This window comes from Diadema antillarum, unplaced genomic scaffold (assembly GCF_040938485.1).
Source record: "Diadema antillarum isolate AM-2024a unplaced genomic scaffold, OU_Dant_1.0 seq00001894_RagTag, whole genome shotgun sequence".
Taxonomy (NCBI): domain Eukaryota; kingdom Metazoa; phylum Echinodermata; class Echinoidea; order Diadematoida; family Diadematidae; genus Diadema; species Diadema antillarum.
Genome location: NW_027272560.1, coordinates 91,321 through 163,409, shown reverse-complemented (window position 1 = coordinate 163,409; position 72,089 = coordinate 91,321). Strand labels below are relative to the sequence as shown.

The following is a 72,089-nucleotide window of genomic DNA, read 5'->3' as shown; positions in this document are numbered from 1 at the left end:
TAATAAACTCGCCAACATACTGTACTCCCAGCTATGGAAAAACAAGAGTAGCATTTTCACTCTCCACAACATGTATTTCATATTATGCATGGGGAAGAAATTAATGGCAGTTTTGCATCCTCTTAGAAAAACAAACAAACAAACAAACAAACAAACAAACAAACAAACAAGAACAAAAAAATACACACACACACACACACACACACACACACAATCTCAGTTTGGATTTCAAATTCATACATCTGTATTACACCATCAAATCTACGCTTTCAGAAATCTGGATAGCATGTTAACACTTAAACAGACAGTCGATTTCCAAGTGAACCACACAACTGGGTAAAGTGATTACCAAAAGCCAACTGAGGTCAGGTTTATCTTAAGCAAGTTTTGTGGAATTGCACTAAATCTTTTCTTCAATTAATTTAACCACCGAATGAAAACAATAGTTAACGGGAATTTTAACCAACTTATGTCGATAAATGACAAACATCACTCCAAATACACATCAAACAATGTACATACACTAATACAAACCACACATGTCAAATTTAGCACTTGAGACACTAATTCAGGACAATTGTAACATTGCAACATACAGTCTCATTTGATGTGATCTAATATGGCAGTCTGTTGCACAAATAAAGTACAGTGTATACATATACTGTTAACATTTGCGAAAGGAAGTAATATAGCACATTCACATATAAAATGAAAATTCAAAAGATCTGACATTGTATGAGCAACTTTGTAAATCTGAATGGATACACATGAGTTGTCAAAACAATACAGTAATGGTAGTATGGTACTGGATTTTATGAATGATTGAAGTACATGTATGATAATTAACACCAATGTAATTTGTATCTTGGACCAATTTTCTACAAGCATATTATTCTCATCTCCTACATCTGAAAAAAAAAAGAATTAATCTAGTGCAAATTCCTAGCAGAAATGCATACTTTACAACATAAAACAAATCAGTCGTTTACATTTCATCTTTCAAACCTCATAAGGACCAATCTTTCTAATTAATAAGATACAAAAAGTACTTGTATTACATGTACATGGGTCTAGGGCAATTACCCCCTGGGCAATTACCCCGGACCCTTCCCCTGGCCCTAATCCTAATTCTAATCCTGAACCTAATCCTAACTCTAATCTTTACTCTTACCTTACCACTAACCAGTATTTAGCCAGGGGGTAATTGCCCTCTGGGGCAATTGCTCTGATACGCGTATATACATGTAGGACAGGGAAAATATAGGAGAGAATAGGATTGAGAGAAAAGAGCAGAACAGAGTTCATCAAATGAAGTGAGCAAGAAAGAGCGGATACATAGGGGTGGATGAGGCTTGAGATTTACAATGATATGGACATGTATTGAAGTTACAAACACAAACATAAGAAAATCAGGATAAGCAAAGGAATACAACAAAAATGGGCACCTAGGTGCTTACATGGTTCAATTTAGCTAGTCAGATAACAAAATTAAGTAGCAAACAGAATAGCAACATATTACGCATATAGTGCAATGACCCGTTATGAGTTATCTGACATCAAATACTAATTTAATGCAAGGAAAGTACAAACTGAGTGTTCCAGATTATTCATGTAATGAAAATAATATTCGATGCCATGTCAACATTTATAGATTTGGGTTTCAAGATAAACTCGAAGCTTCCAAAAATCTGTAGTAGCATGCTTCAGGTACGTACACTATAAAGTGCTTGCTCTACTGCTAATTATTTTACTCATTGCCATGCAGCATAATACAATATTGCATCCATGCATACTCCAAAGTCAAATACACACATGTGACAGGTACTATGTAGGTGCATAGTGGAAAGGTGGAATTTCATGTTTGAATAGTATGATGGCTACTGGCCTACCTGGGAGCAATGCAAAGAATTCTTGTGTTGTGGGCCTGTACATGTATATGCCATCACATTTCCTGAGTCGAGTTCTAACTGCGAAGTGATACACAATAGCCTGCCTTGTATGATAATCATGAAGAACTTGATCACTTCTTACGAACATAGATGAAATTGCTTGGGGTACATCTTCACTACTCAAGTGATTCATGAAGGATGCCAGTTGAAGACAATTATATCTTGTGTTTTCAAATTACCATTCACATTATAAAGACTGAAAGTAGTTTGATCCACAATATTTTGGTTAAATTTTCTATAGATTTTTTTTCATTACCATGGCAACACATTAATTACATACCACATTTACCTGTAATACTGGCCACATATGCCAAGTTCTAGGTCAGCTCCTAAAAAAGCAAGAGTTGTTGTAACTTGGGTTGGAACCAGGTGCAAGCATGGTTAGCAACAATAGCGTTGATAGATATTTGGGTCAGGTGAGGTCATTTAGAACTAGTTTCCATGGCGATGTCACAGTTTGGTGCTCTATACATCCCTTGTCAACTTGTACACACTATGTGTGGGCGTGGTGTGTAATAATGGAATTAGCAGCTTTTCACACATCGATACTTGTCTACATTATCATAAGTAAAACTAAACTCCTTGAAAAGTGAATACATGTTTCAAAGAAGCATTGACCACTAATAGTATCAATATACATGTACCTTATCATTCATACATGGTACAGGTGTAGTCAAAATACAACAATATCCATATGGCAAATGGCTTGTGAAATAAAATGGTCACTGTTATGAGGAAACCACAATTAAAGGTCAGTGCCTATTTCCCTATAACATTGTATGTACTTCTCAAGCAAATGCTGTTTGATTATGCAGACTTGATACGGGAAGGGTGGAGATGATAAATAAATGGTTGCATTATGGTTGACTCGGCAAATTTCGAAAATAAGGGATGGATGCCAAAGTTACAAATCCTCCTTGTTTGTACAGGAGTCCCTTTTAAAATGGTCTCACTGCCATGCAATGTGGCCAGCACTTGCGATTTAGAACGAAGATCAACTTGAAGACAAGATCAGCTGCACCCACAATGCCTTGAGGATTGTGCCCTGTGCTCCACAACTGCAGATACATGTACCTGAAGAGGGTATGATTTGCTTTCTCCAATAAGAAGGATGAAGGGCTGTGACTGCGGATGTTCTGTGTCGACCACATATGAGCAGTTAAAACAGTCCTTCCTGGAAGAATGAAAAAGGCAAGCATATGGAAACAGTGTAAACATTTTGAAGACATACATGTATTGATGTGCACTATTTTCTTATGCCTTTATATACATGATATTTCCAGTAATTTTGTATCATATATTTACTAGCAACTCCAGCAAACTAGGAGCAAGAGTGACCAAGATCAGAAGGTCATTCTTTGAAGCTGAAGATCTACTATGCACATACAGGGGTGAGTCAAACATGATATCTGGAAACAGGGGGCAAAATTGTTTCAGAAGGGAATGGGGAGGTAGTACAGGCCAGTAAGAAAGCTACAGATCACAACAGAACAATTTACACAATTCTGGCCTTCATGGAGTTATTTGTTTGTTTGTTTATTTTTCCCCATGTCTAGCTTAATTACAAACCAGAACTATCTTTGCAAAGAAGTGTAACTTTGTCTAAAGTCAATTTTTTTTTGACCACCCCCCCCCCCAAAAAAAAAAATAATAAAAGTGACAGACAATTTTACATTCAAAGTTACATTTGACTTGCATTTTCATGTCCTCCGAAACTGATTAAATTGGTAAGGGCCAATTACTAGACCTAGGCACCTATGGTACACTATAATACACTATTAAAATGATTGATTGGTCCATGCTGCATATTGTGATACCTGTCAAATGTATGGGATGATGCCATATACATTATAAAGAAAGAGAAGAATCTACATATATGTACATTTCCTTGAAATGAAGGGGCAGGGTAAAGATTAAAAGATGTGCCTTCACAGAAATTTCACTCTTAAGTTAAGTTCACTCTTTAGTTCTAGGTGATCGACATACAAAATATGTACCTGTGTTGTCATTAGAATTATCAGGTACGGTGCAATACATGTACCATCACTTCCAAAATAAAGTTGCCCCCCCCCCCCCCCCCACAGGAGTAAGGTCAAGTTCTGAACAATGGTTATGGTATAAATGTACCTAGAATGTCAATCTTTTGAATAATGCACTTTCAGTAAATCCTGAAAGCTGAAACTCACAGTTTTCCAGTCAATGAGTGAGCTTGCATCAAAGCCTGATCAGGGATGCAGCCTCCTTTGCATGGTCTTTCCGCATTTGCTGAATAGGAGGGAAGCAGATTCAATCACTGTTTACCTGAGGGTAAATGATATTCATACAAGTGAGGTGTTATACAAATGATGTGTTATACAAAGCATTATAACATTATTTCCTTACATGAATAGGGGGAACTTTTTACTCAGCACAAAGAATTAATGTAATATAAACAGGTCTCTTTTAAAAAGCGCCTTAGCCCTTCATCCCCACAACCAACACCACATGCAGGAATTGATTGCCTGAACTTTTGATATCTGATTTTTGCTCTTAAATTGCTCATTTTGCAGTACAGTGTAAGTGCTACTAAAATGCCAAGTGCTTTTATCAATGAAACTATTCATGAAAATATACATTTGGTATTGCTACCAACATGAATTAATGCACTGAATTACGGTACCTGCAGAACACAATACAGAGGGTCATCTTTCCTACCGAGGAACACAAAGGACTGGCACAGTCTCCCAGACGAAGTGGCTGCTTCAACCCTTGATACAATATGTCAAGGGTCAGCAATTAACTAACCACTGCATCACTGGCATTTAAATTGTATGAATGAGGGTACCACCTATCGGCACCCTATGAATTTGCAGAGCAGTTTATTCCAAAATTATAAAACAAATTTGCCTAAGTTTTTCCTCAAATAAGCTGTAAATACTGCAGTTTCAAATCTCGTGACCGTTCTGTTGATCTGAATCTCCATTGTAAAATTATGCAATTTTAGTGCGTGCGACGCATTTTCTTTGCGTGGCTGAAAAAGGGTACCTCACGATCTGCACCCCTTCCCTCCATAGGTAATACATGTGAATTTCATAGTCATGCATTGTTACTGAGTGGATGTGTAATTGAAACGTGTTCAGTTTGTTTTGTTGGCTTGATTTTCGTTTCTTTGTAACTGTTTTCATAGCTATAAAATGGCACTTAATCCCACGCGTACCTTTTTGTTCTATACGCAAACAGCCATGATACGCAGGGTGTCAATGTACCCTGCCGATAGCTGGTACCCTTACCATACATTGAAGAAACCATCCAAGTCTATTGATTGTGGGAAATGTGGGCATCTTTGGAAAAGCAATACAAGATAATGCACATGCTTACCAGCTACAGTACAGTTACAGTTAAAGTGATATTTAAAAACATTACCCTTAACTTGGTCAGACTCAGCCTGAGAGGATTTGATTCACTTTCTAACAAGACAAATCAGTCCTACTTCACTGCCTGTCTGATGATGCGAGACTGAACGCGAGTAAATTCAAGTAGATCGTCTTTGTCATGCCAATGCAATGCCAATGGACAAAGTTGTGGTTATGTGTATGCATTTATACCAGTGCGGTGGCGGTATGGCAGTACAAAAACACCTACGTAGTACGTGACCTAGATCTAGGCCTGTAACGGCTGTATAGATTAGAAGAGGCAGATCAGTTAATAGTAAATACCCAGAACATACCTTTTAGGGCCTAACGTGCGTTTAGGTCTAGAACTATGTCTACCACAACGTTTAACAGTACTATCAGAGTATCAGGCCTACAGTCTAGGTGTTTCTGTTGTTGTTTTTATTTGAATTTATTTGCCGTTTATCATTGATCATTTTTTCCCCGTATTAATTTATGCCAAATTTTTACTTATGAATTAGAAGGTTCCTACTTTAATTCCAAAATTTTCCCTAGGCAGGGCCTACATTATTTTAATTTCATTAGAAATAATTCAAAAATACTCTATGATATCAAACATATCTAACGTTAGAGTGTCTAGTCTACTAAGAAGCATATAATAAATACGTTGTATACGCCTACGTAACCAGTACTAACCTTTCTTTCTTTCTTTCTTTCTTTTTTTTTTTAAATGAGGCCCTTCCGCCTACCTACCAGTAGTATACAATCGACCATATTGTGGTCCATTGATCATATGAGAAGCCCTTCCCATCTAGAATTCTATGGACCCCATACATTACTGGTCATTAGTAGGTGTGGGACTAGTCGGACAGTAGGAGTGCTCCTACTGCTGGACCTAGTAGACCTCTAGTTCTAGATCTACTCTAGACTTCAAAGGCTTCAGTACCACGTTGGCGGAATACTATATCAGACATAGATAGGCGTATATGGGACTGTGGTATTGATAGACTGCTTTCTTTCGCTGGCGAGTCTGCGTCTATGGCAAAATACGTGGAAAGTTACAATCTGCAATGTAGCCTCTGCAAGAGAGTGACCGCTGTCAAGGGTCGAAACAAATAGCAAAACCTTGAGAAAACCAAACGAGCAACTTACCATTTAGCCCGATTTCATCACCAATGGTCTCCAATTCGATATTTTCCTCAGGAGTGTTTTTGTGAACATAATTGAGTTTATTGTACAAAAGTTGTCTTTTTTGGACGTCTTCGTTCCGCTCTTCGATCGAGGTGTTGTACCTTCGCGAGACTCTTTTTCAAGCTAAAGTTTATGACCCCACCCACATAAATAACGTCACGAACTATACTCTATTATAATTGGTCAATACCAACCTCGCCGCAGCGGCAGACTAGAAAAATCGCTCTGCGGAGCGATTCGAGAAAACCGCTTGCGGTTGCCGCTCTGAAAAGTCACCGCTACCGCTCCAGTGTGAACGGTTGTATATGAACAACACGCGAGGGATTTTTGCGGCACGCCGCTGCCGCTGCCGCTGCCGCAAAACCGCTCCAGTGTGAACGGACCCTAACCCTAACCCTAACCCTAACCCTAACCCTAACCCTAACCCTAACCCTAACCCTAACCCTAACCCTAACCCTAACCCTAACCCTAACCCTAACCCTAACCCTAACCCTAACCCTAACCCTAACCCTAACCCTAACCCTAACCCTAACCCTAACCCTAACCCTAACCCTAACCCTAACCCTAACCCTAACCCTAACCCTAACCCTAACCCTAACCCTAACCCTAACCCTAACCCTAACCCTAACCCTAACCCTAACCCTAACCCTAACCCTAACCCTAACCCTAACCCTAACCCTAACCCTAACCCTAACCCTAACCCTAACCCTAACCCTAACCCTAACCCTAACCCTAACCCTAACCCTAACCCTAACCCTAACCCTAACCCTAACCCTAACCCTAACCCTAACCCTAACCCTAACCCTAACCCTAACCCTAACCCTAACCCTAACCCTAACCCTAACCCTAACCCTAACCCTAACCCTAACCCTAACCCTAACCCTAACCCTAACCCTAACCCTAACCCTAACCCTAACCCTAACCCTAACCCTAACCCTAACCCTAACCCTAACCCTAACCCTAACCCTAACCCTAACCCTAACCCTAACCCTAACCCTAACCCTAACCCTAACCCTAACCCTAACCCTAACCCTAACCCTAACCCTAACCCTAACCCTAACCCTAACCCTAACCCTAACCCTAACCCTAACCCTAACCCTAACCCTAACCCTAACCCTAACCCTAACCCTAACCCTAACCCTAACCCTAACCCTAACCCTAACCCTAACCCTAACCCTAACCCTAACCCTAACCCTAACCCTAACCCTAACCCTAACCCTAACCCTAACCCTAACCCTAACCCTAACCCTAACCCTAACCCTAACCCTAACCCTAACCCTAACCCTAACCCTAACCCTAACCCTAACCCTAACCCTAACCCTAACCCTAACCCTAACCCTAACCCTAACCCTAACCCTAACCCTAACCCTAACCCTAACCCTAACCCTAACCCTAACCCTAACCCTAACCCTAACCCTAACCCTAACCCTAACCCTAACCCTAACCCTAACCCTAACCCTAACCCTAACCCTAACCCTAACCCTAACCCTAACCCTAACCCTAACCCTAACCCTAACCCTAACCCTAACCCTAACCCTAACCCTAACCCTAACCCTAACCCTAACCCTAACCCTAACCCTCTGCTCCACACTAGCACCAGAAGTTATCGCGCCCAAAAGTTGCCGGTCCGACATGACAAGAGCTTGCTGCAGCTCCGATCATAGCCTTTTGTCAAGGCCCTCTACAAAGCCGGCGTAGGACCTGTGCAGTCAGACCGCAGCACGTATGCTAATGAGCCGATCCGGTAAGATTTAGTATTCAGCACTCTCGTTGACGATCTTTGCGTTCGAAAGGTGTCTCGTCGTGCGAGATTTTGCGAGAGTTTCACAGGGCTATGGTTTTTACAGTGTAGTGACTTATACATACATTCGTCATTGTTACAAGTCACGGTAAATTGTTCTGCAGACTTTGATCTTTATTTTGATACTAAATTTGCGTATAATATCGGATCTTATCATGACGATATAATCAGTTGAATTTACGTAAATTTTACCTGCTTTTCAGGGAAGATTGTCGTCTCAAGTTCGTTTTTGGTTCCTGACCGGTTTAAGAAACTGTTGTGTCTGAATTTGGCTTTTTCGTAGAGAGGAAACTTAGATACTCATCATATATTGGAGTCAAGGAGATGCAAACATGATTTTTACGAGTTTTTCTGTTTTGAATTGTCTGTAAAACTCACTCCTAAGCCGGAAGTATGCTCCACACAAAGTGTACAGTGGCGCGAAAGAGCTCTCTCATTGGACAGTGCTTGCATCCAGCACTTGAACTTGGCTTGAACTACACGCGTGCCAAGAAACCGCAAATGACATCAAACCGTTATGTACTAGGCGTTTCAAAAAACATTTCCCACTTTTGATTCTTAATAATTCATAAACCATATATCAGATAACACTGTCATTGATATGAGTAATAGCTGATTAGTGTACAATTTGGTTGAAGGTAGTTTGAATATGAAAACATAAATCAGTTTCATGAAATCCATGATTAATTTCACAGTTAGGTTCCAGATTTTGCTCTATTTTCAACCCTCTGTACAAAATTTCACTTTGCACAGGGGTCAATGGGTGTGTATGGGAGTGTGTGGTTAACACCCTGACAATGGTCCTAAACAATGGTTAGGGTTTGAATGCTTCATTATTTATTCATGAAAAATTCCACTATCACAACTAGTCTTTATTCAGCCTCTGGCAGTATCTGTGTAAAGTCAAACGCCTGCCGATACTGTCGTTGGGTCTCGACAGTGCTCTCCCTACTTCTGAAAAACGAAATTACAATGAATACCTTCTGTTCTATCGTAAACATGGTGACAGGAAGCAAAGAAAATCAATTAGAGTATACACTTGTGTAAATGGAGCCTTAGATAAATCTACTGTGAAACATATCGCCCCAATGATAAATGCTGCTGAACTCTTTACCAAAAATGATTTCTTTTTATCAAAAAGCGAAAAATTTGTCAGACTATTTAATTAGTAGACAGTGGTAATAAAATGAGGAACTTTAGATCATTTATGCTTATTTATATCCCAAATTTAGTGGAATGGAATGTGGTGTTTGCAAGCACATGGAAACGTGTGCTTCCTTTTTCCATGTGCATGCAGTTTACCCTTTACCGTGCATGAATCCAGACTAGCAGTGCCCAGGGCAATCCACATGAATTATTGATTAAGCATTCATGTGCCTGGGAGCAGGAGACTGACGCCTAGTCAACAGGTGATTCAGGCATGTCCATTGTTCAGGGCCATTGTCAGCACACACTCACATACACATCATTGGTTCCTGTGCAAGGTTCAATTTTTGTGCAGAGGGTTAAAATTTGACCAAAATCTGAAACCTTACTTCAAAATCAATCTTAGATTTAATGAAACTGATTTATGCTTTCACGTTCAAATTACCTTCAACCAAATTGTACACTATTCAGCTATTATTTATATCAATGACAGTTTTATCGGATGAATAGTTTTTGAGCTATTAATGATCAAAAGTGGGAAATGTTTTTTGAAACACCTAGTAGCAGCGTAATGACGTTTTACAATGCAAGCGCTGAATGCAAGCGCTGTCCAATGAGAGAGCTTACTCTTGAGATTGCACGGTTTCAAGCTGATCAGCACTGACATCGATGTATATTTTACTGGTTCCTGACCGGTTTAAACAACAAATTGTCAAGATATTTACATGGATAGAACGATTAAGAGATATACTACCAAATAATGCATTCTCATTGAGATGCAAAGTGAATTTGGTATTCTTTTGACGTCTTGAACGTGTACTGCACGAATTACTTTTTTCATCATTTTTTCAAGCTCAAATTACGCTATGATATTTTTATTTACAATAATTTGAGTAACATAATTATTTTCCTTGAATTTGATACCAAATTTGTGAATATAAGGTGTATTTTTGTTGCCGAAAGACAAAGGACAAAATCCCCTTACTCAGCTCATTAGTATGCAAGCCTCGAGCGGGCTTGCATACGAGGTGAATAAATACGAGCGAATTATCGGGTGCTGCGGTCTCACTGTGTGACAGCTCCGTTAGTTTGCAGGCACAACCCCTTTTTTGGTCGAAAAAGGTCTGCGTCAAGACTACCACACGCGCCACTCAGCACCGTGCGTCCCATAGAGCTTCCCTGAACTTGAACTTGAACTTTATTCTTACGACCCCTTTCGGAGTATGAGAACATACATTCTATATACATGTCTATTATACATACATACAAGCATAAATACATAAAGAAAGAATATGAGTAAAATGTAATATAGCAAGCTAACATTTATAACAAGATGGCAAAAAGTATCGGAAAGATGAAACTATATTAAATACTGTAACTATCAATTTGCTTTTTCATCACACTTGCAAATCAGAACAGATATAACTTGAATAATATTAAGTATGTTAAACGACTTAGAAAAAAGATATAAAATATACATAAGACCTTATCTAAATGAACATTTCGTCCACGAAATGATAATTTCGTTAACGAAACGGTCATTTTGTCGACTAAATTAATGACCAATTTCATAACGAAATATTCCGTGCGACAATTGGCGTTCCATGGTTTTTGTCCATGGTTTAAACCAAAGAATAATTATAGAAGCTACGCTAAGAGGGCATACTCCCACGATTTCCGCGTAGTACGCTCATGGGCAATATAGGGCTCACACCCGTAAATACAATGGAATATCCCAGACCCCTTCACAAATTCGTACCAAAGATACCAAAATAAATGAAGAAAAAAATTAATTAAAAATCAATGATGTAGTTTGGCAAAAAACTGAATAGCTGTAGATATTGAGTATAAATTCCTCTACAAACTGCATTTTGATTGGAAGATGAAAGCTTTTCTGATGGAATTTGAGGGGACTATATTTCATTGGGTACGTGTACGGAAAATAGGTGATTTTTTGAGTGACAAGAACTCGTAGTCTGGCTTTGCGGACCCCTGGACAGAATTTGGGCTGAAGAATCCACCCTGAAAATTTGATGGGTGAAAGGGTATATCTCAACTATCCAGGTTAGTGAAGCTGAAACACCTCATTTCTCCCAGATATTTTACAGAATTTTTTGAAATTTGATTTTTAACACACATCCCTATGGGGAAATATTTATGGGTGTGAGCCCTATACGGACGTCATTAGCTAACAGACCGATAGAGGGCGTATATTAAGTGATCTTAACAGTGCCGATATAGCAGTTATTTCTGTCTCCCTTTCATTCCCCCCCCCCCCCTTTTTAGGGGGCATACAGGGGAAGAGATGTAATTAGGACTTCGTTTTGTCATACAGAAGTATCATTCCTGTCTAACCATGAAATGCAATTGAAGAAATGTCATTTGTTTTCCAATATGCAGTCCCACAAAGTTTGAGCTAAAGTAGCCCAAGAGAAAGAGATGGACGGCGTTTGTCAGCTCAAATACTATCTTTGACAGACTACAGATTGAAAAGTAAGGAAATTTAATTTGTTTTGTTTCGCAAAAAGGAAGCGAATGATAATTAGTCATCCATACCTTACTTATCATAAGTGGGACATGGCAATTATTTTTATTCGTCATCTTCTTCTCTTTATTATTATTCATTTTTACATTTTTATCATTAATGCTACTACTACTACTACTACTATTATAATCATCATCATAATCATCTTCATCATCACCATCATCATTATCATAGATTTCATTGCGGTCATTGTAATTTCTAGTTATATTGATATATTGAATTCGCGTCCGACTTTGAACCAAATTTTTCTTTAGGGTGTCACTGCGTGGCTCTGATGTCTGACAAGTATACGCTTTGCTCAGTTATTGCAGAAAAGACGTTGTTGTTATAATACATTTCCTTTTTTTTTTCCAACGAGATGTTACTACGCAAAAATTTGTCCCGAGTGTGATGCGTTTTGATTGTTGTTTAAATTCTATACCCTGTCAATACAGGGCTCAACAATAGCGGTGGCCTTTGGCCCTGGGCTACCAAAATTGATGTCGGACCACCAAATTTTTAAAAAGGCCATCTTTTGGTGGCCCGATCGGGCACTTTTAGATGGATTGTTGTTTCCGTTTTGTCAGGTCACTACATTATTTCTTTGTCGGGCCATCGTAATGTGAAATTTAGAGGTTTGTTTGAAATTTAGGGGATTCTTGTTTCCGTTTGTTTGGGTTTTTCTAGGCCACTACATTTCATTTTTTTTTGTCGGGCCACTGTAATTAGAAATTTAGAGGTTTTAGTGACCCGACCACCAGAGGGGAAAAAAATCTGCCGAACCCTGGATTGCTATATTCTTTCATCAAAATTTCGCCAATTTTATTTCTTTGAAGGACAAAATGTCCCATTTCGAGAAATTCGATATCGTACAAAGTTCACTTCACTGAATTCCATCAAATCACAGTCAATTTCGTTTTGCATATAGAAAAAGGCGTTCTAAAAACCATCAATTCTCTCTATCCATAACGAATCCATCCTATCTATAAATCTACTTATCTATATCTGTGTATAACACACACACACACACACACACACACACACATATATATATATATATATATATATATATATATATATATATATATAAGTATATGATATGTTAAAGGGAATGTAAACCCAAAGAACAATGTGGATTGAGTGAAAGCAGGAACATTAGCAGAACACATCAGTGAAAGTTTGAGGAAAATCGGGCAATCGATGCAAAAGATATGAATTTTTGAAGTTTTGGTGTTGGAACTGCTGGGTAAGGAGTCTACTAGAGGTTATGACGTATGAGTGGACTACAATATAAAGAAAATATAAAGGAAATTCAATAAAAATTAATTTTTCATGAAAATTACACATTCCATCAACTTGATACTGACATATGTTAGGGGTAGCACTTACTCCACCTGCTTTCTGAAAGCGGTTAGTCAAGTTCTCTTTCATTTTGCTAGAAAAGTGAATTTTTGTGGAATTCCTTTCATATTTTCTTTTGTAGTCCACTCATACGTCATAACCTCTAGTAGTCTCCTCATCCAGCGATTCCAACACCAAAACTTCAAAAATTCATAACTTTTTCATCGATTGTCCAATTTTCCTCAAACTTTCACTGATGTGTTCTACTAATGTTAATGCTTTTACTCAATGCACATTGCTCTTTGGGTTTGTGTTCCCTTTAAGCGTGCACATGAATAGACAAATATGAATCCATTGAATAAAATTTACGGAGGCTTTATTGCAGAAAATTGCGTCGGCATATGAAGTGAATAATATTGCACATATAGAATAGGAATACATAATATTTTCATTGAACAACATTGCACAAAACCACGTATAAAAATAAGATATAAACGCATTCTATATGCTATGTTCATACCGACAACATACTGTCTGATTACTGATTACAGTTTTGTCCCATATACCATTGACAGAAAGTCGATCGGAACTTCGCGTAAAAATAATGACGTCCTTGACAGACAGACGAGATGACGACAAGATAATTGTTTATTTCAAGATCCCGAGATCTACTCACCTCAATGATTACGCTAAAAAGAAACTTGGCTAAACATGTCGTTCTTTTTTTTCCCTCACAGAATTAATTCATTAGCTACCACGTGCATTGAATGTGCTTATCGCTTGCAGACAGGGGTGCAGCGAAACGAACATTATACGAAAACAGGAAGAAGCAATTTTTTTCTCTCTCTCTTTTGGCTAAGGTTAATGTGAGCGTATATGCGATAAGAGTATCGATTCTGTATAACAATAGCTCAGTGCAGACAAGAACACCATAGCACATACAATAATTGTATAAAAGTGTATTCATTACAATATTTTCATTGGTCGAATTGCTGCCATGTGACAGTTATTGACTTTGTTGACGTAGTTAACTTAGTTTACGATAGTGAACGATTTTTTTTTTCAATTCCTGCGCGAGGAATCCCAAATTTAACAAATATACTCCTGCCAGCCAATGTTCTTTAACGCACTTTAATTACTATGACAAAATGATACAGGCTCTTATCTTCCACGCACTATTCTGGGTAATATACACTCCAAATGCATAATTAGCCCTCGTGCAATTCTATTTCACCTCAAACATCGACCTCGGTAAACAAAACAAAAAAAGAAAAAAGAAAAATGAAACAGCACCAGCCCTGTGGGCCATACGTTATGCACAATATTGGTCGTGTACTATACATCATCATAGAGCACTTAAGATCGTAATAGCATGGTTTATAAAGATTGTGTGTATACACCACTCTGATGCATCATACAAATGCCTGTTATGCAGATTAGTACAAGAAACATAATTTTACTGAATGAAATTTTACTACATCAGCAAATTCACTCTACTTTGGAATTTCATTGATAAAATGACAAAATGATACGTATATAGGAATGTGCTTTGAATTCTCAGTGCTTTGAATTCTTAAAAAGTATTAAAAGATTAAACATACAAGTGATCACTCATGAGCTTTGATACATACTGTTGATTATTAGGGTTTGATGTGTGCGTGTTGTTGTCATTTTTTGTGTTGTTTGTCTATTTGTTTGTTTGTATGTTTGTTTGTTTATAATGATAATAATAACACAGCGCTTATATAGCGCATATCACTACCGTAGTGTCTCTATGCGCTTTAAGGGAGAGGGATGAAAATAGAAAGAGGAAATGTATTACGTATGTAACATAGATGTTTGTTTGTTTGTTTGTTTTTTTGCAGAAAGTAGTTTAATATGATTTTCGACAAAGGCCATACAATGCAAAGTCTCCTAAAACTGAATTTGATATCTTAATCCTGGAAAGTATATTTTTGTTGCCATATAGGCTTTAAACTGATCAGTGTCTGCATACAGTTCATAGAAAAAATATGTACAAAAGGACTTTTTATCGTCATTATTGATTTAGATTCAAGATGATTACGATTTGTGTCTGCATGGTGGTATGGATAGCTTACAATTTATATACACGAGCAATACAGGATCGGATATGTGCATGCTGTAAAGATGGCCAGGTGATCGAACATGCAAAAGTTATTCTGCCTCACATCCGTCAAACAACTCTGAATGATAGAGTGAAATTTCATTTTTTTAAAATATCATAACGCATCATAGGTTCAGCGTTGATCAACGACAACATGCACGAACGTCACGTATAGAGTATAAATGCACAAAGTTCGATAAACAAGGCCAGCAGTGTATAATGACATATCATGACGTAACGTAACCATTATAAAGGCCTTACATATCCATGGTAACAGAGCTATGTCGTCGTAGCAGAGGCTTTAAGTTCTCTTCATGCCTACAAACAGCACGTTAAAGACTTGGACCGCAGAAAGGAGTCATGGTGATAATTGACGCGCCATTTGTCCTCTGAAAAATGTGTTTAAGGACGATTATGACGTAAGAGGTTGTAATAATAGAATCAGGCTTTTCCAGCCTTGATTATAGGCCTATTTCATTATCGAAGGCATCTATGATACAAAACACGAATATTGCACAGTGCTGAGTGTACAAAACATGAAAAGAGAATTTGACTTAAAGTTTGACTTTATAATAGCAGTCCACGCCCCCTACACGCGTAACATCTCTCTCCAAAAATTGACACGTTTGGACAAAACGTCTGAAGAAAATCATATTAACACAGCATTACTTAGCTCCTTACATTCCTATTACGATAGGACTAAAGAAAGAAGAGGGTCCGTCGAAACTTCAGCAGCTGTTGTGCAATTCTTGTGGTCCGGTGATGAATTGTGTGGAATTAATTTTGATATGCTCTCGACCCCGGCCCACAACCGGAAGCCCTGACACTAGCTAGGGCAGAGAGAGGTTCTTGCTATTCCGGGTCAGCCGCGGGTGGCGCTCTCGTGGCTGTTGCCTTGCTCCGTCCAGCGTGAAACTGTTCTCCTCCTCCTCCAGTCGCCATCCGCTCGTGTGCTTCAGGATGTCCGCCGTCACCAGCTTGGGATCTCCGCCCTCCACCGAGCTGGCGTAAGAATGGGGTCGTCTGCTACGAGAGTCTATAGTAAAATAAAGGATAAAGTTGATCATAAACGTGATACATTCAAATTCATGAAATTCTTCCATCGAGATGTTTTCATTGCAACTAATTGACAAATTGCCCTACATCGACGTAAATACATTGATTTACGCCGATGTAGGGCAATTTGTCAATCAGTTGAAACGTGACTCAGTTTGAAAACTTTACCTCTATTTTCAATATTATAGGAATGAACTTGAGATTCTTTGGAATCTACACATTGATTTTGAATTTGAAAGGGTACTTTATTGATTAATATCCTTTTCAGCCCGCAGGCTGAATTGCGGACATTTTACTGAAATGAGCACGATTACTGTAAAACATGTAAAACACGATAAGACATAAAATATAGTCTCATTCAACATTGGAAACTACCGGAGGCCCGAAAAGATTAAAAAGAAAATACTGGCAAAGTCATGCTTCGTTAAGAATGCGTTGATGTATAGGGGAGAGTTCCGTTGGTTTCGTTTTATTTGATTTTTTTTCATGTCCATGCCAATGCTAAGAAGTAGCTCAAACTGTTTGTTTACTTTTTGCAGTTACCAAAGTGTGAACCTGTAAAAACACGAAAAATGTGAAAGATGCAATCAAACATAAGTCAGAAAATCAGACAATCGAACATTTGTCAGATATCAACCAATCAGCAATTAGTATTGAGAGATTTATGTTTGATTTTCTAACTTAGCCCAAAGTTATGTTTAATCTCAACGTTCATGCAACGTATATAGATTGTTTTCTGAATCTTTGTTTGTTGCTGGGGTCTTCGTTTTTGTTTTTGTTGTTCACTTTTAATTGAGGGCACTTTTTACATGTTTTTTCTTTTCGTTATTCTATAAAATGAAGAACACTGACCGAACACCAACGTTCACTTCATTATATTTTTATCGAGAATAAAAAAACCAACAACAACAACGAAAGAGAATATCAACGCAGCATGATCCATATCCGGACTTATCCTGACCCGTATGCACAAGAACCCACTTGGAATACACACATATTTGAGATTCTGAGCTATAGGAGTAAAGGGGGCAAACCTAACGCATATTATCAAAGTCACACACAAATTGTGTTCATATGCCAAATTTCCGCCGTCAACTAACGTGAGCTGCAGTGACTCACACCCTCGGCCCAGGGAGCATCTCCCACCCCCATTCCCTATACCACCCGTCCCCACTCCTTGTATCAAGCGGGATCAGCGAACTACGAAACAAGAGGAAATTGAGCGCGAAGGGAAAATTCGTTCGTGAGTGAGAGGCTATACAGGAAAGGGATTAAAGGGGTAGTATAGTTTTGGTTGAGATGGGGATTCAGGTTTTAACCGTCTGCGAGATGATTAGAAACCACTTATATTAAGTATTAAAGAACATATAATTCTATGAGGAATTCAAAGTCCACTACTTCATGATGAAATCTGGTTTTGAAATGACTGACATATCCAAAAACAAAGTAAAAGAAAGTGGTCTTTAAGGCGGGACCCACCTTTTGTTAGGACCTCTTTGTTTTGGGATATCTCAGCCATTTCAGAACCAATTTTCATCAAATAAACTTTGTCTTATACGCGGTTTCTAATTATCTCGCAAGCCCCACTCACAAGCTCTGCTTCTTGGGGACTTATATCCATTTGCTTCACAGAGATGCCAAGTTCAAAAAACTTTTATGAGTGAGATTTTTATGACTCGGCGTCTCGGCGCTCGCGCGCATGCGCACGCGAACGAGGAGGGTGTCCCCCTCCCATGGTAGGGAGCTTTTTTAAATTATTAGCTCTTAATGATGCGATCTGGTGCATACTTAAGTGACTGTTTTTTACTATATTTTGAAAGGCAAAAGGGAAATATACCTTCAATTGCAACTATCACTCTAATCCTTTGAGCTACGCTCCTTAATTTTGGCCCAAATTGCAGACTTCACCAGATGCGTGAGAAAAATGGGTGCCATGCGTGAGATCGTGAGACAGACCCTAAATGCTTGAGTCTCACGCAGAATGCGTGAGACTTGGTAGCTCTGGCCTTCATGTTCATTCATTACTGTGACTATGTCTGGTTTTCAATAAATTGAAATAACTTGAAATGAATTGAAATGAATTGAATTGAATTGAATTGAATTAAACCAGAACTATACCATCTCTTCAAGGAGATCAGGTTCATTGTATGGTGGGTGCGTACCGGTTGTATACCCGGGACATCGACTGGGTAAGCTGTAATCTCTCTTCCCCAACTTAGTTCTCTTTAAAGCAGAATGTATATAGCAAAGATATGATTGTAAAATCATTCATGATAGGGTCAGGGAAACACTATTAACAGGCGATAAAACATGTATAAGTCTAGTTAACGGTAGAAAAGAAAAAACTAAAGAGAGAAAAAAAAATGATCATGTGGATTCAAAGAGAGCACGCCTTTTCCTGGTCACGTGACAGTGACGTCACTCTCCAAATACACCTCATTTTCTTCGTGCGTGTTGTGCAACAAGTTTAACACTTACCCACAAAAAAAATCATGTTTTTAACATCTGTTACATTTAAGTCCGAAATATGAGAAATAGTCCGCTTGAAGACATATTCTTGAATATCATTTCAACTTGCTCCATGAAGTCAAGTTTTGTAATTCTAGAGTAAAATTGATATTGAAAAATAAAATCGATTTGAACGCATACATGTACGCCAAGATTAACCAGATCAGGCATTTTAGAAACAATGGTTATTTTTGTAGTATTTTATGGAACGCAATGCCGGATAACCTCATGTTGACACTGAGACTCCCAGTTTTTATTCACAATCGGTATAAACGTGCTACACGTTTCGTTTTGCAGATTTCCCCCAAACCCAGACTCAAACAGGATATCTGGATTTTAGGAGTACTCAGTACATTAACTTCAAAATCATTCTTACAATTATCATCTAAATAATTCTTGCTAGATTTGACACTAGATGTTGTTCACGATTCCTCTCTCCATATGGGCTATCCAGCCATCTTCTCAGATGGAAATGAACAAACAACAAACAAACAACGTTTACACCGGTTTCTGTAGCGAGTGACGACATTTGTGAGTCACGCATACTCTAACCACAAAATGTTATCTGGATAAGTCGTTTTCTGTCTTACAAGAAGTGCATGCAAGCATCATGGATGGTGCAGATGCTGCCGCGGCTGCTCCAGTACTACTACTACTACTGCTACTTCTACTACTGCTACTACTACTACTACTATACTACTATGATATACTTACTACTACTACTACTACTACTACTACTACTGCCGTTGCTGCTACTACTAATACACATGTGCTAAGACTAATATGATTATTACACTTTGTACTAAATTGAACTAACAGTACTATTCTATACTACATATACATTTTACTACTGCCACAAACACTTCTTCTACTACTTCTTATAATGGTAATGATAAAAAAATAATGATAATAATAATAATAATCATCATCATCAGCATCATAATCAAGTATGGTAGTAAGACTCGTAGTGATACAAGTTACAGTAATATTATTATTGTTATTATTGATGTTATGCTGCTGATGATGATGATAATGTACTGTCGATGGTGATGATGACTATGAAAATGAAGTAAATGACCACTGCGAATGTTGCAGAATTGACATAAAGATGTGTAATATTTTCCGTATAACGCTGTTGCACACAAGGTGAAAAAATATAAAAACTAAGCGCATTCGACACATGTTACTTTCGTCAATTGAAACAATGTGATGCATGTGCATGTCTGCAGGGTGTGTGGATGTGTGGGTGTGAGGGTTGGGTGCGGATCAAAGTCACACATAGCAGTAAGGGGAAAGTCATTGAAGTTAGTTACTTGTTTCCTTTTCTTTCTCTCTTTGTTTTCCTTTTCGACTCGGAGCATTGCCCAAGAAGATCTTGACAAAGATAAAGGTCTCGAGAGCCTCTAAGGTGCCTTGGAAGATTTAAAGTTCAACCTCGCTCCAGTGCATGAAGAATATAAGCAAATGCAATGCTTTCAGAGCTTTCTTGGAATCGGACGTAGAATAAAAAATTCTTGATAGTTTTACATTTCTTATATTTGCGTTAAAAATGATATTGGTCGCAACCTCATATGCAGTTATTCAGATCGTCTATCTATAAATAATACTTAGTTTTCATTTATCTATTTATTTGTTTATTTATTTATTTATTTATTTATTTATCTATTTATCATTTATATATTTATTCATTCATTCATTCATCTATCTTTCTATCTATCTATCCATTCAGTATTCTTTACCCAGGGTAGCCCCATCAGTGGTTTACATAACGACTGTAATGGGGGGAGGGGATGCAACAATTTGAACTTTATTTGCAATTGCAATTTTAATCATAATTTTCTGAATTATTTTTCAAGACAAGAGAGAAGCATTACACAAGAGACAGTATCATCATAATGTCAACATGAGAACTTTTTTAACAACCAAATACGACTACTCGAATTCAGCGTATCGACAGTGAAATAATCGTAACCATGATCCAATTCAAGAACTTCAACCAATAAATTCAGATTCTGCGCTGATTTGCTGACGTTTCTTGCAGGGGTCAATTATATGCTGATTTTACAGTAAGTTGTTGTGTGATATCATGGAAATATAACATGCACAGTCTGCGATCCAAGCCACACCTCACTTAATTAGAAGTATAATGAACGTACATATTATGATGGAAAGTATTTTATGACTATAATGAGAGAAATAAAGCAGCTCATGTGTACGTTTCTTCAGTTTCTTGTCCTCTCACAACCCTTCCTCCACCTCCTTCTCCTTCGTCTCCTTCTTTTCCTATATAGGTTCTGTCTTTTGGTTGTTTTTGTTGTTTTTTGTTCAGTCTTTCTTTTCTCCACTTTCTTCTTGCCATTGTTTATAGCTCATTCTGTATATTCAACTTCCTTACGCCATATCGAAAAGTCATATTGGAGTCATTAATATTCTTATCACAAAATATTATTCTCGGCTCATTCCAAATTCCTAACCCGATTTGTGCTTATTTGTATATATACACTACTTCATCTTGCTAAAGAAAAGTAACTTGACAAGATGCTGTAGGTGTCCTTTAAGCCTTTAAGGGTTAGGGATGGTATATATAGTATAAGTGGAGATGAGGATTGGGCTTTTGACTTTTTGTGTAATACCAAGAAATCACTTATGAAATAGTACAGAGCGTACCATTCTAGGAGGAATTCAACGTTTATTAGATGAAAATCGGTTTCGGAATGGCTGAAACATCAAAAAACCAAAGTGAAACAAAGCGATCGTAATAAAGTGTGCATGGTCCCACCTTTTATTAGGATCGATCTGTTTCGGATATCTCAGCCATTTTAAAGTCAATTTTCATCAAATAAACGTTGCATTCATCATGGAATTACATGCTCTTTCATATTATATAAGAGGCTTCTCATTATCTCACCCAAACATGTCAGAAACCTTTGAAAGTTAGGTCTCAACCAAAACTATACGAGCCCTTTAAGGGTTGATGCCGCCTGCGACTTGTGACGGAATCGTGATCATCGGGCCAGCCCCGCCGGGCCAGCCCCGCCGGTGACTCAAGTGATAGCTAACAAACCACAGACAAAAATAAGCACCGGGTGCTTGAATCCAAGAAAGGATACTGTACCTCGCTCGAACGTACATAGCTCCTTTTTGACCGAGTCCTTGTCAAAAGTTATCAGTCACACACAGCGTTTCGCTCCGCTCAGCGAACGTGACAAGTTTCGAGCCAGGTTTTTTTTTTCCTTCCCCCCCCCCCCCCCTTCCCTCTTTCCGTTAATGTTTCATGAGGGTGCGACGCTGACATAGTTTTATTTTGATTTAGTATTTATTGGTTAAAAATAAACGGAATTTAGAGCAAAGAATACAAATCAAGTACAGAATCACAAAATAAAGGAAAAAAAAAGAGCACATAACAAAATGAATACATAAAATGTTACAAATTATATGTGACCAAAATACCTTGTAAGTTAATTATACACTTTCAACTTAAATTTCAAACCTCCATTTTTGAAAATGAGTGGCAAGTTTACCTTTCTTTTCAGAAAATAAGTCTTAAAAGATTCTAAAAATAGGGGTCTTTTTCTGGAATTTCCAGACATAATGTTATTATACAAAATACTTTAAGGATCGAAAAATACGCGAAATATGGGAATCTCAATGTACAGTATACGTTTACTCAATTAGATAAGTGGTCATTTTTCTCATATTTTGGTTTGTGTAATGTACTCGTGTTCAATGGAGGAATATGTTTAACGGATGCTGATATCATGATCGTTATCAGAAGGGGAAACAAGGCGGCAGATCGACAGGCAAGAAGGAGAGGGTGGGATCAACATGTAAGAAGTGATGGTTTGACTTCGAGGATGTAATGATTACAGGCTCCTTTCTTGTCGTGTAGCGGCCAATGAACTGTTTACAGGATTTGGTCAACCGTGTTGCACGTCTGACAAAACAGGGACACGACACAGACAGACAGACAGACAGACACACGCACACACACACACACGCACACACACACAGAGCAACAACAGCGACATTTATCAGAACTACATAGATATCAGGCAATGATGTAATCATCTCACACTTCTACAATTTTTACCTGCAAACCATTCAATTCCACGATTTTTTTTTACATTCAAACAAGTCTTCACTAAAGTTTTCAATTTTAAGTTAAAGAAAGAAAAAGAATAACCATGCATCTTTTTGTAGCATGTTGTCACGATGCTATGACAAGTACTTACTTAGAGGGGAAAGGAACTATATGGTTGAATTATTGTTGAATTATCTACCAATTTGCTTATATTATCATTATCATTATTATATAACGTAAACATACACTGTAGATAAGTTACGTCATGATCTAATCCCCTACCGTAATTTGAATCGATTCCAATATCCTTGTTTGGTGAAAACATGCATGTATTACGTTTATATATGTTTATGTTATGTAAAAATCCCGCATTGAATTTCTTTTTTTTGAACGAGTAAACATGAATTGAATTGAATTGATTTGAATTGAAAGAAACATCGAAACTGTGAAACTCCACAATGAATTAGTCGAACCTTAATCGAACGTGTTCCATTTTGATTTTTTGAATAAATGTTGTCTATATATCAGGGCTCCACACTAACTTTTATTTTTGGTGGCCCAAAGGCAAACATCCGACCTTTTTTGGTGGCCCGATAAGGCCACCAAATTCTTCATTTGTGAAATTTTGGTGGCCCGACGTGCCTTTTTGGTGGCCCCAGGCCACCGGGCCACCGTTAGTGTCGAGCCCTGTCCTGTATATATCAATGTACAGTAAGTATGGTTATGTGCTTTCAGACCACAATGCCGACTTAAACTGTATGTTTTATTTTGTTCTGCTATTTTTCTTCTTTTTTTTTTCTGTTGCCAAGCCCATATGGGTGACTAACTTGCAGCCTGTACCAGTCACACACGTACGGGTGTCGTGTGATGTAATTAGGGAATGCACGTATATTCCCACCCGTCCATGACCCCCCATCCCTCTCCCATCCCCCCTCCCCCGTCATCCCCGTATACAAACCCATAATCATTGATTTCAGGGATGAAGTGGGTTTGTGTGTGTGTGTGTGCGCGCGCGCGTGTACGCGCACTTGATTAAGATGATGCTGTCATCGCCTCACATTAGTGTGCCAAATAATCTTTAAATATATAACTTTACAAAGGATTACCTTATAGTAGTAATATAAATGAATGATTACAATGTGTATCTTTATCTATCTGTCTGTCTAACTATCTACCTATCTATCTATTTATCTATGTATCTATCTATCTATACCTATCTATCTATTTATCTGTCTATCTATATCAATCAATCTATCTATCTGTCTATCAATTTATCTGTCTGTCTATGTATCTATCTATCTGTCTATCTATCTTTCTAATCTATCTATCTATCTATCTATCTATCTATCTACAATGATCTATCTATCTATATCTATCTATCTGTCTGTCTGTCTGTCTATCTATCTATCTATCTATCTACAATGATCTATCTATCTATATCTATCTATCTATCTGTCTGTCTGTCTGTCTATCTATCTATCTATCTATTTATCTATCTATCTGTCTATCTGTCTTTCTAATCTATCTATCTATCTATCATCTACTTGGTATCTAAGGGGTACCACACCTCCTTGGACTGTCACATAAGATATGCATATCATACGTACTGGACGTGGCTGATCCCGAGACGATGCTGAGTGGGCGTGGTCTTCTGGAGGCGTCCCCGCATATCGTGTGTCGGTTTTCGCTCTGTGTGCCTACAGATATCTTTGAGCTGCAAGTAAAAGGAGTAAGAGGACAAAATCATAATCTGGAATGTGGTAAAGACAGTACACCGTCAAACCTGTCTTAGCACCCACCTGTCTATAGCAGCCACCTGCCGTATACCACCACTAAAAACAACTCTTTCCGAGAGAGAAAAAGCATGTTAAAGAACATGTCTATAGCGGCCACCTGTATATAACGGCCACTTTTTATCGTCTCCATTGGGTGACCACTATAGGCAGGTTTGACTGTAGTAATAACTATATTTTATAGGCTTACTGTAATAATCATCACATAATGATAAGGTGTTATTTACCCAGGGTAGCCTCTCCTGTGTTAGCATTAACCCCTACTGCATTACCAGGTAGCCATTTATACACCTGGGTCAAGATGGACATAGTGGGTTAAGTATTCTTTGGTGGCCCCCAACACAAATCTTAAATAAGATATTGCGTCGCTCTACTTCAATCAGCCACTTCGCAGTTCCACTTTGCGCATGAGCAGAAAAACAGTCATTCCTATCCCAACAGGCATGAGAGATAAGCATCTGTGATGTAATGATTATTCATGTAATCCTTACAAATACTGCTTCCCAGCACATCCGACTGACAGCATAATTGGTATGTGGTAATATCAATAGAAAGAGATTGATGATACATTCAATGCAGAATAATGAAATGGATGCTTTATCAATTGTAAATTGACGGATCATTCTGGTCATCTGGTCTACGCAAGTTCATTCTTTGTTTGGACAGGATTGATGAATTCCATAAATTGCTATGTAAAGATTATGCATATCTATATCGCTCTGAAATCGAGTGAAGTGCCCCAAACCGACTATAAGACTGTGACAACCGTGACAGTGATTAATTTTGATGTGCTTAAACAATATTCACAATCAGACTGTTTTCAGATGGTCTCTATACGATTCCTTGATTTAAAGTTTGTTCAGAGATTGTTCAGAGAAGAAGACAATACAATGATGATGACAACGTGTTGTCATATACAGTCTGTAATCGGAATCATTCTATCGCAAGTACATAGGAAATTATTCCTTCCTGCCAAATTCCATGATGTTGTTTTACATTGTGCGGTAGAATCGTTTCCAGACAATCCGGAAGCAAACGGTGTGTGCTGGTGATTCACATCAATGAAAGACAGCACTATTGTTCGGCTTTCTCTCTTGATCTGACTGACGACTTTCTATATTTCCCCACACCTGCAGGAAGTCAATCGAAATCAAAGGAAACCTCTCAATGTATTTGTGAGGACACTGTTCAAACTCTGCACTGACGTCTTTGCAGGAAAACTATTATTTCATCACTCAAAAAATGCATTTGTTTGCTGAAATCAAATTAAAACCAAAGCGTGTCTACCACATAAATGGGAAGCATTTTGTAGAGGTATTGTTCTTATCAAACTGAATGTTGTTTTTCTTCTTCCAGGAATTTTCTCATGATTTATTTCAGTATCTTGGAACGTTAGAGTGACGAGGTGTTGGATATAATCCATCCTGTACACAGAAGGAAGACAGGTAGAAGCGCGCGAGCGAATGGCGTCAGCCCTTACAGCATTTAAGTCTCGTTAAAACCCGCGTCGAAGTGTGCGGTGAAAATCTCAACCAGTAAGAGGCCTTGTCAAAAGGCTACGAACAGGTGTGCGTAGGTGGTCACATCTCAACAGTCTCTTAGTCATGATTCGCCTTTCTTGCGATCCAAATCAACCTCTAAGGACCACATTCTCCAATTCCTATTGACATAATCATGAAAACAGGTTACCAGTGATGGTTACCGAGTTGAGTGCCACTCAAGATGTCTGCTGAAATTTGTATCTGCGAAACTAGTAAGTGACCCCTACAAAAAAAAACAAAAACCACTGATAGCTCAAAACGACGACACCCATTGTGACAGATACCACATCAACCATGCCAACATCTTAACTTTAGTCACTAGTTCATCAGATGAATGAACCATCTACAGACCCCCGGAAGACCCTTAATTGAACGAACCAAAAAGAAGTACAAAAAAAAAAATTATAGGAATACTTGAAATGCTATTTCATTTAGTCACTGAAATTCTAAATCAAGAGACTTTACAACCAACAGGCACTTCAACGACGTCTTGAATAATTGTGTTGACTACTTAATGGCAGAATACTGACTAATGTAGTCACCGACATAGATAAGAAGACAATGCGTCGTTGCGTAACAATGACAAGACGAGTCTAAAAATATCGTCACCTGCGACGGCTATACTTAAAGGAAATTCAAGAGCTAAAACTCTACGCGCTCATCTCCGATTAGCAAACCAGGAGAAAATGTTAACTAAAGTTGCAAAAATGGTATCCTGTTGTCTACGTGGTAGCTGTGACTGACATGAAAGATATCAGAATTAAGGGCCTAAAGGAAGAAGGTCTCTCAACTTTGGTTGAAAGAAAGGGGGAAATTTCTTCCGTTTATAGAACTGAGCATTATTGACTTAAACAATTAATGAAACAATGAAAAATCATAAGCTGCTTTGATTTATTGTGATTTGTTTTTAAGTGGATGAAACGTCACAAGGGGTATCACTGCATTTTTGTATGTCAACAAACTACAGTCTGATGTAAAATGGAAAGAAATACACCACACTTTTGCCTTTACTATATAGCTCATTGATAGGGTTATCATAGAATGATATCGAGGGTCTTTTTTAATTCAAAAAAATATTAGATTTTAAAACATGAAAAGTTATATCGAGAAAATGCTGATAATGCTTATGACGAAAAGGCGTTAGTTACACTAAAATCACTACATTACAAACATAAAACTATAGATGAACCTTTTTTTTTTTATTCAGCATCATTTGGTCAGGGTTCACCACTTTGAAACATTTTTTTCCAACATTTTTGGATGGCGTTTTTGAGGGCACTGTAACTTCTTTTCAAACTTTATTATACGACTAGACAAGACAAGATATGTGTAATGCATGCTCCTTTTCAATTTTGTCTGAATTTTATTATCGTTGCTGTTTGTTTTTAAAGTCAATCCAGACGGTCTTAACATGGATTACAATGGATTCTATTTGAGGATGCGTAGGTTCTCCTCAAGAAAGTAAAAAAAAAAGTGTGTAGACGTTTCTTTGAAATAGATATTCTCGCCTAATTCAGTCATGTATCGTTTGACATCGATCGTGATTTGTGCTGATACCCTGTCAGCCTGTTGTCTGAGGAATATCTATCACGACATGAAAATATAAAATGTCTTCCATTACTACGAAAGTCATAATTCTTCGAAATTAGTGTCGGCTTACTGCCGGCCCCAGGGATCACTTAACGTATAATATCCTGAGTAAGGAGAAGAACGGAATTCAATCAAGAAAAAAAAATTAAAGACCAAAAATAAAAACCAAACATTGGTCCACTTTAAGAGCAACCCGGAAATTAACCAAGGATTCAAGGGGATATGGGTGAGGAAGTAGATTATTCTCCAGTGAGTGAAGGCAATTAATTACTACATAGGTGCAATAGGATGGACTTAAGATGCATGAACTCATCTCGTGCGCTATAGACGAAGTGGAGGGAGAGTCAGAAGGGATGCGCATTTCACTGGCACAAACGTAAAATACTCGTTATTTCCTGTAAACGAGGGTCCTCTGAAAAAAAAAATATCGGAAGGACATGTTTCATGATTTATGAATGTGGTAAACCAATGGGATAGAAGATATGCTTCCTTTTATCAAAGCAGAAACGTACATTTCCTTTATACTTTCATCGGAATGTTTTATTACTTGCTCAATGTTCTTTCAAACTTACTTTCTTGTTGAAATAATCACTATCACTATCAGGTGACTGTACTGCAACTACTACTACTATTTGTGCTTTCGTCCTAAATAGCCACGACTGAAATTGTATCTACGTAGATATTCATTGCCGATGTGATCACAACGGTATATTGTTTTGTTTATGTCTTTAGTCAATAAGGCAAGTATGATAACGATTATTATTAATGTTATATATGATTTTGACATTGTAATCATAATCAAAATAAGCATATACGGTGTGAGTACCTTGAGGACGCCTTGATCATAAGGACCACCTTATCTGACTGGGCCTTGATGATTGAGGCGACCTTCTCGGCGTGGTGCCCGTGGACGTCTCGCCCGTTGACTTCGACAATCTCGTCACCTGGAAATAAGAGGAGAAAATTGAAATCGATTATCCAATCCCAGGTATAATGAAAACATCTGAGTGTATAACAAAGGCCTAGGGAAATATGCGGAGTCATCCCACGAGCTTAACACTCACGAGTCATACAGCCCACGAGGTCGACATTGACCAAAAAAAAAAAAAAAGGTCCATAAGTCATACAGCCCAGAGTCAAACAACCCTCCAGGGCAACTGTATAGGCAAATGAGGCCCATGAGCTCCACACTAAGCACACAAGACCGACACTGTGTATTTCGGTCTCGTGGGCCTTTTTTTTTTTTACCGCGAGTCGAGCTCGTGGGTCTTTTCTGCCTTGTGTCGAACTCAGGGGCCTTATTTGCCTAGTGTCGAGCTGGTGGACCTTATAGCTCGTGGCCTATTCTATTTGGTGTCGAGTTCATGGGCATCGTTCACTTAATGTCTAGCTCGTGGGCCGTATGACCAGCTGGCTGTGTAACCCGTGGGATGTATGACTCTTGGGTTGCATAACTCGTGAGCTGTATGACCCGTTGGTGTTGAGATCGCTATGTGCACCGAAATATACAAGCATATGATTCAAACTTCATATCATCACAAACAGTGCATTTTGATTCCAATGCTCTGTTTTTGCTATTGATTGTTTGTTTTAATACAGTTCGTTAATGCGAATATGAAAAAAAGTGTGTACTAACCAACCTTCGGAATTACAAACCTTCTCGATTTCGGATCAACAAACCTTCGGAATATTAATTAAAAAAAAACTTTTTATAATTACTATTTTCGGATCAAAATCCCCAGGATAACGAATCATACTTCGGAATAACTACCTTTCGGAACAACAAACCTTATTTCGTATTAGGATTAGCGAACTTTCGGAATAACGAACCTTTTGAATAATGAACTGTCACGCAGAGAACGAGCATGCGGTACAGATTACTCTATAAGGGTTACTCACCAACTTTGAGTGTGCCTTTCTTCGCCGCAGGCCCGTCCGAGAATATCCGAGCCACCAAGATACATTCGCCTTCATTTTTGATCGTTATTCCGATGCCTGTAGAAAAATGTAGAAAGGAGTACCATAAACCATAATTATTCTTCTGCCTCCGACGACTTGAAGAAACCTTCAAACCATGCCATTTGGAGAATTCGAAAAATACGGAAAAGAAACACACATTGCTTCTTGAAGGTATATGGTTTAAACATTTATCAGTCTGATACTCTCGTCTCGAAGGACTTTATCATCATCTCACAAAAAGAAAAAATGCAATGCGTGAACTATATATGCTTTGCAAAACCATGGAGCAGCAACACATGGTAAAACTAATGATGATATTATCATGACTATACTTAGCTTTTCATGTTGATGGTTTTGTTATTGTTTCTTTGTGTTTCAATCATGAAAACTATCAGCTCGCAATTATTTCATGTCATGGCACCAAGACAAAACTAACATGTGCACTTACATAATTATAAATGGGACACTGGTCAGCCATTCATTTTACATTTTTCATAGAAGATAACAGTTCTTGCTCCTCTTTCTGATTGTACTCATAATCATGTTGTGTTTATAACAATGTGATTGCGTATGATTTTGATGGAGATGAAAAGAAATAGATTGATTCAAATTAAATTGAAAGCTTTTGTAATTCTCTCCCTGTTCTTATACAGATATGATGAATATAAGAAGTTCCATGTAACCTTTCTTCACTGTAAGATATGCAGTAAAAATTAATGATGAAAAGATGATGATGATGTTTGCAGCAACTCTGTGAGTTATCAACAACATTTCACAGTTTAGAGCCATGTGTGCAAAAGGTGTATAGATATTGAATGATTTCACTCAGTAGCTTCTAGCCTTCATAATAATGCTATTAACTATATGGCCTTCCATCTGGTGCTTTCTCGTGCGAATTACCAAAAATTCTGCATTCCGATTGCATGACAGAAGAAACCACTGTTTGTCCTCAAAATATCTTTGGCTTCCAAAAAGTTTTGTTTTGAACCATCATAATAAGAAAAAAAAAAACATATTTGCCCTTGTTCTTCATAAGAAAGAAAATAACAGGTCGGAAAATGAAGAAAAAAATCATAGTGTGAAAAAATGCGTAATGAAACAGAAAACGAAATCGTTACCATGAGGATTTGAGAGAAGATTTTAAAAAAAGTAGAAATAGTCTAAGTAATTGGTAAATGATACACATCATTATTCAGGCAACATTGTATCTTACATGACTATCATTAGCTAGCTGATTGAATTACAGCACTGTATAGCGTCGCCTGCAAAGCATTTCTAATTTGTTCTCTCCTTGATACTCCACTGGTTTTCTTCTTCTTCTTCTTCTTCTTCTTCCTTTGAAGAGTCAAATCTGTTTCTTTTTTTTGGTCATTCTCTTTTCATGAACACGATGCACTGTATCATTCTGTATGGTGAAAATTGATCCTTTAGTTATGAACGTCACATTTTTACACTTTTTCATATTTCACCTTTTTTTCAGTGGAAATCAAATCAATTATATCAAGATCAGAATGACATCACCGAAACATGGCTAAGACCGCTATTTCTGTGGTTCCTATATATGGGAAACGTTGATTCCGCAGACAATTTTCATATGTATGACTTTCATATTGTCTGACTATAAAGAAGCGCTTCCGGAGGCTGAATAAGCTAATACGATCAATCAACGTCTCTGTTTCAAGATTGCTTGCAGCGGTGTATAATTCGATCGTTTCCTTTTCAATTTTGTCAGTTTCAACGGGTCAAAATGCAGTAATAAGGGTACTTCATTTGCAAATTTCTTCTGGAAGGTTTGAAAGTTTAACAGCGTAAGTTATCAGCCGGGGAAAAGGCGAACATATAAAACAAACTAAAGAACTAACCGGAAAGCAAACAAATAAATATAAAAAATAAACATACAAACAAACAGATAATCAGTAAGTTTTCTATTTTCCCACATTTAAGAAAAATGAGCGTCATATGAAAATGAAGCTGTATTAAAGATAATCACATACACCACACCACAGTGTCTGGCATGCTAAAATGTTTGTCTCCAGAGCGTGTTTCCATCAGGGATATCAGTAACACACTGATATAATGTGTGTTGCCCCCCAAACCAAGTCAACGTCCTGAAACATTAACCCACGCACCCACATTGATATTCTTAGGAGCACGTCCCCTCCTCTCTGGCCGTCCCCCTCCTTTTCATGTCCCCCTCCCCCCATCTTCCTTTTCTCCCCCCCCCCCCCCATCCCTCGGTGTTTCTCACGTTTCCCCTCTCTCGACAAGTTTACACTTTAGTTTGTTTTATCAGCATAACATTCATGTTCATCCTGTCCTCAGCTGGTCTTTTTTACCGCGTGTGGTATCTCCGATTAGCCTGCACGCCTATGGCAAGACACTTACGTTCTTGTTGCTCTGTTGTTGTTACCTCTCAAAAGTTTTCATTCCTCAAATCGGTTCACACTGCTCACTGTTTTTTTTAATCGTTTTCTTTTTCCCCTCACCTCTTGTCCAAGTTTTAAGTGAAGCAAGTCATCTTTAGCAGAAGAGTACTGACTTTCGGTAGCTATAATGATTAATATTTTGATCTCACAAGCATAACAAGGGCAGAGTATAGGGTCCAATATTTACACGCAATTCAAGATATGTACGGATTGGCTATATATACATTGTTATATTTCCACAAACAAGGAACAATATGAATATTATTAATTCTACATTGTAAACGTCGTAAATAATGCTGATCATGGAAGGGAAATAGACTAATTCTTGTTTTTCATTTCAAACTATTAATTTTTGGGGTGTCATATACACAAGATATTTCATGTACCATTGCATGCTAGAAAAAGTAAGTGAGATTGCACATTATACCATTATTATCTGAAATTATGATTAAGTTATCCCAGGTATATTTTTAACGCTTGAGCAATTATTCAAAGTGATGGATGCTATAAATGTCGAAAGAATTTGTAGGCTATATGCACGGCTGATATGAGAAATGCATTCAAGAAGTTCGAGAAAAACGTAAAGTGCTTTTTTTGACCATCAAACAGCCAAAGAGAGAGAGAGAAAAAAAAATGAAGCCGGAGATAAATCGAGAAGTTGTATTCCAGCGTCTGATATAGGACAGCAACAACAACAAAGCAACGAGAAAAGATCAGGAGGATTTAGGAACGGAGCGAAAAAAAAAAGATACACCCACATCACTACACAGCAAGAGCCAAAGAACATGACCCACATCTAATATAATGATTATGCGCCCGACTACTTCATCATTACCACAAAGCTATGAGACATTCTCCGCAAGGACAGTAAGATGCGTGCTAATCCATCTAACCCTGAGGAAAGATCTCCAGTCCTGATTTCCCCCCCAAACCTTTCTACCCTTTCTCTCAGAAAATTTTGGGGAATGAAATCCAAGGAAGCTGCCCCCGATTTTCGGCAGATGAATAGAGACACGCAAAATCAATCAAAGCCTGTTATCGTAGTAATGATGATAAATGGAACATTGCAAGCAATGAACATTAATCAACGAAAGACGACTTCATTTTAGCTTTTCGACAAAAAAAAAAGAGAAAAAGATGGAAGATGCATAATGTGTGATAACGGAACCTCCTGCCCTTGAGAGGAGTAAAGTTACATGTTGTAAGATGCATGTCGTGTGTATAACAGCACCTATATATTAGCAAGATTCTAGCATCAATAGGTGTGTAGCGTGATATAGTAATGATAATAAGAATAATGATAATGATATCAATAATAATGATGATTGTTATTATTATGTTATTATTGTTGCCATCATTGTTATTATCTAGCCATTTTCATTATTATCATTATTTTATTATTATTTATTATTATTATTATTATTTATTATTATCATTATTATTATTATCATTATAAATATTATTATCATCGTCATCATCATCATCAGTATCATCATCATTATTACAATTATCAAAATTATCATTGTCACCATCATCATCTTTATTCTAAACAGTATTACCCAAATACTTATCATTACTTTTATCATCACCATCACCTGCTCATTCTCTTCCTCGTCCTTTCCCGAATTTTCCCCCTTGAAAGAAATGACGTATAAAACGTTCTTAAGCTCCTTACCTTAACAGTACAGACCGGCGTCGAATGCGCCGAGACTTTTGGCTAAGGGCCCCTGATCATTGCGCGATAAAACGACAGTTTGTCCTTGAGATAAGAATTGTGTTAAGGGTATAATATCTAGGGAATGTCTAGACAAGAGATGTGTTTCTTCCGAAACGAAATGCAGTAAACGGCAGAGAACGGGGAGGGGATAGGGGAAAAGAACGACAGGATATCATTGGAATGAATATAGGTTTATTCAAGTTATAAGGTCACGATGAGTTGTTACTTTTGATTGATGTTTTCAGGATGCGAAAGAGAAACGTAGTATTTATGAATTGTACATAATTGGCTTGAAAAAGAAAGTTGAAGAAGAGAGGGTGAATAGTTCAGCTTTTTATACATTCTTTTCTTGATGATGACAATGATCATGACATTAGCGAGCTTTAGATCTGCAACGCGAACGCTAAGACGACGCGTCGCGACGCCTCCTCCCGGGTTGGGCAGTGGAAACACTTGTCTATTGCATGATTGAACAGAACACTTTTTTCCCCTTTTTTTTGCATAGTAGCGTCGTCTTTAGCGTTCGCGTCGCGAACCTAATGTCGACCGACAACGAGACGATCTTATAGTGCTAATAATGATGATGATAATGATAGTATAATGATCATTATAGGATTTATGGTGCGGAAAACCCCCATGGAGTGAAGTCTTCGGAATTGAAGAAAGTGCTTCGACTCACGGACTCTAAAAAAAGCGATATCAGACTCTTGGAAGATTCAAAGTTAGGCCTTTTTCGACTCACACTACATTTTCATATTTTTTCCACGCCGTAAATACATGTATGATTATATCAATGGTGAGTATCAGCAGGTGTTTGGACATGTTTCTGTTTGTATGCTGCCGTCAATTTGATATGAACTTTGTGAGTAAATCTTAAACATTTCCCATCGAGTCATATACTGACTGGACGTTACATGGAAATGCGCTGCGCAAATGTACCGCATAACAAGAGCCAACGCATAATCATGCGTTAATCTGTTTGGATGTGAGTGTGTACTCAGTACGTCGTATGTGTCATCATCGCGGATCATTCAATTACAGTACTGTTTTGCTAGCCAATTTTAAAGGACCATACTAGTATGTAATGGAAATACATACTATATAGTGCTGATTTATGATACTCTAATCAAGTTTACACAATGTTTTTTTTTCAATCTTATTAGTGATTTAGTATTCATTGACAGATGATATCATCAGCAGAGTTTTGTAGGCGGATCTAAGTATTCTGAAGAAAAATAGTACAAAAATATTAAAAAATACATGACATGTGTTTAGAATCTGTACATTTGGTCCAACAGTAATTTGATAATCAGGGTATCATTAAGCAACACAAGTCAGCAGCATGCGTTTGCTTTGCAGATAGCATAGCTGTCCATAACTAAAACTAGCCATCAGACCTCATAATCCACGTACATCTTCAGTCATCTCAACTTTGTTGCTGGCTATTCTCACCATAAAATCTTAGAATTTTACACCTGCAGATACCAAAGAAAATACCGAATACATCCCACTGGTTACGCTTCTGTTTTATGGCTTATACACTAACACCATTCATTTAACATGAACACAGATGAACACATAAACTCCATTGGCTTCCAGACGGGTTTGATCAGTCACATCTGGGCAAAAGAGACAGGCACACTCGCAGACAAAAATGAGAACCCATTTTTTTTTTAATAGTTAAAGGATGTAGCGATCGATGTGTAGTGTGACGCAAGTTTGCATCATGCAATATACCGGAAGACGCAGCCACTTTGAGTTACGCGATTGATTTCCCATATACTGCATGCAAATTTTAAAGGACTGGATATGTCCTTCGAATCGGTCGATATTCGACTCTGCAACTTCCATCCAGTCGACATTCTCCTCTTGTTGTTGTTGTTGTTGTTGTTGTTGTTGTTTTGTTTTTTTTTTTGTATATGAAGGCATGAGGACAACTGAGACTCTTTGGCGCCAAATGTGACGATTCTTGGTTCCTGATCTGGGACTTTTTGACGCCGATTAAGACGATTTTAGGCTCATTGGACTCATGCGGAGTTTATTGTTTACCATTGTTGACGACGACACTTATATCAATAACATTTACAGTTACTGTAACAATCATAGAGTAAGTGGCTAAACATTTTCTGTTTACGATGTCAGTTATAACAACAGGAAGACCAACAATAATCACGCCTGATTGCTGATACTGAGATGAAGAAGCGAGTTGTCATTGATTATGTTACGATACAATACATTATCAAGCGTGTATAATGAATGTCTTAAGACGCTATGATTTCATCTATGTAGGTTTACTGCATAGACTTTCAGGGTGTCAACACTGCTCTTCCAGATAACCCCGATAATCGAATTCCTTTTCTCATTTACACTGTGATTAAAGGGATGGTATAATTTCGGTCGAGATAGAGCTTCAGGTTTTCAACGTTTTTTTTATGATAATTTTTTTGAGATAATAAGAAACCTCTTATGAAATATGTAAGAGCATATAATTCTAAGAGGAATTCAAAGTTTGTTTGATGGATATTGGTTTTGGAATGGCTGAGATATTCAAAACAAAGCTGTGCTAATAAAAGGAGGGACCCATGCACCTTTCAATAGGATCCAATAGAATCACTTTGTTTCACGCTACTTTTGGATATCTCAGCCATTTCAAAAACAATTTTCATCGAATAAACTTTGCATTTCTCTAAGAATGGTTTGCCCCTTGATATTTCATGGAGTGGTTTCTAATATCTCGCACAAAGTTAAAGCCTGAATCCCATCTCAACCAAAACTATATCATCCCTTTAAGAGGGCCATTCTGAGCAAGAGCATCTCGTCGTAGACTGGACGCACCATGAAGAATATTGGTAAACGCGTTTCACATGCACTATGGAAATACTGGAATATTTCAAAACAAGTGACCACGTGACCGATTGCTTTAAAATCCCTTCAGAGGTATCGATCGAGGCAATGAGGATAGGGTACCTGAGGACCCGGGACAATGTATCGGTGCTACCAGGGAACTCGTCGATAAGGGACCTCGAGCCAGGGACCTCACGGCCACTGACGACTGAGAGTTCGTCGTCTGCCCGATGACTTTACAACGAACTCCTGATCTTCCATTTTCATTTAGAGTCAAGAGTCTTATCCGTCGTAACTCAGTTATTTTCCCGCGTCAGTTAGCTTACTCATGATGAGACTTGCAGCAAAACAGCCTTAATAGAGCAGCAGTTGTTACGTGGAAAGGTTGTGAATCAACCTTGATTAATTGAGGCTGATTCACAACCTTTGCACCCACAACGACCTCAGCGCGCGTGGCCTGTAATAACGAGCCAGACTCTCTGGTCCTCCGTGGCGTTCTACACGGGAGCACGTCGTCCCATCGAACAGGCGCGTCTCAGCTTTCTCACACGTGCTTGGGGACGTACCAGACCTGGGGGAAGTTGTGATTAGGGACTTGTCCGACATCATTTCCATGTGACTGTTAGTTGACGAGCCGTTAGGTCTCCGAGATAATGAAGTCTATCAGTTAATGACAGGTCCATTGTCCGCGTAACTGCGCCCCAAATTTTGGCCGCACTTGTCACCGCGTGACAGCAGCATCTTTCCTCACCGTCCCTCCTCGGTGGGAAGTGGCCTAAGAAGGTCTCTCATCGGACGTGTTAACATTTTTCAAAAGTCAATGTCAAAATAACTATTTTGACAATGATACTGGAGTATACAACATATAGGGCATTCTACTACTGCTGCTTCTGCTACTACTGCTGCTGCTAGCTGCTAATATTCTCATTCAATAGCAGTATTAGCAGCTACATATCACTGCTTTCCGATCTATTTCACTATCAAACTGCTATTATCAGCTGATTAGCATCACTAATTACGAGCTCGATATTGATAATAATCAATCAGTTGCAAGTGCCAGGATGTCAAAGTGAAGGTCTCAATGTATAGATCACTGATAAGTAAGACCACGAATCAGTCAATCGATATAATGAAATTATACATAAGTGAATAAATAGACGGGATGACAAAGGAATGGATGTATTCAGTCTATCAATTAATTCATTTATTCTGACGAATTCAGTTCGAGAGGGACAACGAATATACCACATCAGGCTGTGGTAGCGAAGATGAATCATGAAGGTAAGGTTAATATTATTTTTGTCACATATCCGTCAGCGCTAGACGATTTAAATCTCTTTGTGTGACGGCCACCACGCCCTCCTTATTGATTTATTCACGGGTCAAGGAATCCCCAATCTGCCAAAGTAATCCGTTAGAAAAGAAGTGGGTTAGGCGAGAGGTTTGAGCTGGTCGGGTTGAACCGTTGGTGGCGCGTTGGCGACATGGCGATGACAAATGGATTCTCGATCCCATGTCGTATACGGTCGACACATGCACCTGCTAGCGTGCAACTTCGTCACATTGCACTCTTGTGCGCCAATTCCAATCGGAGGAAAGAAACAAAGGCTATCCACCACCCCAATTAATTTCATATATCAGGTATTTTTTGATAGGCTATAATAACTCTGACAGGTACCACAACACTCGAGCACCCCAAGACGAGACATCGGGTCGACGAAACCGATCACAGAAACAAACAAATCCTAATCATGTGTGTACTCAGGTTCGCTCACCGACTATGATTCAAACTTTTCTGAATTTGGTTACGTGCTTTTTACGTTCCAGCTCTCAGTATATTGGTCATTTTCCTACCAAGTCTTCTACAATTATCCCATGATACTGTTAAACCGGAAAACAGATGGCGTGATACCATCAACACGTCCTGTCGTCTGCTCGGCTTCGTGCCCAATATGCTGTAAACTCTAGGCAAAGGTACATCCAACGACAGAGACTAAAGGAGAGGGGGTCCAAGTTATGAAGTCAACTAGCTGCCGCGCTTTCTTGGCGAAGCAAACTTTGTGAAACCTGCAATAATTTCGTGCATGAACCACGTTTGTAGATCATCTTCCAAGGGGCGATTACGCAACCAGCTTCCTCCATCTCCCACGGCAAAGCCGATAAAACTCTTGGTTAATAGTTTGACCGACTAATAATTCTGACATAAGTGTTAGATGTTCGGCAAAACGTCGTATCTGTGCAGCCTTCCAGTAAAAAAAAAAAATATATAAAATATTCAGCAACATAGACGGATATTGTGTTGCTCTCAACCAGCAAAGACTTCCCAGAGATTTCACGTCCATCCTTATTGAATGAGTGCATTCTTAGTTCTTAAGGAAACTTTGAAAACTTAAAATGTTTGCACCGTCATATTGACCCTGTATGATAACAAGTTCGAAGAATCACTGCGTAACAGACTCTAAAGCCAACATTCATACCATAAACACAGAAACTTTAAACCGTAGGCCTAATCTAGATGATAGAAGATTTCACCTCAAAAGAACTTGCCAAAGATGGGATTCCCCTGACGTAATGAACCTAATATCAGACCTACCCTTTGGAAAGTTTCATGTTGGCAAGTCATCACATGAAGGCATAGCAAGAAAACAACCATGCGCTGAAAACGAAATCTTACCGTCTCCGTACTCCGGATCTTTGTTAAATGAGCGCCTCCTCATCGTTTTCCGTCTGAACTTGTTTGCCACGACAGACGATCGCGACTTCAGCTCCTTCACGAAATCCCGCCGATTCTTTCGCGCCAAGACGGCCATCTGAATCTGCGTCAGCCACTCGCGGTGGTTCAGTCCCACGCGTAGGTCCAGAGTGCCGTCTTTGGTAACCATGGTAAAGTGGATGTGTCTCTTGCCCTTGGCGATGTTTGCTATGGCGGTGACATCGTCCAAGGGCATGCGATACAGGATGTTCCTCACTTTCTCTTGAGACGCTTTCTTCTTGGAGTGCCAACGGAAGATGGTGAGGTTTTCTGGCGTGAGGACGCAGAACTTGGGTCTCCAGGGATAGAAGAGACTGGAGGACTCCTTGTCTATGGTACCTTCCTTCAGCACAGTGTCCTTCTCGGCACTTTCCAGGTTAACGCCCGGGAATAAAGCGGCGGTGACGCTGCTGCTGCTGGTCCGAGAAACTGGCCTTTTCTTGCTCATTTTGTCTATAAAGTGTTTCACTCCTTAAATAGTATTCAGCACGGACAGAAATATGAAGGCTTACTTCTGTTAGATTAACCCAGCTCCTGTAGAACTCATATTTTGGGTTAACTTGCTTGTAATTACATCGTAAATAAAGATTTAAGTTAATCAGCTTCTTCCTGGTAAAGATTAAATCACGTGTAGGACGCTAGCGCTGTTCAGGTAAACAAGAAGAGCACACAGTGTAATATCCAATATCATTCCAGTGCAGCTAGCTGTACACGGCCGAGACAGGACCGATGTGAGATCCTGAAGTGTGGGTCTACAACTTCTCTCTCTATTGCAGTGTGTTTCCGTAATGGCGCTCGCGTTTTCTTTCCTTGCGTCTATTATTAACCCGTGATTCGCAGAAAGTTTTTGCGCGGGTTCCGCGCGTCCCGTATTCGTTTGTGTACAGAAAGTCACACAGAGAAGTAACGTAACCCCCTCCTACCTTAATTCCTCTCCCGCGGCCTCTGATTTCCCCCCTACTTTACTGAGTACAAGACGTCACTTCCTCAAAAAGAGTGCGGTTAAGAGCTTGGCGCGGCTTCTGCACAATTTTACAGGGGAAGGTCCTTAACTCGAGAAGGCGAAGGCGGGAAGAGGGTATTTCTGTGGGATTGAAGTAAGCCAAAACTAGCGTGTGTGGCAAAGAGGTCGAAGCGCAAGTATCAGCCGTGTTAATTCGTGCCTGTCCTCAAAGATTATGAGGAAAAGGGTTAGAATTTAGAGTGGAGGACGCTGAACGTAGCAATGACCTTGTTTTGTGTGATGTTGTACATCTTTGTCCTGCCAATGATAAAAGGGCCTAAGATTAGAATATGTGAGAAGGATCTTAAAATGTATAGTTACCGTACCTCGAAATGCTGGGTAAACCACCCATAACAGACATTACCATTTCCATTTTTTCATTCATTCATTTCATTTTATTTCTTCAACTCTTTCATGACACAAAAATTCGATAAATAAAATTACAACAGCCATGGTGTAGAGAACAATATGCATCGTGTATTAGCAATGCAAAATAAAGAAGCGAAATATACCAAAACAAACTAGAAGACATACATAAAAATCTACATAGATATGTCAATTTTTTTCAAGCAAATTACATCAAACAACAAATTTATCAATCATGACATAGTTTGAAGAATTACTGTTTTCTCTTGTAATTATAAATTGATAACTAGAACTGTTCACAGTAATTAAAAAAAAAGATCAAAAACAAAACAAAGTGTCCTGACGAGATGAATTCGTTGGCCTACCTCCTGAAAGTGCAGACAATATGAAAAGTTTAATCGTAAGATTAAAAAAAAATCGTATCATATCGTTTCAAAACTCATGCACAGATGCGAAGTCATTAACCGAACTTGTACCAATGCAATATCAATAGAGTAAGCGCTAAATATACATAGAGCACCTGTTTGACATTCAGGCGTTGCGTTTGATACTGGAAAACGATTTCAAAGGACCACTGATTTCTGTTTGACGAGATTTTGAAAGAAAGGACATAATAATTGATGAGGCCACCTAACTTCGTGATAATTTGGTAGGGAGGTCATAGAGATATTTACTAATTTAGTACATGGTATCTACATTTATCTCCACATTACAGGCCTTGTTGTTCCGAAATTAAGACAGTGTAGTAAAAAATTCCAAATGCGTTCTAAAAGACAACAGCATATGCGCGCGCGCGCACACACACACACACACACACACATACAAAGAAGCCAATCTACCTAAAATAAAACAAAACCAAAAGGTTTTCCAAAAAAAAAAGAAAGGAAACCTCAAGTTAGATTCGTCCATCCGCCAGTACCGCAGCAGTCACGGCCAGAGGGTTGGGAGACAACCAACAAAGAAGTGGTCTGGCGTAACTTTGTACCTCGATCAATTATGTCTACCGCGCCATATTGAAGTTCCCCCCCCCCCCCCGCCCTATTGCACAATATGAGAGTGCAAAAATAATGTCTAAACGCTGCGAAGAGTATATTCATCTATTTCTCTCTCTTTATTATGGACATATTATATGTGCGAGAAATGATATACCCTCCATCCCTCTCTTTCTAAATGATTATATATATATATATATATATATATATATATATATATATGTGTGTGTGTGTGTGTATATGTATATGATTATATGTACATGAATATTATAAAAATAATCATATATAATGAAATTATACGTATATGTAATTATATATATATATATATATATATATATGTATGTATGCTATATAAATGCTTTTCAAGTATACCTTGTTATTTTTTCATTACTTCACACTGTTTCGAATTTAAAGTATTTCATCTAATTTTCAGAGTACCGAACTCTTCTTCATTATTGGATCTACGAATCTATTCCTTTTCAGATAGTTGAACCTGCTGAATAAAGAATCTTCGGTATATCAATTGTAACCATTTTAGTACTGTATTGTAAAAACACGCCAGTTACGATATCCAAAGGGAAATGCTTCTTACTAGGTAAATCATTGTCCTAAACCAGGGTTTGATGCAGACCAACTCGTCTACAACCTTAATCGAGTTTATCGAGTCGAAAATTGAGTTTCCTTATTTAAGCAATGACGTCATTCTTTCCCCCCTGTACAAACGGTGTTTCCCCTACTGCGTACCACAGCATACAGGGTGCGTAGCGGATGCGTATAGGAGCTTGCCCCTTCAACCCTTAGAGAACCACTGTGATATCACTAAATTATTTGCACAATGAAAATTCAAACATGTTGGAAACAGGAGAGTTATCCCTTTTTTTTTCGACATGTTTGTTAAAAATGTAGATAAGCAGTTGCGGTCTTACATATTTCATTTGTGCCGAGGGCAGACAAATTGAAGAGAACTCTCTCTCCGTATCTTCACCCCTCTGCTTTGATAATCTCTTGCTTTCATTTGATATGCCTTGTCCGCCTTGGACAATAAGCCAGTTCGTAATTAGCTCATGTACACATTGGTACAAATGATCGACCTTTCTCTGTTTTTTTTTCAGTTGGTTAAGCACTTCTCTCTTTTTCAAAGCGGCATAATGCATAAGCTTGCCCGACGTAACAATTTATGGAATTCATGTTCAAACAAAGAATGAACTTGCGTTGAGACAAGGTGATCAGAATACTACATCAGTTGACAATTTAGCTGGCATCCATTTCATTGTTTTGTATTGAATGCAATTACAGCCCATTTCCTTTTATACTGCGAAATACCATTCTTGCTGTCAGGTGGATATGCTGGCAAGCGCGATTTAGATAAGAATACATGAATAATCATCACATCGTAGATGCTTATCTCAGTGAATTTACAAATCAGAATGCCTGTTGGTACAAATGACCTTTTTCTGCTCATGCGCAAAGTGGAATTACGAACTGGTCTATTAACATAGTAATGTCGGAATTTCGGACCTTGGGTATTTATTCCAAGTTCATCTTGGCGCTGCCTGCAGCCAGGGTGAGTCTGCATGGTGGTGGTGTCGCTGCCCGGAAAGTAGTAGATTACAGGTTCTATTCCCCTTTGTTCCTTTTTTGCGACATGTTTATTAAAGCGTAGATCAGCAGTTATGCAGTCTTACAAATTTCATTTTGAATAGGTGGAGACAAATTGAAGACAACTCATAACCCATACTTTGATATTGTAGCTGAACTTCATCGAGGATGGGGTAATTTTGTTAATCGTAATTTCTACAATCAAAGTTGTAGAACATCTTCACGACGACTCGAGCTGTGGGATTAACCCGTTGAGGACGGTTTGATTTTGCTACAATACGCATTTTCCATAGACGTTTGCCCGAGTATACTCGGTACTCGTCCTCAACGTCGTCAAGATATAATTACATTTACACATTACAGCAATTAACACGCGTTACTTATCACTTTATCCAGATTTTCGTGTGAAGAGCGTGGGCTTTGAAACTTTTTCTTTTTTAGATCTATCGTATTTATGTACACGAAATAACCTTCTCCTTTTTTTTGGGGGGGGGGGGGGTCCTCTTCACTGCGATGTCTCGTAAGAGGAATTCTGTCGGTTCGAGTGCTGGTAACTTGGGGATACAAGTTGGATACGAGTTGGAAACATTCAAACAAATCGATACAATAAACAAATAACACAAGCAAACAAATCAAGAAATATCAGTGTAATCTATTTTTTTTTTCAATCACGCAGCTGGAGAGGAAACTCTTCTCTTTCGGTCAAATTCAAATTTCGTCTGAATTCAGCGCCGGGATTTACCGCCTGAACAAATGACGCTTATCGGTATATATAGGGTGACAATTCACTTAAAAAACTATCCAATATCTTGAGATCAAGCATGAAACAATTAAAAAAGGTGGTTCCTGAAGTGAATGAAGGGGCGGATCCAGGAATTCAGTAAAGGGGAGGCGCCTTTACAAGATTAAAGGGGGCGCACGCACCCTCCCCCACTTTTTCCTTTTATTTCTTTTGTTTTAAATAAAGATAAAGATAGGGCGCGCGCCCGGTGCCCCCCCCCCCCCCCGATCCGCCCAGGAATGGGTCTCCGTGCATGTATAGTGCCATGAAATCACTGCAAAGTCATGTCGCCACGAGAAGTTGTGAACAGCGCCTCCTAATTCCATCAATCAAAGCAGAGGGAGAGACATCTGGCTTTGTTGTGTAGTGTGGTATACAAAAGGAGAGGAATAATCAGCAGTCATTCCTGGTGGCACCTACAAGTTTCAAATACAATCGTCCGGTACCACACATAATTGCGAGGGTGTAATAATGTCTTTTTTGTTGTTGTTCTTTACAACAACTTGGCCTTTTTAACAATATTAACTCCCGATTGCCTGCAACAGTGTAGAGCATCCAGCTAAAGCATTATCTATTCCTATTGATACAGTGGGAGATATGTTATTTAGTGGGAGATATATCTATTTAGGTGATATAATACTCTTACCCATCTCCACAAGGGATTTTGGCCATGTCCTGGAGCACACATCGGTTCGCACTTTTACATGGTGCAAAAGACGCACAATTTGTATTCGACTAACCGTCGTTTGAACACAGGATTTAAGATGGCCTGCTTCTTGTGCCACGCCCGGTGATCAGTCTCTGGCAACAGTCCCTTTCCCATAATAAAACTTTGCCTGCAAACCTAGATGAAGAAACTGTACATTTACATTATAGGTGGGTTTATAAAGACGGCTGTTGAGGAGAATACACGGTATCCTGAAGGCAAAGACATATAGAAAAGAAAAACACACATATAACACTCTTTAGTTGGGAAAGAACTTCTCGAAAAATATTCTTTCTAATGCTATATATACAAGCACCATACTCTTCTCTCTTATCTATCTATCTATCTATCTATCTATCTATCTATCTATCTTTTTCATTTCATTTCATTTATTTCATTTCCAATAATATTTTCATACACAAAATAACACAACATCAATACAATGTAGTAACAAAGAAAAATACGTGACGTTAACAATACTACGCATTACAAAAGCAAATGAAAATTGAATTAAAACTAAAGTTGCAGGAAATGGAGGAGACATGCTAAAAAGCTAAGCTTGTATTTTGCAGTCTCCTCGTGGACAAAAAGACTAAAAAATAAAAATATTCAGCTAGACATAATTATAAAAAGTGCACAACAAATACCGACCTATACAAACAAACAAACAAACAGACGGACAAACAAACACAAGCAACCTCTCTTGTAAAGAGAAAGATAGAGAAAGAAAAACAAAACAGTGAAGGAAAAAGAGGAAAAGAGGAAATTATTTTGAAAGAAGAAACAGAAAGAGACAAGAGGACAGGAAAAAGGCGAGAAAGGAGAAGAGACGAAGGGTCTATACCAGCACACGCGAGGCACATGGTGCGATGGATCACCGAGATGTATGTACATAATGTAGGAAAGGAATAGATAAAAGAAAATAATGAGCATAACGAATAAAAAAGAAAGCCCAAAATTAAGGCTAATCAAAATATAACTCATTCAACTATATAAGAATTTATGAACAACTTCTTCAGTTTAAATGTGAATGTGTTTAAACTTAAAACTTGTTTCATACTATTATCGAGAGAGTTCCAAAATTTGGGGCCAGTAAAAGAAAATATAGATTTAGCAAACATAGTCCTAGTTAATGGCAAATGAAATGAGTGGGATTGCCGGGTAGGATAAAGATGAACATATCTATTTTTAGTGAACATGGACTCAAACACAAATGGGAGAGAATTGTTATTAAGTTTGTACATAAATTGTCCTAGGTGTAAAAAATACAAATCCTTTACCTTTAAAATTTTGTTTTCATGAAATAACACATCAGTATGACTTCTCCACGATCCATTGCAAATAATACGATAATTCATACTTTCCCTTTATCTCTCTGGCTTTAATGTACTCGCGGTTTGACATTGATGGGTGTAAGTTGCCATAATATTTTTTATTCATAAACTGAACTGACACGCATGTTCCGCTGCAAACATTATCCTCTTGTGTTAATGAAGCATAACATAACAGACCTGTCAGACTTCTGGAATCATTGAAAGCATGGTAGTGTAGGATAACTATAAATGTAAACCGTTTTATAATACCATGGACAAAACAGAGAAAGACGGATACGATATCAGGTACAACTCGAGAGGAAAGGGAGTCAATAGATGGCGCCCTATCCATAGTGAAGAGATTTATCTGCCTTTGATCGCCGGCATTCGTCCTGGAATATTGCGGTATTCTATCATATTACACGACCCATATTACAACGTTGAGATACCATGTTGGTAACACCATTAATAGAACTGGTATACTTTGTGCATAAATTCAACCGTATAAAACCTCCTAAATATAATATAATTCATTGCCTTATAATGCTCATAAACAAGGAACATATTATTTTCTGGAAATGGTAAAAAGAAAAAGCTGAATTATACACAAATTCATGAATTTCTTCCGTCGAGATGTTTTCATTGCAACTGATTGACAAATTGCCCTACATCGACGTAAATGAGCACTGAATTGATCAGTGTTTTCAGTAGTAGCCATGATAAAAGAAATCATGGGCGTACACACTCGAGCAAGATTCTAATCTCCGGACAGGCGTCATCTTTACTAGACCACCGAGCTTCCGCCCGATAGCAAGTGTTGGCTCTATCCTTCATTATAGCATGCAGCGGGTACTGGGTAATTATTCAAATTCATGAAATTCTTCCGTCGTGATGTTTTAATTGCAACTGACTGACAAAGTGTCCTACATCGACGTTATTTACGTCGATGTAGGGCAATTTGTCAATCAGTTGCAACTGAATTATAAAGTTGACAAACACAATTAATGTAGTAACAAGCATCTGAAAGAAACAAGCATCTGAAAGAAATTCAGAAACAGAATCAAATTAAATCAAATCTGTATTCAGATTGAAGATGTGTGAACCGAAATTGAACTTAGATCACGAAAAAGTGATTAAAGAGAAATTTATATATATCTTCAGTATGTACGTACTTGTTTTTCGCGTATGAGCATGGAGCTAATGAATAGACTATTAGCTCTATGTTGTGGGTTTGTGTGTGTGTGTGTGTGTGTGTGTGTGTGTGTGTGTGTGTGTGTGTGTGTGTGTGTGTGTGTGTGTGTGTGTGTGTTTCTGAAATGATTGACAGACATTATGATTTTTTTTCTATGTTCTCAGGCTCTATTCGAACACACACTAAACGCCTAATCCATAGCGTCAAACTAATTAACAGTCGGTTCTCTTCACTGACCGAAGGTGACTGGGATATGGAAAATCGAAAGCTTTGCGCTGAATAGACCCCGGAAGCTCAATCCCTCGATGTCCTCGCGTTTGTCAAGACTGACGTCGTCTTATCATAGAGCTACTATAAGTAGTTCCATGGTCCATTGGTATAGTGGTGACATTCATTTTGAGCTCTCTCGTGGAGACATTGTATTGTATATCTAATAATAATGTTTTATTTGTTTAAGATCTATTATGGTCTGATTTTAAGTCAGTATTGTCTGGGGCAAATTATTTTTTTAAGGGTCTCATTTTTTTCTCTCTTTTTTCTGTTATTTTTAAAAACAACAAAAACAACAACAACAACTAATGCTATAGTAAGTCTTATTGATTCAAAACGCACACACACACACACACACACACACAAATCTGTTTAGATCTTGTTGAAAGTGAATGTATGACGACTTGGAGGTCTTTGCCTATGCTATTAACATCATTATTACTTCTGGGGCATGTTGTCTGATTGGTTGATTCCGCGGTAATTAGAAATGTCAATATTACAGTTTAATATTTACACAGAAGTCAAATGGCAGATATTACGTCGGTATCATAAGGAACTAGTTCTCTCGGTCTGACATATTCAAATAATCTCGTTCGGTCCTTGAATCCAAATAAAGGCGGCAGGGCTAATTTCCTAAAGTGTCATAAAATCAAACCCCTATTTAAAAAACGATAAGACATTTATTTTGTTTCCAGGAGAAAATGAAGGTCTACCAGTTTAACTAACACACCTCTAAGCTCGTCAATATGTCCGGTGCTGCAGATAATATGATGTTAATTTAGGACCACCTTGGTGTTATCTTCGCATTTCGCGGATAGGTCACGTGGTACAGGCGAGGAAGCGTGGTCTCAAATGCACTATAACACTTTGCTCCCGCGATCGCTTGTTATGTTTAACCATAGCTTTAGCCGCATGTGTGGGATGGATCAAAATTTAGCGGATAAAGCTCTTCGCTAGCGCCTTTACTGAACTCTCTCCCGCCAGAAAAAAGTGTTTTAACATTCACTATAGTTTCTTTAGAAATGATTGAAGCTGACGCTAGTCGATAGATCGACATTTCTTTTGACGAGGATAAATCGAATGACTTGGTTTCATACAGCACATCCGAGAATTGGGCATCTTTGATGTTGTAAGTATTGTAACCATAGTGACCTTTCATCGCATTAGCTAAAAGTGTTTGGTGTAATACATTGATGCATTAACATTGATTTGCAATTATATTGCTCTGGGTACTTGAAGAAATCACGTGTCCCATAGCATGGTATTTTTGTTTAAGCTGGAGTAGCCTCTTCCATGTAGCCAGACGCCATACCAGCACCTTATTATCATTTTCGTTATAATCATCATTGGTATTGCTTTAATTCGATATCAATAACATCAATAACGATTTTGTATATTTACTGTTCTCCATGACGGCTCTGTCACTATCTTTCTCATTATTGTTACACCATGAGTTACCGGGTACCTATAATGCACGTGGGGAAAGTCGTTTGGAATCACGGATCTCTGGTCTTGACGTTTAGGGTTTTATCCACTTCACCACACCACTGTCGTCACTTTTTGTTTTATTTTCATTTAGAGACGACAATCGCAGAATGAGAAAGAATACGAACAACCATCAGGTGGAAAGTAGAAACATATAGCAATCGGCAAACAAGGATTCATTTCGGGTTTTGAAGAGTGAGCAATTGGTCCGGGGTGTTATTGCTGCTGAATAATTGAGTATCTGAATATAAGAACGACGCAAGTCCATGTAAGACCATTTCGAGTAAACTTAAAAAAACTTCATATCTTTTTTATTTGTCCAATAATATTCTATTTAACTCTGACGGGAAGGCAACATTGTATATACAAATTAGAACGTATATCATTATGACAATTAACATTACATTAATTGTGGAGAGGCCATTTTGTGTGATGGACCTGGGTCGTTCTTTGAATCATATGGACTTGGGTCGTTCTCTGATTCATATACATGATATTCTGCTACAGAGATGAGAGAAGGATGAGAGAGGGCGCTATAATATGAATGTAAGAATGACCCAAGTCCTTCATTCTTACATTAATATAATATTTAACTCATTCATTTCTGGCACTTCCGGGGGTAATTTGGATTTATCATTTATACACAAGATGAGTCCATGCATAAGCTACAATTTCCCATGTCAAACTGAATTTGGCCAAAAAATTGGACTTGGGTCGTTCTTATATTCAGGTCTTCAATTATCTAAAGTAGATTTTATTTCATTTCATTTATTTGCTTTCATATCCAAATGATACAAAATAACTGCAAAGTAGTATAATCGATTTGTACAACAAGGTGAAATGTCATGAAGCAAATATACAAATGCAAACAAATTCAATTGATAAACAGGAAAAGCCACAGGGGCCTGTGTAGCATAAAACCAACAGTGCATTATGCCATATACACGATAAAGGACATTGCACGTCATGCTCCTCTTATAGTTTCCTAAAGGTGTATGCTAATTACATCATGATAATAAAATTGTAATACTGGTAAGTTAATATTCAATGATGATCATGACCTGTGCATCATTGCACGTGGTACCTGGATATCTTCGATCTGGGGTTGCCTTATAATGTGCTCCTTTTGTGATAAAATGGCGTATTATGAAAATAGTTCATACAATATTGCATTTTTTTTTCTTTGTGATTACGTGGATACTGTTGCTTTATCGTCATACTTAACTTTAAGGAACTGATACAAAACTCACCACTTCATTGAGTGATGTTCCACAGTGCTCGGAAAACTACTACCAATGTACTCGTGTGAAATTGTTTCAGAACATTTATAACGATATACGCTTGCATACTGACAAATGTGTAGATTTTCCTTTATTAGGGATAACATACGTACTACACCCTTTGGAACGTTCCCATGCATGATTTACTTGTATAATTAGGATACGGAACTTATTTACGTCCTTCAATATCGTGAGAATTCCTCCTCTTAAGTCCAACTGAACGCTTTTCTCATGGAGCTGGGAAACACTGAGAAGATAAAACATACGATATCAGTAACTGGCATTGACCTCAAGCCTGAATGCACATTATTCGCTGCTCCCGCGAAAGTGCATATAATGTGTGGCACTTGTGTGCCCACTGTATGCCGCATGTTTATGGGATGAACATCTAGTGGCGAAATTCGCAGGAGATCGAATCTTTCCAAGATACCCGCTGGCGTCAAGCATATCCTGTCTAAGTCAATCAGCCATAACACATGTTTAAAGGTTGAAGATGTATGTATTTGGCAGCGTTAAATGACACAGAAATTAAGTGTTTTGTTGGTTTGATTGCTGTTGTTGTTGTTTTTTTTATTTTTTGCATCACGCTAAACCATCCATCAGTTGGGACTCATTTTCGCTTGAGAAGGCATAAAGCATCTGTACGGACCGTGAACAGGTCAAACTGTTGATGAAGATATTTGGCATGTCAAACGTTATCTGAAGTTTGGTGATACTTTCGGGAGCTTTTCGAGGTCGGTTGCTGGTAATTTCGAGAGTCTCGATATGATAATAAAATTGTTACATATACATGTAGTTTTACAAACAGGCTCATCAACGTCATAACAGGCTTGGCACGGTAGAACTTGTAACACTGTACCCCTATAATAGACTGTCGAGATCGAAGGAATATTTGAAAGAGTGGGCAAAGAGGATTTCATAGGTTTCACAGTTTTTTTCTTGATTCAAGAGTCCACAGGTGAAATAAAACTACGTTAATACACACTTTTTTTAAACTGTAGAGTCAAAAATATAGAGTAAATGACAAAACAGTACTTGTCACCTTTCAAATTTAGGCTTCGGATTGTCGGGAATCAATACGGTTGACATACTGAAGGTAAAGATTATTCGAAGAATAAATTCACGTCTGCATTTTCAACAAAATTGCTTCTAGTGGAAGGGTAGTTGAGTAGGTAGTGGAAGTAGTTGAGATATCATCAAGCAAGAACAATGATTCTTATATCCATTTTTTGGTTTAAGATGAAAACGAAACATAACTGATAAGCAATAACACCATCGCCCACCTAGTTTGCAAAATATTATTTTAGACATACATCCCTGATTCGTGACTGCAAAATTACCTGCTTCTGTCATTATTTTGATGTCAAGGTGTATAAATGGCACTGCATCATTAATTTTTGTTAATATCATGCTATCATTCGTCCTTATATCATTCTTTGAAAATCAGCTTGAACGTGCTGGAATAGCATTATATTTCATAATGAATCCAGTCACGGAATGATATATTCATCAACCGTTTAAAACCTTTACATCCAGCTATCCGTGACGTATGACGTGGACTGGTATCATGGGAAATCACGGAAGTATCTTTTACATTTTCCTCATCGCGGCGTCTGCATTTCTCAAGCCTCGATTATGTACATCAGGTACGTTCCGTCAGGGTTTACATTACTGTTCTCACCACATTTTTTTTTTTGAATATGCAACAGATGTATATATATATACATTATATATATATATATATATATATATACATATTTACATCTACATGTATATCAAAATATGAATGTACGTATATATATGTATAATAAATATTGTATATAAAGTGTATATATATATGTATATTCGTGTGTATGTGTGTTTGCCTTAGTGTTTATGTGTTGTTGTTTTTAATGTATTTTCATGTCACTTGACTAAATGGCTACTATATGGAAATAAATAATACAATAAATAGGAATACTTTCTCCAAGGTAAACATGCCATAATACGTATATGTCATGTATTACCTATATATATATATATATATATATATATATATTACATATATATGGACGAGACCAGAAATAAGACGTATATGAGTTGGTGAGGCCCTGAGTGAATAAAGATGAAGGAAGACTGGAACCAATCCTTGTCTCTGTAATATACACTTCCCTGAAAACTATATTTCACACAATGTTCATTGTCCGTACTTCTCCTCAGGTGAGCCCGCCTCACAGACGGTTCTGATGGCAAATCAGAGTGTGCAAGTTTGTACTGACAGCCTCTGCAGAACCTCTGGATGCCGAAAGGTCGAAGGCAACCCAATCCCTTGCCACTGCGACTACGCCTGCTACTTCTTCAACGACTGCTGCGCAGACTACTTCGAGGAATGCACTTCCGCGGATAGCTCCGCATTCAGCGGGGAGCCTGAGGAGGACATTCGCTTTCGTCAGTCGGTGGAAGGACTATCACGTGATCAGCTGTCGTGCGTACATCTCAGAGAAACCAGAAGAGCGTATTTGATGGTTGTGTCGTGTCCCTCAGGATGGACCGACGAAAATGTCAGGTCTAAGTGTGACGTCGCAAAGTCTCAGGTAATCCCTGACGTTGGCGCCATTCCAGTTATGTCTTTTCAGTCGATCACGTACAGAAATGTATATTGCGCAATATGTAATGGTGTCGAATTGGGCGAAGAGCTACAACCGTGGACTCTACAATTATCCTGTCCCCCAACGTACGCAACAGCACTTGAGCAGGATGATAGGCTTGTTAGAAAGTTGTTGGTATCTGGGGTGTGCAAATTGGAAATCGCTCCACCCGCAAATGCGTCATCTTCGGTCGTCCGCGCGTGCACGGATGTCAACTACATCGACACGTGTCCCCGAGATGCGCAGAAGGTCCTTGTGGAAAAATGTAACCTTTTCAGTGCAGTCTTCAAACATAACTCGAAGGTGTACTACAGGAACCCGTATTGCAAGCTGTGCAACGCAGACGTCCGAAACCAAGTCTGGACGCAGGTCGAGCAAGACAACACTGTTGATAGAATCTGTTCACTGCCGGAGGAGTCAACTACCGGAGGAGGAGAGGGAGAAGAAGGAGGAGGAGGAGGAGGAGGAGGACTTACTCCCATATCTGTGCTTGTTGATTTTACTGGCAATAGTGGTGTATCAATTTCCTACTCACGGAGCAGAGTGGTTGAAACAGCTATTTCTTGCCAACTCGGAGAAGTGTACAACTTTTTGCTGGATACTTGTGTGGCCGTTACGTGCGCGCCTGGTTACACCCTGCAAGACGAGCACTGCACCAGAGATGCCCTACCAAGAAATCTTACTTGTGGATACAACAATAGTGACCTTGAGGTGATGTTGGAGACAAAAGTGGCAACAAGTCTTGCTCCATCTTGTGTGGATGGTGAAACATTTGCAAACGTGGCATCATGTGTTTTGTCAACGCTGTCTCTTTCCCATGAATATTTCAGTCCTATCGCAACACTTCCCACTTACCATGGCAATTATTCACATACAAATACAACAGATTGCAACGTCGAAGCTGAACAGGATTTTGTGGTTATGAAATTTCGCGTTTACTCTGACCTATTTAGCTATGCTCAACTGGAAGATACTGTGGATAACGCGATCAGAACTAAAGGTATACATGCCCAGTGCCCGATTAAGGAAATAGTGATGTATCAGAAGTGTGATGCCGTTCAAGGCTTGCAGCTCTGTCCTACCGTCATGGCGAGGATTTCCAACGTAACCTTTCAGGAAATCAATGGCACATCATTTGCTAAGGCTGAATCGACGGGCATATTGTATCACCCTTATGAAACGTTGTTAACAGCAGAATACAGGTGGATGGGCACGCGTAGGGGATACTCCAAGGAGCTTTCTGTAAGGGTTTGCGACAAAGGATCATTCCTCTTGTGCCCCACGATCTCTCGAAATGCAAGTTCCTTCAAGCTTCTTAATGGGACATCAGGGTTTCTCCTAGACACGATAAATGATGTAGTTCTAGGTCCACACGAGTACATGGTGACTGCGCTTGGGAACGTGCAGATTTGCGTTCCAGATGAATTCGAGCAAAACGTAACAATCAATCGGACCGTTGTCGAAACGGTGTACCGGTACGACCACGCCCAAGTGATCCTTAGCTACGTAGGCGTCTGTATCTCGATGGTGGCGCTTTCTTTTACTTTTCTGACTTATAGCGCCTTCCCTGCCCTTCGCCAGTGTGTCAGCAACAAGTTGATAATGGCGTTCTGCGTCGTGCTCTTCGCGGCTCAACTCCTGCAATTGCTCAATGGCTTCGGGACAGTTAACCGAGACGTCTGTATGGGCGTTGCCATTTTGGGACACTTTCTTTGGCTTCTCGTATTTTCGCTAACGAGTGCTCTTGCGATTGAATTAAACAAGACATTTGGGGATCGAGACACCTTTGCACTGTCGGCTGAGAGCTCTAAAGTCTTTCTTTGGTACTTAGCTTTTGCAGTAGCTTTTCCTTGTGCTGTTGTTGTCACCTGTATCTCGATGCATTTTACCATTGGGGAAGAATTGAACTTTTCCTATGGGAGCGATAGGCTGTGTTGGGTCGTCGATAATAAAGCAAATCTGATAGCATTTGGATGCCCTTTAGGTGGGTGCCTTCTCTTAAATGCGTTGTTGTTCTTGCACACTGTGCGGGGAATAAGATACGCCGCTCGAATGAGGAGCAGACTGTTACAACAGACCAGCAGCCTCCAGGAGAAGGGAAACGAGCTAAGGATATACTTAAAGGTAATTTTTAAAAAGGATGGTATAGTATTATGTTGAGGTGAGAATTCACCTTTGAACTCTCTGCGAGATACTTAGAAAACGCTTGATGAAAGTGTGTTAAAAAGCATACAATTCTAAAGGGGAATTGAAAGTTTATTTGATGAAAATCGGTTTTGAAATGGCTGAGATGTCAAAAAAACCCCACCCCAAAGTAGAAAACAAAAGCGATCCGAATAAAAAGGTGGGTCCAACCTTTTAATTGGATTGCTTTGTTTTGGGCATCTCAGTCATTTCAAAACCAATTTCATCAAATAAACTTTGAATTCTCCTCAGAAGTAGCTTTATGCTTCATATTTCATAACAGGTTTGTCATTATATATATATATATATATATATATATATATATATATATATAAATCATTGTCAGCATCATCAAAAAAGCTTGGAAACCTCAAATCCCATCTCAACCGAAACTGTACCATCCCTTTGATTTGAAACGTGTTGAAATCTGTAAAACAAATGATATGACAAGATAAAATTGCTTCTCGGTAGTGATAACCGGAACTATTATGAATGATGCAATACATGTTAACTTTTCAGTTTGTTTTCTATTATTATTAAATTATATTAATTAACACTAGGATAACGGTAACATTAGAACAAAACAAAAAAAATTATCTCACAAAGTAATTTCTGTAATGTACGTATCTATTGTAATTTATGTAAAGTTCCTTTTCTTTTAATTTCGCATTTTGTCCCATTTTTCTGTTTTCCAGATCTCGACGTTGCTTGGGTTCACGTGGCTCTTTGGCTTTGTTGCAGCGTATGCTCGCGTTGGCGCCCTTTGGTACGTGTTCATTGTCTTAAACTCCCTCCAGGGACTCTACATATTCCTTGCTTTCACTGCCAATAGGACAGTCCTCGACTTGTGGGTGGCCAAGATGCAAGGCAAGAAAGTTGGCAGAACGTCGCTTCGAGGACGCACCTATTCGGACAGGAAGTCGACGACGATGACGATGATGAGCGGAACGACGTCCAATCCGTCCGAACAGCGAATATCGTACATTCACTCAACTGAACACGATTCCAGGATGTCGACGTTCATTGAGCCGTGCGCAATTGAAGGAAACGGAATCTGAAGCGCTATGTGAAAATTTGTACTACCAAGGGCGGATCCAGGAATTCCGCAAAAGGGGCGCAAAGCAGTTTATTTAACTCTTACGCGTTTAATCAGCTGACAAGCAAAACACACACACACACACACACACACACACATACACACAAGACTCAAGCGCAATAGATCAGCTGCAAGGATGGTATCTTAAAAAGATAAAGAACAAAAATTAAAGGGAGAGCAGTCCCCCCCCCCCCCCCCATGGCCACCCCCGGATCCGCCACTGACTACGATGTATCAGTAGATATGAGCGTGATTATTTTCTCCCCCACTGCATGTCAAGGGATCTGCCACTTTCCAGTCATTGAAATATGTTTGTCATAGAAGTTATTCAATTCTGTGAAGAAAAAGAAAAGCATGGCTTATTAGCCTATACTTTGATTATGACAATCTTCTTATTAACAATAGTTGTCTATAAGATGTGTGATTTTTATTTGACCTTTTCTTAATATTTTGTTTATCGGACTAAACGCCTTCGCACATCAATCACGGTAACGGCAACTGTCCGGTTTTTTTCATATGACTATAAATTATTTTCACCATGGTTCTTTTAAATCATGACACAATTAAATGAGGACAGTTACACATTTACTCGCAAGTAGTAGCAACGAACTGAAGAATTCTTTGAATGTACAGTGTATTTGTGTTAAAACTTTGGTGTTGGATGCGTACGTGTTTAGAGATACCTGTATTAGTCGTGTCTGACTTGAACAATAAATATAACTGGGAGAAAACAGAAGAACTGTGAGAAATCTAAATCACTTCCGTGCCTTAACCGTAACTTTTTTTTTTCATTGAAGAGGAAGATATTCTGTCATCTTTCAAGGAGACAAGATATTGACACGTGCGTGTTTGTGTGCTTATGGTCTGACAGATATTATGCATAGGTAATCGTGATTTTTGTATGAATTAAGATTTATGTAAAATGATGTGTTTTAACACTTGCCAGTGATTGGTCACAATGTGATCACGTGACTAGTACGATGAGGATTGAAATCGTTATATTGCGAGCAATGACGACACGTGCAGGTTACGTACAATTCCAGAATTTAAATGGCTGCCGACAGGACTAGAATGAAGTGATTTGTAATAGATCATATACGATTAATATTGCCTTTTTATATCGTTGTGATAAAACTATCAAATTGAGAATCTCTTGGACGATAATTATATTTTCCCCTATAATAGAGACAATATTTTTCCTCAGCGCTGCGTGTTTGGGGAAAAATAACTTAAGCGGGGTCAAGTGTATACCTCACCTCTAATAAGGAAATATCTTATATAATATCGCTTCGCTTTCATCTGATCCGGTTTTGCTATTGTGCGCAAATTGCTTTTCCCCCATACGTATGTTGGTACAATGTATTTTCTAAGTAGGCCTAAACAGAAATTGCTTGTTAAACCCCAAACAACACCTATGTACTATTACACTCTATGGAGTAGTGCCGTGATTTTCACTGTTCAACTGAAGTCATTTTGCAGTCGTGCAACAGGCTCATCTGCTGTCCTAATATAACTACATATCAGCCTACGTTTTAATGTCAAATATAGATGAGCTTATATCACTCACAGGATGTTATTTCTTCCGTTCGACTTGATATCACTTGTTTAAACATAAACACACACACACACACACACACACACACACACACACACACCATCACACACACACACACACACACACACACACACACAATACACACGCAAACACATCCACAAATATACACATAAACGAGAAGACGAAATACGTATACACACGTTCAAACTCACACATACAGTGCCATATACCCACAAGAAGTTCCTTCCGCGAGGTTTTTTTTGTGTGTGTGTGTGTGTGTGTCTCCACATCCCCACCATGTTGTAACAGTAAATTCTTGTGAACATCCTTCAGAAATTAATCAGTTATCATAGTTATTCTCTTTTTAGGTACAATCAAACCAGGCCATTCGTGAATCATCCCCCCCCTACTTGCACCCTTTTCCCTTCTTTTATGTGTAAATCCTAGAGAACATTTTTTGACTGTTTGGTCATAAGAAATGGGCTATCATCTCATCAAGCATTACATGTGTTCATTGTGACGGCCCTTACAGCACTTAACATTTGTAAAATTGAAATTTTCTTAGAAAACTTAATTTTAACAAAAATTCCTATATTACTGTATTTTCGTTTGTGTATTGTATTTCTGAAAAAAAAAATGAAAATAAAAAAGAGAAAAATACATTGAAATTGAAATTGAAATTAAAAATGAAACGGATCGATATCCTTCAACGCAAACAACATACAAACATAATGAATTGCGTTTCAACTTTGAAGTCATGGAATAATTTTACCAAATAAATCATCTTGTTTCTTACTAATATGGCAAATCAATTTTGCTGCAACTTGTTGAATTCATTTAAAGGGATGGTACAGTTCGGTTGAGATACGACCTAAGGTTTCAAACGTTTTTCCAATGATATTTTTTAAATAATGAGAGAAGCTCTTGTATAAAATATGAGAAAGCATATAATTCTTAGAGTGATTCAAAGTTTATTTGATGAAAATTGGTTTTGAAATGGCTGAGATATCCAAAAAACAAAAACAAAGAGGTCCTGATAAAAGGTACTTTGTTCTACTTTGCTTTGAGATAACTCATCCATATTAGAACCGATGTTCATCAGAAAAAAATATTTTAACTCCTCTTGTAGACGTGTACACTCTTTAATATTTCGTAAATGGTTTCTAATCATCTCGCAAAAAAAAAAAGGTTAAAATCTGAATCCCCTATATCTCAACCAAAACTATGCAATCCTTTTATCGTTGGTCTCTTAAAATGTAGGCCATATTGCCAACTTCAGGATCAATTATAGATTTTGCGATTTAGAGTCTTTTGGTTATTCTGCAACCTGTGAACACGAGTGATTTCCCAGAATAATGCTGAAATGGAAAATACACACTGTACTTATCTTTTTCAATTCCGCATCAAAGGTTCCAAGTATGAAAAACACGAATCATGATGAAAGAAAAAGATACAGCGCCCACCACAGGCATGTGGTTTTTTGGACATAGAGTTTGATGGATAAGCGCACAGGATTACGAAATGAGTTATTACAAGTTCTGGATAATCCATCTTGTCTGAAACGAAAACAATATTTCGTGGACTATTTATCCAAATATCTTAAGCCAAAACAACAAAAAAGGAATAAATTCTTTTCCATAGGTAATAGTAGGCCTACAATCGAGTGTGTACCGTCCATGTACTATAAGATGGAAAATTTGACACTTTTAACAGCACCTTAAAGAATCTTCTACCTTCAACAGCTGCAAAAAGCATGCCGATTAAAGTCAGGAACTTACCATGGTTTATCAGTTTCCGATTGCAAATAATAGAGTAATCTAGTTTCCTGTCCTTTTCGATTCAACACGTGTTCAAGGGCATGTTTTGTTTTGGTTTGCCATCCATGTCATCCGCCCTGTCGTTCTACAGTGATTGTTGTCAGATTTAAGTTTTCTTTCCCCGAATCAATAATGTAAAAAAATGAGAAAAAAAAAAACCCCGAAAGAGTGTGCCAAAAGGTACGCTCGATGTCTCTGCATAATCACTGCTCAATATAGCCACATCCTGTTACGATATTTGGCTGCCCTTCCAAGACAGGCCGTATGTCATCCCTTCTTCAGTGTCTAATTAGATGTTTACGTGTAATGCGATGTTCAAAACATTTGTAATTTGTAACAGCCAAGGCCCAGCCACATAAAATTCTGAGTCTTTAAAGGCAAGCAGAGACCTGGAAATTTTAATAAATGCTGAGTTCTTAATCTATAGTGTGATTGAAAACGCCGTTGCTTGTTTTTACATTCGAATTAATTTCATATTTCCGACCGGCTTATGCTGTCATTTACATTTTTCAAAGGAATACCTGTGAGGGAATTGACAAAAACTGGTTGCATCTGATCATTAATAATTATGAAGAATATGAAATCTGCAAGTTTTTTCACACTTAAGACCGCTTTGCTCATATTTGTTTTATTATGTACCATCTAGATCAAGCGGTATCAAACTGTCCGATGGAAGGCCTACACAGTCCATCTAGAAAAAGTAGGCCATGTTCATGTTTAGATCCTAATGAAAAAAAACACAAGATAGCAAAAGCTTAAAAAAATAAATGTTTAAACTAAGTAAGCGGGTCTTATCGATGTTTAACTTAGCTCTGAGTCATGAATCAAAGATATCTAGGCTTTTTGTTTGGTCTCGACCAATTAAATTCAAGCCGTCGACACAAACAAGTCATGCCCGCAAGTTTCGGAGCAGTATCCACACTTATATTTCCTTGTCCATGCATCGGGCGTATTCCATTGCAAATTTGATCTTCGCACTTGTGTAGACATCGGAACCAGTCTGATGGCCGGAAATGAACACTCAGTTCTTCTTCTTCTTCTTCCTAAATGCCGTCTTCAGTCCGAAGGTTGGCGAACATGGACTTCCATTCTGTTCTGTTCATGGCCGCCTTACTACATGCGGCCGCTCTCTTTCCTGTCCACTCCTTTATGTTGTTACACCACAAACTGCGCTGGCGTTCCTCTGCATCTCCTGCCTTCTATAATCCCTTCCAGTACACTTTTGTTGGATGTTCTGATGTCTTTTAACATGGCCAAAATATTTGAGTTTTCTTGATTTAATGTCTTTCATCAAGGTTTTTGTGACATTCAGATGACCTAGAACATACTGATTTGTTTTCCTGTCTGACCATGATATGCGGCCCAGGTGTCTGAATATCCACATCTCAAATGCAGCCAGCCTTTTCATATCATCCACGTACAATGTCCATGTTTCACAACAGTACAAGAGAGTTGAATGCACGTAACATTTTACTAGTCTGAGCTTGGTTGCAGTAGATATCTTCCTTGCTGTTAACACTTTACTCATTTGGGTAAACTTAGTTTTAGCCATTCAAATTCTTCTCCGAATTTCTCCACCATTCTTCCCATCTTCATAAACATTTTATCCTAAATATGTGAATTCACTGACTTGTGCCAGGAGATAGTTGCTGATAGAGAACACTCAGTTACTTAGTACTCATATCATAATCAAACTCGGAGATTTAACACAGAGCAGTGATGTCATCATTGCCCAGTCTTGTTTTCGTCGTATCGTGACATGTATATAGGCTATCTCAGTGGAGCTCATGGGTTTGTCAAATAGAGAAAGACAGACTTCCCCGTTTAGATATTTGCTATCTCTATCTCTTGTCCTTATTCAAAAGGGTAAAGAGGTTACAGCGCAATTTCGAATGCACTGAAAACATGCACACACACGCCCATCGTATTATTATTTACATGTACAAGTATGTATATAGGCAACAAATCTTGCATCGGGGACGTATCTGTACGTGTTGCTGTAGCTGTATGTCTTAGAGGAATTCAAAATTATTGATGAAAATCAGCTTTAGAATAGCTGAGACATCCAAAACACAGCAAAACAAAGTGATCGTGATATAAGGTTGGTCCACCTTTTACTAGGATCGCTCTGTTTTGGATATCTCAGCCATTTCAAAATCAATTGTCATCGAATAAATGTTTAATTTCTCTTGGAATTACATGTTCTTCCATATTTCATAAAAGAAAACCTCAAGTTAGGTCTCAACCAAAATTTAAAACCACCAAAATGTCACCGGGCGTGGATTTTCAGGTAAGGGCGATTTCTGAAAGAGCAGACGCTAGAATTTAAAATGACACATACTTTAATGCAAAGGGACTTTCGAAGCCCATGTAATTGATGGAAAATAAGTACACGCTCTGGGGAAAAAAGGCTTTGAAGTTTAGGGTCTAGTCAAGTGCTTGTCATCCTGCGGTGCCTTATGCAATAAGTGAAACAAAGACCAGGATAAAGCTCCATGGCAACCACTATGAAGGGATTATCAAACTAAACTGAAAGTTTGCACATCATTACGTAGGCCTATATTATTTTATGCATGACCGATACTACCTTACGAAGTAATGGCGTCATCCTTTCAAAAGATATAAGGGTTGAAAGTGATAAGTGTTTGAAGGGTTTCTGGTCGTCCGAATCCGTAAATCTGAGAAAGCCTATATACGTCGGACCGAATCAAAGAGTTTTGATTTGATTTGATTTGATTTGATTTGATTTATTGGTTTCTGTATCATCATTGTACATATACACATTCATGTACAAACATAAATATAATAATATATATAAGTATTTTCTTGTTCATTGCCTGTGTACAATGTACAGCAAAAGTACAACAAAACATACAACAATGAATGATACAGAGGGGCTACAGCATAAGCGTAGCTTGATTTGCGTGCAGCCCCGTAGCATAACATAATATTATAATATACACCGGAAGGAGAATAGGAGGGAGGGATGACTTGCATAGAAATAGGATAGTTGAAAGGAGAAAGGGAAAGGAGAGGTTTGTCTGCTTTCACTAAAGGTTTATACAAAGTAAAGTCACCTGTATCACTGATTGGCAAGACATGACAAAATATTTCCTAACCTAGGTACAGGTGGACAGTTGATACAGGTCATGGTCGGTTACATAATCATTCTTACATAATAAATTAATTGCGTCGATATTTCTACGAAAGAATTTCGTGTATAATACATTAACAATGACAATGGAATTACTGATATTCAGATAACAACATTGTTTTTACAGCCTTCCTAAAAGAATACATGGACTTTAAACTTCGAATTTCAGAAGGAAGAGAATTCCAAACATCGGGTCCGGTGTGTCTGACAGATTTCAGAGCCATCACTGTTTTGGGATTATACAAGTGAAACTTATCAGATTGTCTTGTTGGATAAGAATGTATTTCCTTGTTTAATTGAAATAGTGAGTAAAAAGAAGATGGCAACTGACCATTATGTAAGCGAAGCATAAAAAGTGAGTTTTGCAAAAAATTAATGTCATTTACCTTAAGTGTTCTTAATTCTGCGAGTAAAGGATCTGAATGGTCTCGATAACCTGAGTTGGTGCATATACGTATAGCTTTCTTTTGCAAAATTAATATACTATCAATGTGGCTTTTTGAAGTTGCCCATACAATACAGAGTTCTAGAAAAAAAAATGCAACAAGATATTTTCATTAGTTTTACGATCCCAAATTTTAGAATCATATTGAAGAAAAAAATCCTCTTTCAGAAATATCAAAAACTAAAAATTGAGAAGGCTTTTCCCTTTTATCTGTTTACAGTCCACAATATACACATTATATGCTGATACTCTTACATGATTTATATATACATGTATAATTGTATATATATATATATATATATAGAGAGAGAGAGAGAGAGAGAGAGAGAGAGAGAGAGAGAGAGATGCGTGTGTGTGTGGTATGTAGTCCTATGTAAACCTGTCTGCTTGTGTTTATTCATAAGTAGGCCTACTGTAAGAACATACACATTATCAAATATCCAACGCATATATAGGTAATACTTAATCGTCGAGTTCCCCAACCGTATTTCTCCATAAAGTGAGAAAATGGCGTGAAATATTTTAATTTGACGCTCACACTACAGAAAACGAATTTGTACTGCAAGCAGGGCAATATTTGATCACATTATAAAGCTGAGGTGACAACTGTTCCAGCGACACAGTAAAAATAATAATAATAATAATAATACATACAATTTCTATAGCGCCGTTCTCCACTTTGATTAAATGCTCAAGGCGCTTTACAATTGTACATCAAAGCAAACAGATTGAAAATACAAGTACATCACAGTAATAGAAGAAGGATGAAGAAGCAGAAAAAAAAAAAGACATGAAAGTCTGTCTTCAAAAGACACTGGTCTTCAAAATGCACTGCTAAACAGATAGGATTTTAAATTACTCCTGAAAGATGTTATAGAGCTCGAGTCTTTCAGCTCACGAGGAAGTGAATTCCACAGTGTTGGTCCAGCGTGAGCGAAAGCTCGTTCCCCCCAAGATTTCCTAGAAAACGGAATATGTAAGAGACCTGAAGTTGAGGATCGAAGAGTTCGTGAAGGTTGGTATTGACGAAACAAACAAACATTGTAATCAGGAGCTGTTCCCTCAATAACATGATAAACCAAAAGAAGTATCTTAAACCGAATACGCTCCTGTACAGGCAACCAATGAAGACTCTTCAGGATAGGTGTGATATGACTGCGTTTACTTGACAAAGAAACAATACGTGCAGCGGCATTTTGTAGCTTTTGTAATTGGGCAATTTGCGAGTTTGGTAGATTGAAAAACAAACCATTACCGAAATCAAGGCGTGAAGAAATAAGTGCATGAACAAGTTTTTCCGTGGCAGAGCGAGTCAAATACTTGCGAATAAAACCAATATTGCGCAATTGATAACGGACTGATTTAGAAATGTTGGTGATTTGATCGGACATAGCCATGTGAGAGTCAAACATAACACCCAGATTGCGACATGACTTTGACAGAGGAATATCATTACCTACAATCGAAATACAATTAATATCCAACTTATTCAAGTGAGATTTAGAACCAAAAAGGATAAATTCACACTTGCTGTGGTTTAGAAACAATGAGTTAGACCTCATCCAAGCATCAATATCAATGATGCAATTTTCTAGACAGCGCAGTGCATGAGATGCTTGGATTTGATGTGGTGGAAAAGATACAAAAACTTGTATGTCGTCTGCATATAGATGATACCGAACAGAATGCCTTTGAAATATTTTCCGCAGACCGGAAAATATTATTATTATTTATTATTATTTATAATAAATAATCATAAACGATTCACAATGATTCTCCATGTGGTCATCTAACTTCCAACAAACCTTGAAATCAGAACTCACAGCAAAAAATAGGGAAATTTGCAGAAAAACCAAACAGATATATTGTGTATGCTGGTAACTGCTTCCGCTACATTCTATTTCGCGTATATTTTATGATAACTTGCTCATCGCCTTCCCAGTGTGCAGTGACTTCATAAAGCTCCACGAAGGCCGTCAATTATTAACATATATACATGGAGTGTGTCAGTTCATCCTAATCTGCGTATCAGCGAATACGGTCCCTGAGCCGTTCTCCAACAAACCGTAACAAACAATACATTTATGAACAAAATAAACGCTGTTAAAAGAACAGCTAAATACATGATGTTGCACTCTCTTGATCTTTACATCTGTTTCTCAGCGGATCCTCCTTCTTCCACACATGAGAGAAGTAAAAACTAAAACAAAGACATAGCGATCCCACGCAAACAGAAAGACAATTAAGTTCCCTCTCAATGAACTGAATATACACACACACATGCGTGTATAATATCATAATGTGTGTATGCGATTATACCATGAAAATGCACATACCAGTCCACTATTCTGTTTTGCCCCAACGAAGGCAATGCTTGTCACAAAAATGAGCAGATTATAATACAAAGCCGAAAAGATGGCTATCTGCTCTACCTCATGGTTCTGCCAAAATAGAAATTACCCAAGTGTGTGTGTGTGTGTGTGTGTGTGTGTGTGAGTGTGTATGAATCCATGTGGATGTTTGCAATGAATATACAATAATATATACAGATATTCGTTTGGTCAATATTTTATCAATCCTGATCTCCAGGTGTTGATGATAGGAGCTTATATTTTCTTGAAAATGCAAGTCCTATAAACTTCAGCTTTTCGTAGGTTTCCTTCATGTTCTTCTCTGCTCTTTTTATACATCTACAATATCTACATAATATGACCATTTTACGACACTTGTATTGAGTATTACTTTTGACAGTTTGAGAGATTCGACAATTTCGTCTTTTGTTAAAGGAATCGTACAGTTTTGGTTAAGACCTAATTTCAGGTTTCTAACATTTTTTTTTTGTGAGATAATGAGGAACCTCTTATGAATATGAAAGGGCATGTAATTCTATGAGGAATTCAACATTTATTTGATGAAAATTGGTTTTGAAATGGCTGAGATATCCAAAAAAGAGCGATTCTAAAAAAGTGTGGGACCCACACTTTATTACGATCGCTTTGTTTTACTTTGTTTTTTGATGTTTCAGTCATTCCACACCCGATTTTCATCAAATAAACTTTGAATTCCTCTTAAAATAGTATGCTCTGTACTATATCATAAGTGTTTTCTTGGTATCTCGCAAAAAGTTAAAAGCCCAATTCTCATCTCTACCAATACTGTACCATCCCTTTAAAGTCATCATCTTTGAGAAATATGAAAATATATCAAACTCAAACGAAAGCTGACCCTTAAATCCTACGTCTTATGAACCCAACTGGTTCCGGAATCTGCCTGAACCGACAGCGGAGGAGGCAGGCCATAACGTCCCTGAACACGGGCATGGTTCGTGCGTAGATGAGGGGATTCACGCAGCTGTTGACTGTCATTAGGAGCCCGGTCCAAGGGATGCCGGGATCACTCGGAGGGATACAGACACTGATGCCGAAGGGTAGGAGACAGACGAAGAACGCCAGAACTACGACAGACAACCTCTTGGTGACTGTCACGTGATACCTATTTAGTTGTCTAGGAGACTTTGTCCCTGACCTTTGTTGCTTGGTGTTGGTTTTACCTCCTTTTGATTCAGGAATTCTCTGGGATGTTTTTCTTTCTGTACCACTTACATTATTGACTGATGTCTTTGACTCAACTGAAGCGCCCTCAGTCGTTGAGCTCGTTGTAACTTGATGGTGTTGGATATCTGTGTCAGCCTCCGCTTGATCGTAGTGTGACTTGCTTTCTGTACTCGAGTCACCTGTCGACGTAACCTCTGTGAGTGGAGTTCCGCTTGACGAGCTCGTCTCGATTGTCACATGGACAGGTCTGCTAGAGCATGCCGGTGTTGCCGTCATCACTGCGGACATCTTCTTGCTCTGCTGAGTAACGAATCTGAATATGCGAATGTAGATGATGACGATGGCTGTGAACACGGGTATGATAGCAAACGCCCCCGCAAAGAGGCTGTATAGTTCGGAGGTGGGAAGAGAAGTATCTTGAGTGCACATCTTGTACTCATTGGAGTAGCCAAGCTTTCCTAGACCAGCAAAGTGTGGCACGACTACCAGGACGAAGGGATACAGCCAAGCTATGATGATCATAAGGATGATATTCCTCTTGGTATAGACTCTCTGGAAGTCGCTTTTAAGCTTTGTGAGAAGATACCACCTGTTGTACGCTATAAGTGCCAGGGTCATGACGCTCGCGCCCAAGCAGATGAGGCCCATCGCAGCTGCAACCGCGCATATCCATCCGGGGAGTGGCCATCCACCCTTGCTGAGAAGGGCCACGATGCCGAACGGGAGAAAGAGGCACGTGATGAGATCAGCGAAGGCCAGGTTGAGCACGAAACAGTTCGTCGCCGACTGGAGTTTCCTTGAGAGTGCGACGGCGAGGATGACGAGGCTGTTGCCCACGGTGCCGGTAACGGCGACGGCAAGCATGCAGACAGCCATGACGATTCGTTGGTTGTAGTCATCAAATACGAAGAGCCCGTTGCTGTCTTCGGTGTCATTTGCCGCCATCTTTCCTTCTAACCGTTCTAAAATTAACATAAATTAGAGTTGGGACGGAAAACGGTTTTTAAGATTAAATGAAATATTTTTGTTGTTGTTGTTGTTGTTGTCAGATACACGTGTTTGTATGTTTGTTATTGTTTGTTTTATTTCCATCTTCATATAAAGAATACACACATTACAAGTTATGCATTGCATATACGTACAGAAGAAACGGGGGATTGCCTGTTCAGTCATATTTTCAAAATATGTCTGTTCTTCCACAGGGTCCCAAATTTACAATGCAAGAATAATACACTGTATATACAAAACAAAAGAAAAAATAATGAGAATCATATATCGAACTGGTACAGTGAGAGTCAACAATAATCAGAGATAGGTAGAGAAAAGCAGAGCAAGAAAAAGAAAATAAGAGGAGGAGAACAAATTTACAAAAGAAAAGGCAAGACTCATATACCCCCCTCAAAAAAAGAGAAAAAAAGAGAAAAAAGAAGTGGCTGTTACATTTGGTACTCCATTGAGTCCTTGTTTTACCATAATGCTCTATGTAGATAATCAGATAATGACATTTGAAAAGATCTTAAAGTTGATGCGTTACGAATTTCATTGGGCAACCCAGTTGGCAACAATTTATCATTTTCATGTATGATATCCGTAGAAAAATGCAGAAATAAAATCAACCTAAATTGAACTGAATTGAAATATTTCCAAAGGGCGTAGCACTATAAATTATTAGAGCAACAAATTGTTGCCAAATGGGTTGAGAACTATGCATTACTGTAAGATATAGGTCTACCGCTGCCTACTGATTGGAATAATTGTTACGATTTGCACAAGTAATCTCCTGCAATTACCCATTGCGCGATATAAAATTTGATCAATATTGACTAATATGATTGGGTCCAGTAATAGTATTCAAAAATGATTTCAACCTACGACCCCTCCACTCCATGAAATAATAAAAGTGAAACTTTGCAGCGCCAGCATTCATTCAAAACAGAAAGGGTAATTGGTCTACTGTTAGAATTCCGTGTTTGCCATGTTCTTCCATATGCCTTTAATGTATTTAGCAACTCTGTGTCGTTAGCACAATCCGCCATGACAATTGTGTCGGAATATGCCTATGTAAAGCACACAGGAGACATGTTGCGTGCCACTATGTGGTGATTACTCAGACCCAAACGGAACTGGTAGATAAAGACGTAGCAGGATATGGCAACAGTCACTTTTCAAATCTGCCAGCGTGTGTCAAACACAACGTCCCTTTAGCTCTAACGGCATGACAGAATATTCCTCGCTACAGCAGTGCTGTATTACCTTCTCACATATCCAGTAAAATCCAATATATCCTGAATGAGAACGTGTCACCCTCGACTTTAATACTTGTAGCAACTCCTTAACCGGAAAAGCTCTTCCTGCGCAATAGTTCAGCTCTCCTAAATCTTGACGGGAAAGTATGCAACACATTTTAGCTTATCTCATGGGAGAGACGATCAAAGTAGTCTACAGACAGACATACATACCTGTATGTAATTTACGAACATGGTACATAGAGATGTTCAACATGTCATTTTCTGATTTGCAACATTTTATAGCTCAATGCTTAAACGGTGGATGTAATTCATCACCATGATATAAAACACTAAATAACACAGTCAGAACATTATTCTGTCGCAGGAATAATTAGTGATTCTGACTATTTTGATTGGCTTTCCTGTGTGAAAGCAAATACCAGGAAGAACATAATCATTTTACATTTCATTATCCAATGGATTGAAAGGAGATGTACGTTAACCCAAAGTCTACAATAATGATAGATGAAGGAGTCTATCCCTAATAATTTTCTACAGACTTTAAGAGATAGTATCGAAGCCAAGAAAGTGTACAGGTCTACTTCACTGATCACTCTTCATGCTTATCCACGTTGTACGAAGACAGATATGAACTCGCTATGAGGTAACATTATAAATCCTAACCTACCTTATAGATCACCAAATGTCGGGCCAACTGCTAGTTGTCAGTAGGGTCCATCGAATTTTCATATGTTATCACTCGAGTTGGAAAGATTCTTTTATGAACTTTCTCATCAGGCAAACAAGGAAGTTTGAAAAAATAAATCCCCTGGCTATCCCTGCTGTTTACGTGACAATGAACTCGACGGATAAGTGTAGGGATTAAGAGAGCGTCATTACGGTCCATGCGCAGAGGTCCTAACGGGAAGCCAATCTGTGCCACAGCATCGTATTTCTTGCGAAATTCCCTCTAAAGTTTCCTCATTAACGACGGTCAAGTTTCAAGTTTCAAGTTTCAAGTTTCAAGTTTCAAGTTTCAAGTTTATTTAACCAATTCATTAAACATTTGACATTTTACAAAAGGATATTCGAGTCATAAAATTTCTGGATAACATGCAAACAAACAGACCAAACAAGGCCAAACATAGACATAGGTGATTCATGTAAGCAAGTCAGGTGACATTCTCTTATAATTTGATATTCTTTAATATACTCTGCATAACTCATACACAAAAGAAAAAGTTCAATCATATCGGTAATCTAAGAGGGTCATTCCACGAGACGTCACGAGACCGACACCCACGAGTCGACAGCCTATGAGTCAAACAACCCACGAGGTATACAGTCCACGAGTCCTACAGCCCATGAGTTCCACATTAAGCAAACAAGGTCCACGAGACCGACACATTGGAAGTCCCGTGTTGTAATGTCGAACTCATGGGCCTTATTTGCTTAGTGACGAACTCATGGGTTGTATGACTCGTGGGCTGTCTGACTCATGGGCTGTATGACTCTTGGGCTGTATGGCTCGTGGGCGTCGGTCTCATGACGTGCACCCGTGGACTTGGTGTACGTATTTGTATTCGTGCATGCTAATGAGGGCGTGGTTTTGCGCAATGAATTGATGTCCCTATACGTTTAATTAGAGCCGTATAAAAGATATACGGCACTGCATTTAATGTATATATGTTAGGAATATGTCACAACATGAATCATTCACTTTTCCTACAGCAGAATTAAAAGGGAGTGAAAAACATCCAGTCTAGACACCTAGAAATATATAGCACTGTTCTGTTATTAGTGAACTTAATCATAAAAAGCCCTCATAATGGTCTCGTGCAATTGGTTGGTTTTCTATTTACAATTGAGAGAAATTCATTTCAGGTAGAAGCTTTCTGACGACGTAAATGCATTGATATCACTTTAAAAACTGAGGCTTTATTGGTTTAAATGTAAACTACAGCCTGTAATATATTTGAAATATACACGATGTATGATGGTAAAATGTTTACCATGTTCCAGATTCTCTGATCTTATTATACATACGTACATGTAAATACCAGGTACATAACACCAAAACAAACTGCATGCACAAAAGATGTATTGGAAAGCAATATTTATACGTTTTTGTTGATATTACCTTGATGTAATACTCTAGCATAAAATCAGTTCTCTTCTGAATCGATGTGAGTGTGACAAGTATTATGTAAGCGTATGATAGGCATTTATAGATTTATCAAAGTCGCACGAGAAGACTCGAAAAAATGTCAGAAATATCGCAGACGTCGTCTTGCACTCTTTCATGAACAGCGAACGTTTCTAACGTGTCTAACACTAAAGTTCGATTCTAATGCCGTCTTATGCAGCTTACAGGTTGAGGAATACTCCTACAGGAGCAGCGAACGATGCACCCCATCACTTTTCGAAAATCGGGCATGGTCCTTGCGTATATCATGGGATTGATGCAGCTGTTAAACGAAACAAGCAGACCTGTCCAGGGAATTCCTGGGTCGCTCGGCGGAACAGCGACGCTAACCCCGAAAGGTAATAGGCAGATGAAGAAGGCAACTACAACGACTGCAAGTCTCTTGGTTACACGGACATGGTGACGATCTAGTTTAGAGGATGCTGGTTTGCTTGACGCCTTCGCATTTCCTACTGACGATCGCTTATCCTGTTTGGGTGGCGGCGTCTGATCTGCTGCTGCGGAGTTTGAAGGGTTAGAAT

At 38.4% G+C, this 72,089-nt stretch overlaps 3 protein-coding genes and 1 long non-coding RNA gene across 4 annotated transcripts in view; all 4 read right to left on the bottom strand.

Moving 5' to 3' along the window:
• Nucleotides 1–2,932: 2,932 nt before the first annotated feature.
• LOC139713011 (uncharacterized) lies at nucleotides 2,933–6,563 on the bottom strand. The gene is made up of 3 exons (XR_011709607.1): nucleotides 6,473–6,563; nucleotides 4,136–4,214; nucleotides 2,933–3,123 (listed from the first exon to the last, which is right to left on the bottom strand). It is a non-coding gene; the product is annotated as an uncharacterized lncRNA (long non-coding RNA).
• Nucleotides 6,564–16,278: 9,715 nt separating this feature from the next.
• LOC139713018 (uncharacterized) lies at nucleotides 16,279–40,163 on the bottom strand. Its single transcript, XM_071624796.1, has 5 exons — nucleotides 39,638–40,163; nucleotides 29,917–30,012; nucleotides 28,844–28,961; nucleotides 24,701–24,807; nucleotides 16,279–16,484 (listed from the first exon to the last, which is right to left on the bottom strand). The coding sequence occupies exons 1-5, from the start codon at nucleotides 40,161–40,163 to the stop codon at nucleotides 16,279–16,281; spliced, it is 1,053 nt and encodes a 350-aa protein (XP_071480897.1).
• A 26,446-nt stretch (nucleotides 40,164–66,609) lies between these two features.
• On the bottom strand, nucleotides 66,610–68,079 carry LOC139713017 (probable G-protein coupled receptor No18). The gene has a single exon (XM_071624795.1). It carries the CDS (start codon nucleotides 68,077–68,079, stop codon nucleotides 66,808–66,810), a length of 1,272 nt encoding a protein of 423 aa, XP_071480896.1. The 3' UTR covers nucleotides 66,610–66,807.
• A 3,630-nt stretch (nucleotides 68,080–71,709) lies between these two features.
• LOC139713016 (muscarinic acetylcholine receptor M3-like) overlaps nucleotides 71,710–72,089 on the bottom strand; it is a 1,344-nt gene continuing 964 nt past the window's right edge. The window contains exon 1 of the mRNA XM_071624794.1: nucleotides 71,710–72,089. This exon is cut by the window's right edge and continues 964 nt beyond it. Within this exon, the coding sequence (XP_071480895.1) occupies nucleotides 71,710–72,089 (380 nt within the window).

Bases quoted from the DNA above. Each gene is read 5' to 3' on its own strand.
- LOC139713018 (XM_071624796.1), bottom strand. From the start codon at position 40,163: ATGAGCAAGAAAAGGCCAGTTTCTCGGACCAGCAGCAGCAGCGTCACC. The intron at 30,013-39,637 runs GTAAGATTTCGT...ATTTTTCTACAG, and splicing joins AGATCCGGAGTACGGAGACG to GCATCGGAATAACGATCAAA. The intron at 24,808-28,843 runs GTACTCACACCG...TTTTACTTGCAG, and splicing joins ATGATCAAGGCGTCCTCAAG to CTCAAAGATATCTGTAGGCA.
- LOC139713017 (XM_071624795.1), bottom strand. From the start codon at position 68,079: ATGGCGGCAAATGACACCGAAGACAGCAACGGGCTCTTCGTATTTGAT.